The sequence below is a fragment of the Microcebus murinus genome, chromosome 7 (genome assembly GCF_040939455.1).
Source record: "Microcebus murinus isolate Inina chromosome 7, M.murinus_Inina_mat1.0, whole genome shotgun sequence".
Lineage (NCBI taxonomy): Eukaryota > Metazoa > Chordata > Mammalia > Primates > Cheirogaleidae > Microcebus > Microcebus murinus.
The window spans coordinates 11358577-11430665 of record NC_134110.1 but is presented as its reverse complement, the minus strand read 5'-3'; positions in this window follow the sequence as shown (position 1 = coordinate 11430665).

Genomic DNA, 72089 nt, shown 5'->3' with positions numbered 1-72089 from the left:
TAGGAACTGTCATATGTATTTTGTTACACAAGAATTAATATAGCTCTAGACACACAATAGTTACTAGAATAAAATTTCTTAGGTTAAAAAACATTGAGACAGTATGATGGGTAAGTTTAAATATGTTCTATAGATTTGGGGTAGTTAACATTATTGCACAAATATTTGTGGTATTTTTATACTATAGTTGTGTAATTATAAAATATAATAAACAGCAATGAAAGAAAGAGAATCTATGTAAATATTATTTTTAACCTTACACAAATTTTACTTAAGAGTTTAAATATCATTAAATGTCAAACTAGAGCTTTGCCTCCTCGCTAATCAAAGTGAAAAGGTGAATTGAGACCATTTTCCTCAATTATACCAAATTTTCAACTTGCTTTTCTACTAATTGTATATTGCTTAAAAAAGATGACATGTTATAAATAAAATAAGCATACAACTAATTTTATTAGCAATTACTCTATTTAGTTTTGAGACTCTCAAAGAAATGAAATGTGAATAAAGTTACACAGTGATTTTGACAATCTATAAATGATGTAGTTTCTATTAAAATCTGTACGTATATTAAGATATAACAATGGTAGAGATTTTAATAGAAACTACGTCATTTATAGATTGTCAAAATCATTGTGTAACTTTATTCACATTTCATTTCTTTAAATTTTGAGACTCTGTCTCAAAAAAAAAAAACAATAAAAAATATTTCTTTAAATTTTAACAGGTCTGTGGCTTCAAAATGACCTTCATCAATTGGCTTATCATCCCAAATTTCTCCTAGTAAAGCCAGGACTTGAACTCCAGAGCTTTAGTTCTTTAGGAAAATTTGATCTAAAAAATCCCACATTCACAGGCTTGTTGTGGACTTTGGTATTTCTGATTTTCAAAAAATCTTTACCTCTTTGTTTTTAATTGATATGAAAATCACCTCATTTCTGATATCACATCTCATTCTTTTCCTTTGCTTCCCAGCAGTAAGAGAAAAATGCCTATTTTTGGTTTGTTTCAGTATCATTTCCTAGTCCACATTCCCCTCTGTGTTTGTTTCTATACATATAACCCATATATAACCAATTTCTAGAGGTCTTTCCTATTTTAACAAACTTGATTTCTTTGCCTACTTCTTAACTTTCTAAATATAACAAAACCTTTAAACAAAACTACAAAATGATTGTGGGTTCATGAATTCTATGAATACTATTCCAATGTACTTGAAACATTTGGGAAAATCCTTGATCCTGTCATGCCTCCAGTTCCCTCACTTAATCTGATGAGCAAAACATTTTAAACACCTGCTATGTGCTAATTACTGGTAAGAAACCATTTGTTTCAAATGCACATGGCTTCACATGGAACAGCTTGGCATGTGCTATTCTAGATGCTTCCAATGGCTGTATCATTGTGGAAATACCATTTGTTTCCAGCCCCAAAAGCTATTGTGAAAAAATTGTCTTAGGCAAAATGTAGAAATCAAAATGTTCTGTTTCCCCAAAATGTTCTGTTTCTCTGGTGTGTGAAAATCTGAGCACCTTATCTTCCATGTGCTGTGGCTATTCCTGGGTAATTTTAGGTGACATGGCTGTCCTGGCCTGTCCATCTGCTTGCTAGCTTCTAAAAATGCAGCGTTATTACATGCTCAGACTGTCCAGTGAGTTAACAGCTAGGGGTCACTTTGAGTGCCAGCATTCCAGTTCTACAGCAATAGTACAACTGACCCCAAGAAAGAAACTGTTGGTCATTAGGGTCAAGAATTAGAAATCTGTCTGTAACTGCTCATCAAAGACCGCCCCTTGAAATCATTTGTGGGTGCATTCTGCAGGTCAAATATGGAACTTAGAAGTGAGCAAAGTCAAGTGGCATGAAGAGAGACTGTTTAAGCAGCACTCTTTGATGCTATGGCAATCCGGAAGCCATCTGTGCTGACAGATATACTATTTCTTTAGTTAAAATGAAGCCTTCTCCTTTTGTTAAAATGACAAACTAGTTTTGGATTATTAATTTATTAATAATCACCCACCCCACCATTATCACAGCAGAAAAAGTGATCCCAATCTCATGCAGTCCAGTGAGGAGGGAGCTGGGCAAAGACTGAGGTAGAGACCTAATGCCTTAGCAGCAGACCAGAGATAGTACTGAAATATTGGGTGAAGATTTTTCAGATTATGAGAAGTAAATATAAAATGAATTAACAAATCCTAGGCATATGCAAAAAAATCCATAGAATATCACAAGGAAAAAAATACTCCTTTAGTCTATATTTTAAATTCTACTGAGGTTATGAATGAAGTTACACTTAAGACGCAGGAGTCATAACCTGACTTTCCAATAATGAATATTATCGATTTAAAAAGTGAAAGTAATATTGACATAGGGTGAAGAAGCAGCAAGGGCCTACTGAGACAGTATGTTTCAATGAAGAGATCCCCGAACATTGCTCATCACCTTATCTGTGGACCTTCCTTTAAAATATCTCTAATACATCTTTTTATCATGTATGTTTCAAGTGGACCATCTTGAGAACTGTTGAGATGTTAAGCATTGCTTTAAATCTGCACAAGCACTTTAGAAGTGTTTAGTGTACAGTCTTGCTGAAAGGAAGACAGATTCTAAGGCAGCCCGATTGTCTTTGTGGAAAAGTACATCCACTTCAGACAGATGGCCTTTGCTATACTTATATATTTGTCTCCCTGGGATTAATTTTTTAATGGACTTCATGACCTTGCGACAATGTAAATTCCCATTTCTTGTTAATCATCGAGCAGATTTATGTACACTTTGTCTTCAGTAACTACTTTTCATCTGTGTTAAAAACAATAGGAGGGGAACAGGGAGAGGAAAGGACAAAGAACGTACAAATATTTAGAAGAAAATCTGTAGATTATTATAAAGGAAAAAAAAAATGCTCCAAATGTTATTTTTAGTTATCCTGTATTTGTGTTAGAAAAAAGTATAAAAAAAGTTGGCAGATAGTTTTGTGTGGCAGTATTTGTGACAGTCTCATACATCCATGAACTAATGGATAAAAGCAACATTGCTAAGGAGTTATATGCTATCATTAAATTCTACTCTCCTTGCTATCACCCATTCTGTACAAAAACCTATTACATAATCAAAATGGGACAATGTCTGGTTTGTTTGGTTAATTTTAAACTTGTATTAAAGTGAGGAATCATAAAAATGGTTTACATGTCCTACAGAATGTATTCTAAATTATTAATAATACAGATTAATATAAACTCATTGCAAACCATGTAATGTAGGGTTAGAGCCTATTTGTGTATATATGTTTGTGTATATGTATATTCACCGTACATGGAGTTGGCTAAGTGGCCAACTCTGTCATCATTTTTGTACAAGTTGTATTGATGCTTCATTATACAAGCACTCCAATTTTGGTTTTTATGAAGGATGCCTGGAAATTAGGGGCAGATACAAAACTATCTGAGTGCAAAATTGTTTCAGATTTTTAATGTTTTCCTCAATCATTCTATTTAATAACATTTTAAATGAATTGTCTTGATCAAGGTTTTTTCCCACATATTTAATTCAGTCTCATGAAAAAAAATTTCTCTCCACACCCATATTTGATCACTTTGAATACTTATTTAAATCATATAATTAAAATATCAAATATACCTGACCTGAACAATCTTGGAAGAAAAAAATAAAACAAAAGCTATCTTTTGGTGTGTATGTGGGCATGTTAGGGTGTAGCTTATTAGAACTAAGCTTTCAATGTACTGTGGGTAGCACAATCGTGATGAAACAGTGTCATTCTGGAAGTTGGTCAATTGAAGGTTACTTACAAGAGCTTTCTACCATATTTAACGCAACATATGAAAAGCAAGGTTTTTGATGTAGTCAGTGACGACAACTTTGTAAAACACAATGATTTATCCCCCTTAACCCAAGGCAAAAAAAAATTATTCCCTTTAAAGACTTTATCACTGCCTTAAAAACAGGATCATCTCCTATTAATTAGCTGCTAATAACTCTAAGTGGATAAAGTCCAACATTGTTAAAAGAAGCTAGGACAAGGTGACTTAGTATGCTAATTTAGGAAATGATTCATTAAAGGTAATCTTGAATGGGTAGCAGGCAACTTTTTTTTTTTTTTGAGACATGGTAGCGGGCAACTTATTACTAAATGTCAATTATATTGTCTTTATAGTATAAAATATTGATTTATCTAATAGCAGTACTCACTATTCATCAAACTATAAATTCTTATTAATGGGAAAGTCTGATTCAAATAAAAAGACTGGCTTTTAATATCATTTTAAAATGACATTTAAAGAAAAACACTTAACATGCTAACACCAGTTTGGGAAAAACTGAAGGAAAATGTGCAGTCATAGAGTGTTGAGGAAGCATAAATTGGTAACTCTTCTTCAAGGGAAATCTGGGAATGTTTATTAAAGACATTTAAAATAGATACACCTATTTATTCAGCACTTCTAATGCTAAATTTTTTTTTTCTGAATAAACTATCAGGACTATGCAAAAAGATACGCGTATTACAAAATTGTTAGTAAGATTGCATAGGAAGAAAGGAAGGAAGGGAAGTAGTTTAGATGCTCAATTATAAGGGAATGGTAAAAAAAAAAACACTGGACCATTCTTAAGGTAAAATCATATGCTAATCTTATTGTAGAAGAATAGCTAATGATGTGTAACATTTAAAGTTTTTTTTTGTTTTTTTGTAAAAGAAACCAAATTCTGACTACAATAATAAACACAATGAAGTTGATCAGAAGGACATTGACAGCTCAAAAATTACAGAGAAACCTAGGGGTGGTAGGAAGGCTGGATGCAGAAGCTACAGAGGTGGGCATATAGCTGAAACAGTCAGGTTACTGTGCTGCCAGAGAAAATGAATGGACTTGAACCATTTTTACTGTCATTGTTATATTCATCAAGATTCAACATTTGAAGGAGGTAGAATCCAACTGTTCTTGCTCAGGAAGTATGCCTTCCCTTTATCCAAAGAAAGCCATGGTTACTGATGACAACATAATCAGAACTACTGAATGATGAATGGATAATTTTCCAGTGGTAAATTACAATGCTCATAAGGAGAAATGAATACTTGAAGGATAAAAAACAATAAATATCAACTAATAATACAGTATCCCCTTTACCCATATATTCAGTTCCAGAAATATCGCTAATATAATCCAACTAGTCTTTTATAACTATGAATAAACTCAACTCTTCTAAAAGTCACAAGCGGCTTCCAGGATGGTGGCAACAACCTGTTTCTTGATTTGGATGCAGGCTATTCACTTCTGTTCAGCTTGTAAAACTTCATCTGTATACACACACAATTTTTCTGTATAATCTTTGAAAATAAATTCTGCTTGTAAAAGTAGAGACAATCTAATATCTTATAAATTATTAAATCTGGCAAAAATTCTGAGCTGTCTTGATTGATATTCCTTCTTCTTTTTGCTCTATTGGTATTCCATTTAAATATTATTAAACTAGAATAATGCAAACTTTAACCGCCATAATTACTGCCATTATAAAATAGTAGTAGAAATATAAGAGAATGGGGAGATAAATTAAAATATTGATCACAATATACAAAAATCAAGAAAGGAAATTTGTGTAGAGACTACATTATTTATCATTACAACTGGTCCCACCTAATGCTCATTCTGTGTTTAGCTGATATCCAGCCAGCACTCAACTGGTCAGAGTCCTTTGCCAAGTAGAGCAAGACAAACCTTAATAAATAAGGTAGCTTAGTCCTTAGTGATTATCCCCACACAGGATGGAGACTTCAGTAACTTTACCACTGTCCATAGTAGTTTAAGGACACTCTCCAAATGGTTGTATCAAATAGCATTACATTCATCATTAATAGCTTGGATCATGCTCAAGAATTTAGAACCCAGAAGAGCAGAAGTAAAACAAGAGATGTCTCCCACAGAATAGTCACTTACCCAGTGATGAGAGGGCTTTGCTCCCAAATCCTAGTTTCTTCTGTGATTCACCTAACAGGGCTTATGATAGATGTCCTAGAACACTCTGAACCATCGCTGAAATTTCAGCTATCACTGTATTTATTCAGTGCAAAGGACCTGTTAGTTGTAATCACTAGCACTAGAGCCCAAGATCAGTGGCACAGACTTCTCTGTCTTAGGTTCCACCCCAAACGTGCAGATTTTCAAGCTACTTGGCAAATTACTTTAGGCAACACAACAAACTCTCTGGTCTTGTAAAAAAAAACACAAAGAGAACAACTAAGGTGTGTGCCTTTTAGCAGCAGAGAATGCAAAGTGAACCGACAGATTTTTTTTTTTATATATTTCGGCATATTATGGGGGTATAGATTTTAAGGTTTCAATAAATACCCTTTCCCCCCCTCCCCCCACAAGTCTGAGTTTCCAGCATGACCATCCCTCAGATGGTGCACATCTCACTCATTATGTATGTATATACCGCCCCCCCCAATACCCTATTACTGTAGTACCTATGTGTCCACTTAGGTGCTACTCAGTTAATACCAGTTTGCTGGAGAATATATCTGGTGCTTGTTTTTCCATTCTTGAGATACTTCACTTAGTAGTATGGGTTCCAGCTCTAATATTCCTTGTCAAGTGAAAGATCTGTTGGTTCTTAGAACTCTAATATGCTGCAAATCTCAGGAATCTCAGACATTTCAGAGGTGGTAGATGTTAGTGTTTTCACGATTTTTTAAAAAAAGTTTTGCTTCCAATGGAAAACATGTGTCTCAGTAGGGTGCCTAATGTCTCTGCTATTTTCAATTTCATATTATCAATTACATATTATCAGCATGATTTCACCCATTTAGTGTAAAAGAAAGATGTCTTGTGAGATGGTGAATATATTGTAGTATAGGTCTCTAGAGGCAACTCATCTATGAAATAAGAAAGAGAAGAATACTACTGTCCCTAATAGAGGAAAGCAAATTTCTGGTGTTTTTTGATTATAGGAATTTCAGGGGGTGCGGGGGGGAGGACAGGTGGTGGGTGAAGCATTTGCCAGATCAAAAGGTGCATACCAGGTGCAAGAGGCTGTGGATTGTATTTTTTTTTACCCAAATATTTGATGTTTGAGGCGCCTGCTTATAGAAGGATTATTCCTTATTCACAACCTGTTGAACTCAGGCATAGCCGTGTGACTTGCTTGGATCAATGAAGTATGAACAGAAGTAAAGTTTGTTATTTCTAAGCAGAAATGAAAATCATCCTGTGGTTTTCTATGTTCTGTTTTTCACTAACTCCTTGTTTATGGAAGAGTTTGTAAGGATGCTTTATCAGCTTGGGTTCCCTGAAAGGGCACTTTGCCGCAAATGAGGGAAGGAAGGAAGGAGTAAGAGAGGAAGTATTTCCATGGCAAAGTCAGAGGAATTGCTTTCATGACCAAGGAAGACTCAGAGTGCATATGTATGGGATGTTCCAGAGGTATTTAAATATGTAAGATGCTGGGCTGGGCGTGGTGGCTCATGCCTGTAATCCTAGCACTCTGGGAGGCCGAGGCAGGCAGATTGCTCGAGGTCAGGAGTTCGAAACTAGCCTGAGCAAGAGCGAGACCTCGTCTCTACTATAAATAGAAAGAAATTAATTGCCAACTAATATATATAGAAAAAAGTAGCCGGGCATGGTGGCGCATGCCTGTGGTCCCAGCTACTCGGGAGGCTGAAGCAGCAGGATCGCTTGAGCCCAGGAGTTTGAGGTTGCTGTGAGCTAGACTGATGCCAGGGCACTCACTCTAGCCTGGGCAACAAAGCAAGACTCTGTCTCCAAAAAAAAAAAAAAAAAACAACAACAACATAAAAGTATGATGCCATTAATGCTATGAGTGCTCCTAGATTTCCCCAATTTAACTGTTGAGATCCCACTCCACTCTTTCTCAGTCAATCACTTAACTTTCACATATGAGACTAGACATGGTGTTTAATTCAATTGACGTAACTCAGTAACCCACAGGATCAATCTTAGAATGCCGCAAACCCAGGGCTACGTAAGTTAAAAGAGTTTTGTAGAATGTCTCAAAAGTTAGTGAAATTCAGTCTATGCTTTAACAAAGAATTTAAACTATAAGCTTCTTGGCTTTCAGTTACCTAATGCCATCAGGAGCAGCCACCATACTCTGGCACCCTAGAACTCCTTCTAAAGGTTGTCCTTTCCATATAGCAGCAGTTAACCAGTTTCCCAGTGGCTGGTCAACGTAGGAAAACTTTCTGATGACCATAGGAATAGCCTAATTTGGTGTTTTGCCATAAAGTTTCTCAACCTGCTAAATATGTATGTTCCAGCATATGAAGAAAGGTTTCATTCCATATCTGTTGTTAGGAATTCATTTTCTGCTATCAGTTTCTCTACCAGTGAAGTTCTATGGTAGCAGTAAAAGAAACTGTGGCTAATTTACAGAAAAGAAAATTCATTAGAAAGATACTAGTATCTTAAACAGGGAGGCTGAAGACCCAAGGTGGCCGCAGAGGGCCAGTCATTAGGCCATTAGAAATGGCATCATAACAGGAACATGCTGATCTAAGCATTGCCATCGGCAAACTCAGCTGCTTGTCATTTTGTCAGCTTCAATGGAAGAACCCTGTGGCCTAGTTTGGATTGTGGGTTTGCTCCTGACAAGAAAAGGGCAAGGTTGTTGAGGCATAGTTTCATCAGACTATGCACCGACAGAAAAAGGTACGTCCTCAGGAGAAATTATTGGTGCTCTTAGGAACGGAAGCTAGAAAGATCAAAATTAAGAAAAATAAAAGCAAACATTAACAAAGTGCCAAAATTTTCATGAGACAGTGTTAATTATATGTATATATAATATATAACATATAATAATATGTATATTATATTAACAACAGTTATCAGTAGATGGTAGGATTATTATCAGTGCTTTGATTTTTTTTCCTTTGTGGTTTTGGAATTTCACTAATTTTCTATGAAAACAAAAAAATTTTCTACATGGTACAAAAAAAGAAAAACATCATAAATTTAAACCTAACAGAAACTGCAGGGAACTCGGGAAACAGCACTAAATTACTAAGAGCTGATTGTATCTTAGTTGTGCATATTTCAGACTATTGGTTTCCCCTCTTCTCCTTTTCCTAAAGACTACTATTTTTTGTTTCTAGGTTTTTGTACAAAACCTGAGAAGTGTCATGGGAAAGGAATAATTGACAACAAAAATAACATTAGCTAATTTTACTAAGAATTCATGTGTGCCTAGTATTTTGCTAAACGCTCTCTATAGTGCAGGCATTATAACTATCCCCATTTTATACACAACATAATTGAGGCCCAGAGGTAAGCACTTTATTTAGCCTGAACAAATAACTGAAATGAAATTAAAATGTTGATTTCTTTCAGCTCCTTAGGATTTTTGAGGAAGATTGAGAAATATCTGTGCATACGGCTTAATCTGTGATCCTTCACGAACACGTTTGGAATGATTTTTAAGAAGTAGAAGGAATGAGTCCGAGCAACTAGGGTTGTTTAGGTTCACATTTAAGATATTTAGTGAGGATTAACTTCCTTCATGCCCAGCTCTCTAAGGTTTGTGCTCTTGAAGGCACATGTGCTGTCTCTCTAGGTCAATCCATAGAAAAAAATTTTATCCATGGTCACCATATGAATTATTTAAATAGGTAATGTTTTTATTTTAGAAGCAGGAAAACAAACATCAAAAAACTGTGCTTTTATAAATTCCAGTTGAGGTTTTGATGCAATTCATTTTTTTAGAAATTTTTTTCTCATCTGACAACTCAAGAATTTCTATGAACTTGTAGTAAACAAAGCAAATAAATCATCGAGTATAGGGAATAAATTTAGAATGCAGGGAAAAGTCCCTCGAGAGGGCCACATTCGATATTTCAAAAGTCAGAGTCAGTCTATAGTCATGATGGTACAGCCACAGCCGTAATTTTACTGGAGTTATTCCACATCCATAGCAATTTATAAGGATGAGCTTTAAATCCAATTTTTCTTGGTCAGATTGCCATTTCCCAAACACTTCAGCACTTCTCTGTATTTATAGGATTCATCCAATTTCCATTAGAATAAAAATTTCAGTGAATTTGTAAGTTGACATTTCCATCCGTATCTTGGGATTTCAGTTACCTCTGACATTTAGATGTTCCTTGGGTAAGAATATATAAACAAGGCAAAGGCTTACATACTTAATCCAGGAAGGAAGGAGAAATACTTAACTGGAGTAAATGTCATTACTTTTAGGCTAAAATATGTTATACTGAAACTAATTTTGCAGAACCCCATGGTTTTCAAAATGCCTCCCTATACTTTGGGTAAACCAACAGATTCTGAGAACCTGCTAAGTGCCAGGGACGATGGGAGGTGCCGACTATGCTCATCACAAGTCATTCTTGCTGCAACTCCAGCCCCTTCGGACTGTCACCACCCAGAACTCAACTAGAAAATCCCCTCAGGCTGTTATGAGGTTAGATTAAAATGGTAGAAATGCAGAAGCAGGGGAACCAGTTAAGAACCTGTTGCAGTATGCCTGGGACACATTATGATGGCCTGTATCCACGTAATGGTCATAAAAATAAATTTAAGAGGATAGATTCAAGAAATATTTAGGAGGTAGAACTGACAGCACTTGGCAATTAGTTGGACTTATTGTGGAAGTTTGGGTAAAAAATGGAAAATAAGTGAAAGATAAATCTCAGGATTTTTTGTTTGTTTGTTTGGTTGGTTGGTTGGTGTCAGTGTCTGTAAATGGGTAGAAAGTTTTGCCACTCCTTGTTCATCTTAGACATCTGTAAGCATAAGATTGAGTTGCCTGAAAGACAGTCAAGAGGAGATGCTTAGATAGAAGTTGGATTGTTAATTCAGAAGAGAAATTGTGTTGAAAATACACTTTTGTAAGTCATCGACATGTAATGGGAGTAAATGCAGCAATCAAGGGGGGCTTGTATCATGACAGTGAGGGGAGCCCAGAAAAGACCACAGTGCCTATAAAAGTGCCTGGCTGTGACACACATGGTTGTCAATTGACAAGTGCATGAAATAAATAACCCATGAGAGGATAGATATGGAGAGAGAGATCTTTTTCTAATGAATAAATAGATAAACCATGTAATGTCATTTCATGTGCTATAAATAAAGTACTATGGAAATAAGATTAAATGTCTCCTACAATAATTTATTAATTTTTACAATAAATACAGTAAGTTAGGCATAAAAATATTTTTCTTATACATGATATGATTGAAGCTAATAAGGGTCCTTTTGTGCAAAGCTACAAGGATGCAATTTATAGTGGTAGGAGCAAGACTAAAAGAAATTTTTTCATTTTTTAATATATATTGAATGAGAAGTTATTGAAATACAGGTTTTGTTTATTAATATTTCTTTGGAATATAGGAATCAGAAAAGAAGAATGGGTGTAGAAGAGGAAGAATTTGCTCCTTGGACTAGGATGCAAAATAACAAGAGTCAGAGGCAGCCTTGCAAATTGAAGCCATCTGAAGGAAGTGGAAGATTACAGAGCAGGAGTCCTTTCTGCCTGTCTTAAAGCCAACAGCACTGCTTTCCCAACCACCCCAAAAAGGTCCCAGAGTGGACTCCTTTCTTGCTGGATTGGCAGAGCCCTGGATCTGTCTCTCATCAGTGCTAGCACAGCAAGATTTATCTTAATAATCCTGTTCTGCAAATGCATGACCTAAAATTCCTTTCAAATATTCAGGTTGTTGATGGAAATTTTGTTTGGAATTTAAAATGCATAACAAATTGAGGCTCCCTTGCCCTTTTAAATCAGAAAGCTTCTCTGGAGCAGTCTGAATTCTCTGAGTTGCATTAATGAGTATTTTAACATGTCAGAAAGGCAAATATTCTTAATGCAAGTAATTACTCTTTTTTTCATCCATCAACTAGCAACTCATTTCCACACATTGCTTGTGCATGTGTGTGCCTCTCTCCACCCACTTGAAGAATGTGGGATTAGGTGGAGGAAGGAGCAATACATTACTTATTACAATCAATCAATCTTTCCAGAAACCTCTATAGGGTTAGGTTACCTGGGACTTCGGGGCATAGTCCTCTTCTGATCCAAGTGGGCATTCCATGTTTATAGCGAATGAGAGGGACTGATGTTACTGTCGCAATGGCTGTCATGTGAAGTCACTGAGTTTTGGGAGCGAGCATAGGATTGTCATTCAGGAATCCTAAGGCAGGGAATCCCAAGGTAAAATCAAATAAAGTAATGACATATTCATAATAAAGTATTGCCAAGGGAATAGAGTCTTTAAATGGAGTACTGTCCTTAGCACTGTTACAATGGCCCAGACCAAAGGAAAAGGGCCTCAGATTTGTGGAGACCATTCTCAATTATTCAGAAGTAAACACCATGAGACTGTTATTTAGGAACCTTAGCTATGGAGATATTTCTTAAGAATGTTCATTCCCCTTTTGTCTAGTTTTTGGTGCAACAAGCAGGTCTCTGATTTTTTATTTCATTCCCCGAGTTGACCCATTTTCTAGAAGAAGGGTTTCCTAGAGCAAATAATTCAGGCAAGTTATGTTCATAGATACATCCTCCAGTGTAAGTTAATGTAGACTCTTCCAACTTGTTCATGACTGTTGTGATTTGATTCATACTGGCAAGTTCTGACCCTAATAGACACATGGTAAACTGGTAAAATTGAGGTTCTTAGCCAACAAATCATCAAGTCAAAAACTGGACCATGTGCCTTCATTTAGGAGTAGCAGAATCTCTTGTGGCAAAAATAAGGAACTTTAGATATAGGCAGTTATAGCCTAAGTTCTCTATTCTCTACTTGGTAGAAAGTTATTTAATCTCACTGATTCTGAATGTCCTCATTTAACAAATGAGCATAACAATATTAGCACTTAAAATTTTATGTAACGATCAGAAATAATGAGTGTGAACTATCACACATAGTGTGTGATAGTCTTATTAATACCCTAATTGTAATGTTATTATTTAATCTATCAAGGATTTGCAGTTAGTATTACTACAATTAGAATTGTGACTGTTACTACAACTACTATTACTATTACTACAAACTAGTATTATGACTATTACTGTAACTTCTATCGCTGCTATTACTACAATTACTATTATGACTTATGCTCCCACTGCTACGGCCAATATACTTTATAGTGCTGTCATGAGAGTGACTGTAAAGCTCCTGTGTAAATACTTAGTATATTGTATGCCCTCAATTACTGTCCCTCCTCCTCCAAGTGATTAGACACACTCAAATTGATGGAGTTGAAAAGGAATAATGATCCTTATTTAAAAAAATTTGTGAGATACTAAGTAGACTTTCTTTTAAAAATAGAAGATTTTCATAGAGTTTTCCTTTGAAATTAGCTAGATAATGCGGGGAAGGGCACTCATGCTTGTATTGAAGGGTATGAACCATATGGGCATTGTTTTTTTCAATAATCACAAGAAAACATGAAACGTATGTTTTGGTCCCCCTACATAGATGAGTACGGAAGTTGAGTCCCTTATCTTTCCCACTGCTTTAGCAATAATGTCTTCTTCAGCAATGCCTGTCATTGCTATGATTCCCCTGCATCACTTCTCTGCAGATAACTCTTCAAATCCAAATCTGCAGGTGGGGCATGCCTTCTGAACTCCAAACCTCAGCAGTGCCCCTTTCCACTGACAGTCTGACTGTTCTTGCAAAGGCAACATATTTAAAACTAAATTTGTGGTTTTTCTCACTCTCCAACTTTTTGATTACCTGGGCGGATATCTGTCATCTATTGCACTCAGATTTGAGGGCTCAAAGTTGTCTTCGTCACTTTCCTTTCTGATGAGAGACAGTTGATTCTGCTGCTAGTATTCATGCCAGCCCTTCTATTCCAGTGGTCACTGTTTTATTTCAGGCTTTTATCCCCTTGTGCCTGAACGGGTACAATAGCACTGTAACAAAATGTCCCACTTCACTGTGTTCCATGTCCAGGCTGTGCTTGGCACTACTGCAGAATTTAGTGCTCCTAAACTAGCAGTATGTACCTATCCACTTCCTATTAATAGTTAGAAATTTGATGGATTTCTTCAAACTCCCTGGCATTCAAGATCATGAAACAATTTGCTGCCAGTGTATCTCTACAACCTTATATCTAAATGCCACCTTAAAAATAAGATTCTAGCCATCCACCTCCAAGCATGCTGCCTGCCCCCTTGCCTTCTCACAATTCTTCTCCTTTCAAATAATTGTCTCCTCAGCACTCTCTCCTTTTCTTGCTGCTTTAGGCATTTCATCTGTGAGCTTTCCATATCCCTAAAGCCCTAAATTGACCTCTCTTTCATCCCAACCCTAGTGTTTTCTCTCATTATTATTGTCTTATAAACGGAAAAAGGAAGCCATTGCCTGATTCAAACATCTCTGCTTTGTATCTAAGAATGACATACAAAACACAGAACAAGGTGACTGCATAGGGACCAACCAATGAGACTGGTACTGCCAGTGAAGAGAAGCACCATGCACTGGTACGCTTTGCCTCCACTCTGCCTTCCCCAACACTCCACCCCACGTGGAGCACTTGGGAGGCTTCACTTCCCACCATTGACTTCCCTGAGATGACCTACTTGTGGTCTATTATTTTTCCTATGGGCATATCTCTAATGAAAATCTTAAATTATTTTTGTGAGGGGATATAGGAGGGCTGTTAACTGTAGATTTTATGGTATTCTTCATATTTTTCATCTTTTCTAATTTGAAAATTAAGGCATACTCAGAGCAGAAAACCTATAACACACAAAGTTCTAGAAAAGAATCCTTTATCTAATCATGCATAATCCATTAGTAGAGGAAATCATTGTGCATATATTCTGATATTTGTCCTTCTAATTTTATACAGGTAATAAAATCACATTTCCAGGGAGTGGCAGATCTGTGAGTTAAAAACAGGTCATTTCACTCCAAAACTCACCATCATTCCAACTCACCTAGGGTGTTTAAAATGTGTTAGGAACACTAAGTGACACTCTTATCCCTAGGAAGCAAGCAAATACCTAGAAAGCTGACCTCAGGTGCCTGGGGCCCACATCTGAAGTCCACAATGTAATTACAGCACTTGGCATTTGACACAGACATAAGCATCATTATATTAACTAAGCAACTGTCTTAATTATTAGGTTCTTCAGGGAGGCTGCTCTGCCAAGTCCAGTGTTTCATGAGTAGATCTGAAAACAGGTGAAGAGAAAGTGATGAAGCCTTAAGGCAAAGGAGGCAGTTGGATGATGCCACCAAGGGACAGTTCTGGAGGCCCATCAGCAAAGAGCAGCCAAGTAACCACACCTGCTTACGTGGCCCTGGGAAGGATGATCTGAGCCCTTCCACGGAACTCAGCTACAGTGAAGTCCATTGCGTTGAGCCTTCTCTGGCACTCCTCCCAAAATAGGGCAGCTATGGTTCTGCTGTGTTGTCTTTTGCCATATGGGTCTCCCTCATCTTATCTATGAACTTATTTAAAAAGAAGAATTTACCACCTTTTGCAAAGGCAGTAGAATTGGCTCTGATTCAAATGCATTTTCTACATCCCAAGGGAGGAACATCCTTCTATGTTAACACAAAAGCCCAAATTATCCTATGAGAAATAAAACAATTGAATCTGCTGTTTGAATTGACTTACAGCAGGTTTTAAATTTTAAGCAGCCCATGCCTAAAGCGACCCCAGACTGTGTCTTCTACACACTGCTCACCACCACCATTGCCACTGCCCCCTACAACCACCCTAAGCATAGTACACATGTGACTATACCGTGATACTGAGCGCTATTCTCACTCTTCTTTCTCTTAATCTGACTTTACTCGAGTTATGAAAGTTGATGTTGAAAACATTTTAAACAGGAAATAGCTTGCCAATTAGCCACAAAAATGAGAGCTATCTGCCACCATTTGGTTAGATGTTAATGCTTACTATACAGCTAAAAAAATGCATAAACACGATGAGCACTAAATATCAGCCAAGCATTATTCAGTCCCCCTTTTTGTCTCATTTAATCCTTGCTGAGGATCAGGGAGCAACAAACTAAGCTCTCACAATTTGTCAGGGATAAAGCCATGCTGGTCTGACTCCCAACCACACTGTCTAACCACTTTCTTAGACTGCCTGCTCCAACCGTTTGAAGGAGGATGGTTTCTACTGAATAGACTGGGTTCATAGTTAAAGATGAGATTCCTTTGATTTTTAACTTTTGTTATTAAGCAAAATGCAAAAATATATATCCTCCCCCATTGACACTTTTATTTAGCATATTTATAATGAATATTTGGTACTTGTTCTTTATTTTCCTAAATGAATACTACTTTGGAACCTGTGTGATTATTTAAGTTGTGCTGGTGATTCTGTCTCATACTGAGAAGGAGTTTCCATCCTCCCACATGCTGGGCTAGCCTTCTGAGTTTATTTTAATATGGTATTAGCATCCATCGTCACCACTAATTGCTATTTACCAAGGAATCACACAGTGCCATGTACATCAGAGACACACTTAACAGAGCTTACTCTTCACTAGGAAGCAGGAGGCAGAAACATGAATTAGCTTCTTTTCATGCATGGGAAGATGCTTGTCTGTCTTTCCTACTTCCCAGGAATACTGCCAACGAGAAATGCTCTGGAATTCTAATCTATTCGCACTAAATAACACGATAAAGCTGACATGAATACAAATGACAGGGTGCAATTGACACCTCCTGGTATTAATGTCAAGAGCCTGAGCAGCTGCATGAAAGCAAAGGATTAACCACTTCTCCCTTGGGACTCTTGTTCTATCACTCTCCATGCTAACATTCACCTGTAGAAAAATGAGGAGATTTGGAATTAGGCTTTATGAGTCACCGGAGGGTGATCAGTGGAGAACAAAATGCCTTCTCTTAAGAAAGCTTTGGAAGCTCATTGCTCACTCTTGCACTCTGTTGTTGGTTGGTTGTTCTTTTTCCTCCCTAATAATTCCGAGCCTTTGACTTTTTCAAATTGCACATGTTTATCCTGAATAAAAAAAAATACATGCTTATCTGAACTTATAAAATTTGCAGTCCCACCAACAGTTATAAGCATTCCTTTCTCTCTGTATCCACGCCAGCACCTATTGTTTTTGGACTTTTTAATAAAAGCCATTCTGACTGGGGTAAAGTGATATCTCATTATGGTTTTGATTTGCATTTCCCTGATGATTAATGACACTGAACATTTTTTTCATGTGTTTATTGGCCATTTGTCTATCTTCTTTTGAGAAGCTTCTGCTCATGTCTTTTGCCCACTTTTTAATGGGGTTGTTTGATTTTTTCTTGCTGAGTTGCTTGAGTGCATGGGGAGTTATTCATCTATTTAGCAGAATTATTAATTTTTCTAGACACCCCAACTGAATTCTTTTGAGGGATGAAGAAAAGGATCAGATTCAATATAGGGAAATAAAGATCTTTGGCTCAAAGTAAAAGACATCTTTCTGATCCTTAGGGAATCTGAGGTCATTTTTCATAAACTGATGATAGCATGCATTACTCACAGATGAGTACACATCTACAACAGGCACCTACCATCCTACCATATCCTTCCATGCCACTTATGATGCAGCTGAAACTTACTGAGGACTTGCTGTGGCTATGCATGTGTTAAGGGGTTTGCACACATTATCACCAATGGGACCACAGATGGCCTCTGAGATGCCTCCGAAACATAACCAGCCTCCCCTATGCAGTGATGTGATAACTCATTTCTGATTTTGGTTGTGCTGTATGTAACATGAGCATTAGGAATTTAGAAAAATATCTTTCATTTGTTTAGGTCATAGAGAAGTGAAAAACTTAGCAAGATTATGGCCTCCAGAGCCAGATGACTTGGGATCAAATTCCAACTCCAGGAATTACTAGCCGGTGACTTTGGGCAAGTAACTTAACCTCTTTGTGCCTTCCATCACCAATTTATGAAATGAGGAAATGAATGGTCTTGAGAATAAAATGAGTTTGTAGATGTAAAGTGCTTAGAACAACATTTGAGTCACTGTCATTATTGAATCAAAGTTAGCCAATGACCACATGTGAAAGACCAGATGAGACCTCTTAATTTTACCTGTTGTATTCTTGTTGCGTTCCTGGAATAATCTTTTTTGTTTCTAAATACTATATGAAAATCTGTTAATATTTATGTTAATAATGAAACATTAATATCACATAATTTATGATATTCTATAAAATGATATTTTATGATATGATACATTATTCATAAGAAACAGGGGGTGTGTAGTTTTCCTTGTGTATGTCTGTAACATTCATCAGGCTTTGGTAAAAATGAAATGTTTATTTCCCAAACTCCTAGCCTCAAATGATCCTCCTGCCTTGGCCTCCTAAAGTGCTAGGATTACAGGTATAAGCTACCATGCTCAGCCACCTGAAATGCTTATTCCATATGAAGTATTTGGAAAAATTTTTTTCTTTATGCTATAGAATAGTTCAAGTGATGTTATAATGATCTATTCTTTAAAAGCTAGTGTAATTCTCCTGGTGATTTTCCCCCCAGGGTAGTTCTTTTACAACTTTTATCTATTTCTTCTATAGAAACTGACCTTATGTTTTATAGCCCTTCAGAAGTAAGCTTTAGTAATTTCGCTAAATATTTTCCATTTCATCAAGATTTTCATATCTATTTGCATAAAGTTGAGTAGTACCATTCTTTGGATTCATTTCCTTTGCTACTGTTGTTACTTCTCCCATATTATTTTTATTTTATGTACTTATATTTTCTTTTCTTTCATTTTGATTATTTAGTGAATAATCTATTAAAATCAGATTTCAGATGACTAGGTTTATTTCTTTTTAAGACTGATTTCTAACATTTTAATTTCTTACTTTATCTGTATTGTCCTTTCTGCTCTTAAGTTCCATTTTGTTGTCTTTTTCTAATTTCTTGCATCAGATGTTAAGTCTTAGTGTTTTATGATAAGAATAGCAAAGCAGATGAGTTTTCTCTGGGCTCTATTTATAGTTATATCCCACATGCTGTTTTCATTTTTCTAATTTTATGGATAAACTGACATTATGCACTGTATGTTCTCTTGGTACTAAGAATATATTAAAAAATAATTTACGAATGTTCAAGTTGGCAGAGTATTTTTCCCAATTATATTTAATAGTTTTATTGACTTGTAATAACATAATATTGTCTGTATATTTATTATTTAGAATTTGTTACAGTTTAACTTGGTGACTTAATTAATATATAGCCAACTTTTATGTATGATCTGTCATGAAGGTATATTTTCTCTTAGTATACAAAGTCTGATAAATATCAATCAGGTCTACTTTATAAATTTGGTTATTTAGATATTCTGTGCTTTTGCTTAATTTCTGTCCAGTATATTATGGAAGGTAGATGAATTCAATTATTTTACTAATATTCTCATTTCTTTTGATAGTAATTCTTAGTTTCTTGCTATGAGCTATAATAAATGTTTTCTATACCATCACCAGATTTTATTCAATAATATTAATATTATCTTTGTGTTTACCTTGGACACCTAAGTATACTTAGTTTTCCATTATGTGCTCTATCAGCATGTAATAAGTAAATGATATATTTGTTACATAATTTTGTTACATACATTTTTTTAAAGAAATCATTCAAGTAATGATTTCTAGCTCAGCTAGAAGCTTTCAGTGAACTTTACCTCTCACTTTCCTTCCCTTTCCAATCTGTGTTGCTAGATCATTTCTATATTGTCGGGCATAGGGCATGTGCATTCTGTTCTTTCACTCTCATGTATACCTTTCTTTAGGCTTTTCCTCCTCAAAACAGATTGAATATATTGAATATATTGGCCACCTTCAATTCTTTTGCTCTTACCTCCCCAGTCAAGTCTTGGTTCAATGATGTTTGTTTTCTATTAGTTTCATCAAGAAGGGCTCATAGGTAAATATTTTCTGAGACTTCCCATGTTCAAAATTGTCTGTTACCTGAATACATAAAGAAAACTTATCTGAAGATGAAATATTTGTCTTACACTTTCTTTCCTTAAGGATCTTGTGGATGTTGTTCTATCATTTTCTGTCAATGAATGTCATTTAAGATAAATCTGAGCTCAGCTTGATTTTTGTTTCTTCTTATGAGTGACTTGATCTTTCACCATGTTTGTCAAAGGACTACTTCATTTTATTGAGCAGACCACTAATGTCACTGGAGTATCTTACAGAATTTATTCTATTAGTATTAACTATTAACTATTCCTTGATATAATTCTGAGTCACCCTGCTTCCTTGGCTTCTTTGAATCAAATAGGGTCCATGAAGGTTTTTTATCAGCCTGTTTCACCCAATTCCTGAAAATAATATTGCTAATAAGAGATTCAGGTTTTGCATCTCAAGGTTTTGCCCTTCCTTTAGGAAGTATGTTTGTGTTGTTACTTTTTGAGATCAACCAATACTGAGGTCTCTTACCACTGCAATTTCTTCCTGTTTTACTCTGCAACTCTGATATGGCTTCTGTTGTGCTCAACATCAGCTACTTTTCACAACCCTTGGCAGTATTTTGAGGTCCAGGAATTATATACTTACCTCCTAGTCTCACTGAAACAGTGTATAAAGTTTCCCTCCCCCTCCCCTCTTTCTTTCTTTCTTTCTTTCTTTCTTTCTTTCTTTCTTTCTTTCTTTCTTTCTTTCTTTCTTTCTTTCTTTCTCTTTCTTTCTTTCTTTCTTTCTTTCTTTCTTTCTTTCTTTCTTTCTTTCTTTCTTTCTTCCTTTCTTTCCCTTTCTTTCTCTTTCTTTCTTTCTTTCTTTCTTTCTTTCTTTCTTTCTTTCTTTCTTTCTTTCTTTCTTTCTTTCTTTCTTCTTTCTTTCTTTCTCTCTCTTTCCTTCTTTTCTTTCTTCCTTCCTTCCTTTCTTTCTCTCTCTCCTCCCTTCCTTCCTCCCTCCCTCCCTCCCTCCTTCCCTCCCTCACTCTCTCTCTCTCTTTCTCTTTCAGATGATTTCCAGCAGAAGAAGGGGAAGTTTGATCAAATAGCCATATTTGTACTAGAAGTCCATACTTTGAATCTCTTGCCCTCCAAGACTCTATTGACCAGTTAATAGTTGACATTCTAAAAATGTATGGTGAATAGCTGAATATGTTTGAACAGGTTAGTGTGAGCTAAAGAACTACTAAATCTGTGCCTACAATATTTGTTATATCTATAATTTATACAATTTTTCCTAATTATTTTAAATGAAAATATTTCATACAAATATATTTGAATGAAAACATTATGGAATCAGTGATCCTGCATTTAAAAAATCTCCTTCTGAATTTCTTGGAAGCACATATAAATAAGATTTTCTCTATGTAGTATTATACATTTATTTATTTTTCTTTCATGTTCTAATTTTGTTGAGACAAAATGAAGGCTCTTACTTTCAAACAAAATAATCAAAAATGTTATCAATCAAAAATGTTATCAACTAGGGATTGAAATACAAAGTTAGCAAAATAGGCTACTTTGCAAGTTCTGATGGTATATGGTAGTTCAATGTTTATTTGTTTGGCATCATGTTCCTTCCATAAGAGAATATGTTGGAAGATTAAGTACAAATAGTTTATTGCTTGACATGCTATACTTCGTCATGCTGCTAATTAGCACAAATTCTTACTCCAAGAAGTGAGCTCATTACTTTCTCTTGGTAGTAACTGAGAGGTTCTTTGTGTTGGAGAAAAAGCCCAGGTGTTTAGCTTCAAATAGGAATTACCACCCAAGTATCTATCCTAATAACAACAAAATACTTTGGCTAAAAAAGCCAAGAATAGGAAAGGAACTGCTTCTTTCTTGCTACTTTCAATGACATTCTTAGGTATTTATTAGTAAATAAATTGGTTATCTATTGCTGCATAAAAAATTATCAAAAAACTTAGCCACTTAAAACAACAAATATTTATTATCTCAAGTAGTTTCTGAGGCTCAAGGATCTAGGAGCAGCTTAGCTGGGTGGCTCTGGCTCTGGACATCTTGTGAGGTTTCATTTAAGCTATTGCCCAGGGTGCAGTCACCTGAAGGGTTGGCTCTGGCTGGAGGGTCTGGTTGCAAGCTCATTCATGTGGCTGTTGGCAGGAGACCTCAGTTCCTCACCGTGTGGGCCTCTCCAGAGAACTGCTTCCAACATGGCAGCTGGTTTCTACCAGAGTGAATTATGAGAGAGACAGAAAGAGGTGGAAAATACAGTGTCTTTTATAGCCTATTCTCAGAAGTATAATATCATCACTTCTGCCATATTCTACTGGTCACATAGAGCAACTCTGGTTGGGGGCCATCTTGGAAGCTGGTAACCACAGATACTCAACTTGTTCCAGGAAGTACACAAGGCACAGATAATATATACATGAATAGAACCATTGATTTATCCATTTGATCAGTCTCATGCATAACAGAACATGTATTTAACATCTTCTATGTACTGGGCTCTGTGTTCTACAAAAGGGATCCTAAATAAATATGACATGATCCCATCCTTATATTCTGGCAGGAGAGATAAATGTCAGTAAATAGACAACGAAGTTCCATTCAAAGAGAAAAGAGCTTGAACCAAGTGCTATGGGGGTATTATGGAGAGTAGTTTTGCTTAGAGAATGCAAAACTGAGCGACTACTCCTAAATTTCACCTAAAAAGCCAAGCTGTTGAATAGGGTAGACAGAGTGACTGGCATTTCAGAAGGAGGTAATAGCATGCATGTCTCCCACATGCTCTTCTCCCATGTGACCTTGACACTTTCTCACCAAAGACGTGGAGTCTATTTCTCCACACTCTTACATCTGAGGGGCTCTGAGACCGGTTCATTAATTGACTATGGTAAAAGTGTTGCTGTGCCTGTTTCTGTCATAGCTCTTAACTACCCAAGCAGTTTCTGCTGCCTGCCTCCAGGAGTGCAGCCCCCATGTAAAAAAGTGAAACTCCCCTTAACTATTCATACTTCAACAAGCTAAGCCAAGTGGAGAAACCCTGGAGAATGAGAAACCACATGAGAAGAGAGAGAGGTCAAGGAGCTGCCAGACATGCGAATGAAGAAATCATTTGAAGGAAGATCCTTCCGCCCAGCTGATGCAATGCCGATCAGAAAGGACCACCCAGTGGAGCCATTCCTACATTCTTGATCCACCAACTTAGGAACAAAATAGAAATGGTTGCTGTTGGCCACTGAAGTTTGGGGTAGTCAGTTGTGCTACGACAGATAACTGAAAGAATGCACATACTGCATTTCATATTTAGAAAACCACGTGCCGGAGCTAGCTACTAAACTGCAAAGTGGAGCAAGAGAGCAAGAAGCTGGCACAAAACTAAAGAAAAAAGCTTGGTGTGCCCTGCTACATGCTGTTGAGAAAATGATGGACATTCTCAGCTCTTCTGAATGGCAGAATGACATGATGAGATCTGTGATTAGAGATGGTCATACTGTGGGAAATGTAGAAGATGAGCAACAGAAAGGAGAGACTTAAGGAAGAATCATTCATATACTCTCTTGAAACTGACCATTAAAGGATTATGAAGGTGGAACTATGGAAGTGTTACAACATAGGAAGAATCTACACACTGAGAAACATTTGATAATCAGGGTCATAGTTCTTTGATTAGAAGGAAGGTGCATTAGACAAGCATTGTTGCAGAGGGCTCTAGAATGCCTTGCAATTATCTAAGGTGGCAAACACAAGAGGAGCAGGTATAGGGAGGTGAGGGTGATTAATGAGTTTGGTTCCAGATGTGTTGAATTTGAGGTACCTATGGGATTTTTAATGGTCACAGTCAAATCCTGGAATAGCAATTGTACTGTGCTTTTACTCACCATAATTTTCACCTTTCTCTCACACTTCCTAATTATTTTTAATAGAGGGCAGCAATCCAAGAGATGTTGGTTGCTACTGAATCCCTGCTAATAGCTTCATACAGATTCTCATATTGCAATGGTTCTAATATCCCACCAAACCACTTTTCCCATTTGGCATTTTTTTTTTATTTCTAATTACAGGCATAAGATCCAGGTAATGACGGGGTTACATTTTCCGCTAGACAAATTAGGTACATAATTATAGGCACATGTTCACTATAATATTGAAGCATCTGATGCTTCTATAGAGAAGATAATTGTCAACCTTTGCACTGTAATTAAGTCTAAATGAGAATCCTCATCATTTTCCAAATGAGCAAACAGTAAGCCAGTCTTGATTGGCTGTGTCGTGGCAGCAAATGAATTGGATTTGCTGTGCAGGTTAATTAGTCATCTATGAATGTCACAACCCTCAGAAAACTCCACATAGATCTAAGTATCAGAGTTAATTAGCAGTGCATTGTTGAAACCCTGCATGATTTTTACCTGGCTAATCTTTGGAATTCTAGCTTCTCACAGTTCTTTTTAATTTCTCCCTGAATCTTTCTTCTCATAGTGATTCATATCATTTGATTTTTCTCCCCATTAATTCCAACACAGACATGAGAGAAGGAGCAAGGATTTACAGTGAGGCAGACCTGGGTTCAAATCCCACTCAATTTCATTCTTACAATGAAAATTTGGACTATTTATTGTTAACCTATCTCAATTTCAGTAATTTATCTATAAACCATACATGATCCATCTTATTTTTGATGCATTTTTGAAGACAACTTCAGACGTTAATAAATCTTTCCCCTGAGTTTTTTGGCATGCACCTATGATGATATGTGTCTAAGTGCCTGGATATAAAAGAGAAAAAGAAAGAAAGATATTTCCCTGCTGAAGAACAATGAAGTACAATATTGTGAGCCAGTCAACAAAGCACTTTAGAGAGACTTCACTTGCTGAAGTGATATGCAATTTGTGGGAAGCCACTAATTGCAACTTATATAACATGGTTTTAAATCTTTCCAGAAAAGTGCCCTGCTTATTCAAGATGAGGCATTTAAAAGTTGCAAAGCTGCCAAAAGCTCTTGCCGGAGGTGACTGGCATCCTCCTGTCCTCTGAGGAGAGAGTCGGCCGTGGGTCTAACTGCCTATAATGACAATCAGACTTAAGTGTCTCATGGGGGGCAGAGTGGAGATGTTAGCCAATACTAAAATGTAACATACTAAAAAAAGAAAGCTACTGTTTGCCTGAGGACAATGATTTCAAGCCACAAATCTACATTTATGGATTTTACCTTTAGTGGAAGGCTCTGTTGGATGTCTTAGAAAAATATTTTTAAATCAGTTCCAAACTACTCACTAAGCAGAACGCTGCCTACTTTCTAGAAGTCAATTAATACATAGCTTTTGAATGATAAATGTAGTTACTATTTGTTGAGAACATGCCACATATCCAACTTCCCAGCCAAGTATAACCCCTGCTTTTTCTTTATAGCCCTCCTGGGCTTTCTTAAGTTTTTCAGGTCTTCACCATGCTGTATGCTCTTCTCTCTCCCTCTCTCCCAACGGCTTCTCTGTCTCGCTATCTAATCCTCATCTTTAAGGCACTCAGTCAAACTGTCTAGTAACAGGTGAAGTGCTATAAATTAGGGATTGCCTACTTTGGCAGTTGGACATTTCCTCTAAACTTGTATGTTGTGATAACTTCCTTCCGTGACCCAGACTATGTGGATCCCGTGCTTTGCATTCCTACAAGGTGCTTCCCTTTTTCTCTAATGACACTGAGAACAATTGCAATTGCCTATGGAAGCCTCTTGCTAGGAAGAGCCCCAGGAGGAGTGGGGGAACATGCCTGTGTTGCTCACTTGTGTGATCTGTTCCCTTGCTCTAATTCCTGTAGGTGCTGAGAAATATTTGTAGAATGAATGAATCTTTAGTGCATTCTCTCACACCAATCCTTTAAAGTAGGAATCGTTATTCTCAATTTACACATAAGAACACTAAGGAAGATTAGAGAAGGAACTTCTTTAAGATCCTAAATGTAATAAATGATAAAGCTAGTTTTCAAATCCTTTTCAACCTTATTCCAAAATCCATACCATTAAGTCTTATGCTATATTTTGCCTTACACTTTAAAAGGGACTCTTACTATATGAACTTAAGATATAAAAGGGGAAACAGTATAAACAAAAGCAAATAAACTTAAGTGAAATTTACATATGTATTATAACGTATGGTTAGTAGGTGGTGGCAGGTTTGGGGTGCCTAACTTGCCTCTTCTGCTTTCGTGCCTCATGGGTATCAGCTCAGAAACCAGCACTTCCTAAAGACATCTAATGGTTGCTTAAAAGGAAGTTGGGAGATTGGGGATGAAGAGAGGCTGACCTATGTTTTCCTACCTAGACACAGAGGGTGAGATCTGTAGGTGTGACCTCACCAACCTAGTCAGGACTGAAACAGACTGGCGGAGGATGGGAAGGGTGTCACTCTGACTCCATTGGAGAAAGACAACCCTATAACCAATCACTTTTTGGTTTGGGCTGTGACTATTTCAATCAGAGGTAATAAAATGATAATCATGTGGAACTACTTCAAAAGATGACATACTGTGAAGGACATAAAATTGTTGATCTTACTGAAAGGCAGTATCAGGCTAACTTCTGTGAATATGTAGAACACCCAGTGAAAGCTGAAGCTCCATTGAATGATTTGGAGATGGCAGACATTGCAAATTTCCATACTAGGTTGCTCGTGAGCAGGACATGCAGAGTTGGGTGCCCAGAGCTGCATCAAGAGCTATTTAGACTTTGTGGATGAGGTTCACAGTTTTATCAGGGTGGTGGTTCTTCTGGGAATTAAAAGTGACAGAAGTCAGTGAATTATCATTGCTGGACATCCACCATATTGTCCACCTCATTAAAAAAATAAACAAATCTGTATTTGAAGCTCAGTAATGAACAAGTCTGTAAGTGAGGTAATGTGTAGCTGCTCAAGAAGTCCATTTTTCAGATTTCTACATCAGGGCTTGAGCCACAGAAAAACCTGTGTTCAATATCAGAATAATTCCTAATGAAACACAAGAATGTCTGTGTGCCCTTAATCAGGTGACCAGCTATCCAGGCAGTAAATTCATATAATTGGAGAGAAAACAGGGAGAAACTCACTACTTTAGTTTGCATGCATTTTGCATATTGAGGTCAAAACTCCAATGTGTAAACTGAAAAGAAGGAAATTAATTAGCACAATTTCCTGCAGGATTATGTGGATTAGAAAAATTCCGCCTGATTTTAAGTGTTCATGGGTGTTCTCTCTCAACACAATTCTAGCTAAACACAGTAAACTGTATCCTATTCAAATATGGGGGAAATCAATCACTCTTCCATCATATATTGAAGAACCCCTTTGTTTCATGTGTATAGACCCAGGGCACTGTGGGGAATAAGCATGTTTTATGCAGCCAAACTCTGAGAAAGTGGGGAAAGAGCTGAGAGGACTATATAGAAGCAAGGTTTCTACTTTAGAAGAATGAGAATACACAGATTCCCACCAAAATTATACATCTGTAGCTCAGTACTTGGTACATGAGAAGTACTCCATAAATATTTTTGAATATGGAATTCAGTAGAGAGAAAAAAATAGCCATGATTTGCTGGGTTTTACTCATGAAACTACATTTCATTTTGGCCTCAAAACCTTCCCCAATAAAAAGGCTATGGTCTTAGCCATCCATATATACTTCTTTTAATTTTCCATGATAAGTCCTCAGCTAGTGTAAATTTATAGAAAGGTTAACACTATGATGTCCTATAGATGAAATAACTTAAATAACATAGCATTTTCCAAGATATACAGTGACTCTAGACATCATCGGGCCTCCGCATAAAACCTGCTTTTTCAGATGGTGAATGGATGTGAAAAGTTTTACAAGCACTTATTTTCCAAATGTTGAAGAATTTTAATTTTTTTCTTGTTATAAAATTTTGATGTTCCAGCCACTGAAAATACTGCAATATGAAAACTTGCTGAACTGCTTTTTGTCAGGAAAAAGAAAACAACTTGTTTGGCACAAGTCATTCATTTTCCAGCAATATGAGCAATAAAGGGACTAAATTCTTAGAAAAATACAAAATCCAACCCCACCTGCCTGATGTTTTCAGAAGATACTGCATACTCAGCTTAGAGTCTGGAAACACTTATAATTTGAAGTTCTTAATGAACTTATGGAAAGGTTAAGATGTTAATAATTTCTTTAATTTACAAGCTAAAAGTATAGTCATCAACTCCTAAGTAATTATGAACAAAATATTTAAACTCTTTGTTTCAATCTAGCCAACAATAATGTAGGCAAACCAAACTACCTATTTCTCTAAGTATTTATTAACAAATAATGGTAAAATAATAATAACCCTTTTTTGAATATTAGTCTTTTCCACACGTCAGGCATTATGAGAAAGACCTTACTTGAATAAGCTCATTTTGTTCTCACTACAATCCTAAAACATGTTCTATAATACCATTTTACAGGTAAAGAAAACTGAGGCTTTTAGAGGATAAGAAACTTTCCCAAGCGAACAAAAACGGTTCTAAAATAAACTCAAGTCAATCTAACTATAAAATCAGTGTCCATAAACATTTATGAAAATTTTAAATAGGTCCCATATTAAACATCATTATTCTCCCTACTGAATGATATATCATATGGTCATAATGCTAAGCCATGAAGTACATAGATAGATAGTTGTCAGACACATACTCTCTCTGTTTTCTGTACAATCCAAACACCCACTCTCTTCTTTCTATGACTCTGGTTAGATTCTTGCTGTGCCTCTGAATAGATGAGTCAATTTTATAACACAGGGGAAAACAAAAGACTTCTGTCACTTTTAGACATAAAATGACTTATTTTTTATAATGAATATGTCTGCTAAAATAATCAAAATCCAAACTTATTTCACAATGAAAACATCTTTTTCCTCCATATCTAGGAGTGAATTCATATTTCAGGGGCCTAAAGTTTATACAGCTTGTGGTAAAGCCTATTTATAAAAGACAATGCACAAATTTACATATAAAATTAGATACAAATGTGAATATTTATTGTGTTATCACCAAGATATTGGATTAGGAAGCTTTAGTTTGTAGAAGGCAGTGGAACTCACTGTAGTGAGTGAAAATTATAGAAGGACTGCAGACCCTGGGATTCCTAGGGTCAAGAGATTATAGGCAGAGAAATGTAAAAAAAAAAAAAAAAAAAAATTATGGTCCCTAGAAGAAGCTGAGTGAGGGGCTTTGGGAAATGAAGAAACTTAAAAGAAGCAAAAAACATACACACACACACACACATACACACACATTCAGACCCAGAAAAGACCTAAGAAGGAATTAAGAATTCACTCAGGCTAATCTCAAGGCTAGGTGGACCCCCTAAGTAATGGTAGTCTTCTACAACAGAAAACACTGAGAAATGTGACTTTAAGGGAAAAAAGCTCAATTTTCAACAAATTATTGCAAGGCATACAAAGAATCAGGGAAACATGGACCATGCACAGGACCAAAAAAAAATCTCAGAAGAAACATATACATAGGACTTACTAGACAAAGAAATTAAAATAACTGTTTTATACAATTTTAAAGAGCTAAAAATAAATGGGTAAAGATTTAAAGGGAATCAAGAAAACAATATATGAACAATATGATATCAAAAAAACATTAATCATAAAAATAATCATATAAAATTTAAGTATTAATTATTAATTGATTAATTGTTTGATCAGTTATTGAAAAATACCATAACTGCTTATAAAAATTTACTACAGGAGTTCAACAGCATGGTTGAAGAGGCAGAAAAAAGAATCAGTGAATTGAAGACAGGCCATTTCAAATTATCAAGTGTGAGGAGTAAAACAAACAAAAAAAGAAAGACAAAATCTGAATAGAGCCTAAGGACTAGAGTCACCCTTAAGTGAATCAATATACACATTAGAAGTCTAAGAATGAGAAGAACAGACATTATTTTAACTCATAATGACTTAAAACCTCTCAATTTTTGAGGAAATACATGGATATACAAATACAAGAAATTCAGTGAACTCTAAGTTAGGTGAAGCCAAAGAGAACTACCAGGACGCATTATCATCAAACTATCAAAAGACAAAGGCAAAGAGAAAATCTTTAAAGCAGCAGAAGAAATGTGACATGTAACACACAAGGGATCTTCAATGGGACTTTCAATGGATTTCTCAGCAGAAATCTTGCAGGTCAGAAGGCAGTAGGATAATACAATTAAAGTGCTGGGGGTTAGGAAAACTGTCAACCAAGAAATCTATATTAAACAAAACTATCCTTCAAAAATGACGGAGAAATTAAAACATTCCCAGGTAAACAAAAATCACTTTCCTACAGAAATGCCTACTAACTCTAATTCTTACAACAAATAAACAAGCTGGGTATTGTGTTGCTTATTTCACAGATGAGGAAATTAAACATAGCAGTATAAAGTGTCCACTATATGTCAAGCAGCTATAGGTGAACACCAGATTCCAACACTGATCATTTCCATTCAGAGGATATTTATTTAGAAGTTATTATGTGCCAGACACAATGGTAGGTTCTAGAGATGCAATGAACAAGATATATCCTGTCACTGAAATTTGCTTGCTGAATTCCACAGGGACCTTATTCAACATGAGGTGGGAAATAATTGCCCAATCATGAGGTGCCTGAATTTCTGACCACAAAATCATGAGCTCTAATGAAATGGTTGTTGTTTTAATAAACAAACAACAACAAAAGCTCATGGAGTAGACTACAAATGATGGAGAAAAATAGAAATGTACAAGAGAGATCCTGATAGTGCATGGATGCAAAGGATGTGTGATAATTCAGGGGCTAGAAGGAAAAGGAGACTAGGCAGGAGGAAGAATGGCTCTGCCAGTACAATACGGGAGACGGAAGATAGAATGTGTGTGTATGTAGGTGGCTGTGTATGTAGGTTTAGGGTCAAGACTTCCCATCTAACAGCTTCTACTTTTAATCTAAAATGAGAGGCAAGGTCAACTGCTGAGAATTGGAAAAAGAGGGTGGGGTGAGATTGTGCAGGGTGTGCAAATAGTTGGAAATATGCCTTGTGTTTAGCAGAAGAGTCAGTGATAAGAGACATGTAACAAGATCACCCATCTCTTTGTCTTCCATCTCATCTCTCTCTCTCTCTCTCTCTCTCTCTCTCCCCTCCTTGCACCCTCCCCTTCCTCCCTCCCCTTCTTCTTCTCTCCTTTTTTCCTCCCTTCCTCTCTCTGTTTCACTTCTCAGTTATCTAACCTGGAGCACAAATATCTAATACCAAGTGATTCTCGAGTTTTTTCTTAAACATCAATTATTAATAGATTTTTCATCTCACAAAACATAGTTACACAGAAGACCTTTCAATAGAACATTTGTTCTCTGGTTTTTCTACCTTAGGACCACATCTTTACGCTCCAAGTTTCTAACTTGTTACACAGTCCTCAGAAAAATGTTCAGGTAAATTTCAGCTAAACACTATTTTTGGCTATTGCTACTCCATACATTACCTGAAATAAATGAGGATCTACTTTACAAGTGTCTGCTCATCTCTACACCTTGGCAGCCAGTGATATCCTGTCCACAGATACAACTGAGCAGGAGGCTTAGTGGAGTCAGATTTACTCGATTCTGATTCCTTTAATTCCAATTTGCATGAAAGAAATTTGAGGCACTTATTTACATTCTCTGAGTCTCTGTTGACTCATGATTATAATGGACATTATAATAACTGTCTTTTACATAGGCATTGTGAGAATTAACTACCTATATATTTAAATTAAAGTGATCATAATTCCTAACTCAGGCTAATTGTCCTAGAGTTATTATTAATAATGTCCCTTTCTATTCTTAAAATTGTCCAGATTTAAATAGAAAGTTATTTGGTCACCCATTAGGGTCAGCGGTATGTTTGTAATTGTTTAGGAACCAGTTCTCCACAGACATAAAAAAAACCTGATTTGTAGCATTTGTCAATTTCTGCAGTGTAAATATTCCCACTGTAAGTTAACAATATGTTTAACTTACATAATTCTTGAAAATTTAATAATTGGGAGATAGCTCTAGCCATCATTGACATCTCAACATTAGATGCATACTGGAATAACTTATGTAGCTATAAATAAATTAAATCCCACCTTCAGAGATTCTGATGGATTGGTCTGAGGTGAGTCCTGGCATCAGTTTTGCAAAAGCTCCCCTAATGAGCCTGGCATGCAGTCAATATTGAGAACCCTTGCCCTATATACAGCCACCTATGATCAATAAGTGGTGGCTATTCCATTGTATGGGATTGTCCTATGATAATTTTCTCTTGAATGATTTCCTCTTCTTTTGCTCAGACTTTGGTGTAAATGTTAGTATGTACATTTGGAAAACTACTTGAAAACAAAATTCTGAAAGACTTCATGATTTCTTCTTCAGGTTTTTCTTCATGGATTATTCCCTATTTGAAAATAAACTGTGTTCTTTCAACCTTTGTGTTATTCTCCTATCCCCATTTTTTTTTTTTTTTTTTTTTTGAGACAGAGTTTCACTTTGTTGCCCAGGCTAGAGTGAGTGCCATGGCATCCTAGCTCACAGCAACCTCAATCTCCTGGGCTCAAGCGATCCTACTATTTCAGCCTCCCAAGTAGCTGGGACTACAGGCATGTGCCACCATGCCCAGCTAATTTTTTGTATATATATATTTTTAGTTGGTCAATTAATTTCTTTCTATTTTTAGCAGAGACAGGGTCTTGCTCTTGCTCAGGCTGGTTTCGAACTCCTGCCCTCCAGCGATCCACCCGTCTTGGCCTCCCAGAGTGCTAGGATTACAGGTGTGAGCCACCATTACCAGCCTCCTACCCCAATTTTTACCGCCCTTCCTATGTTTACTTCTAAACTTCACCTATTCTACAACTTTCCCCTTGGGTGTCTTTTGTGGAATTTGTAATATGACAGCAGGAAAGACAAGGCATGGAGATCATTCAAATGGACAGCAGGGTCATGACTTGGACACACCACCTGAGAATTTCAATGTCATGGGCTACTGAGTATGGGAAGAAAGCAGTAATTCAATCACAGTCGGAGACAGCAAAACAACTCAATGGACTCACGCTAGCTAAGGAAAACAGGGACTACTTGAAATTGATAAGGTATAGTTTTGATATTCCAAGGGATCTAATCTAGTTGTTGGAACAGGCAGGGATGCTATTCAAAGAGAGAAGGGAGATGGAAATCAATGCTTTGTTGACTAGTCTATTGTGGGGAGAGGAGTATCACACAAAAAATTCTAAAATAGAAGATTTTCATTTTCAAATACTTAAAACTCTCTCCTTTCATTTTAGAGATAGACAATTTATTTTGGTGACTTATTCACTGAAACTTTGTTTCTTAAGCTTTATAAATTATTTTCCTAGTCAAGAAGCAGTGCCCATATTGTTTTCTGAATATTTTCAGAAAATATTGATTTTAGGAAGAAAATGAAAAAAGATAAATCTATTGAAGGGTGAATAGATGAGGTCAAGATCAATGTTTCACATTCCAAGTTTGTAGGGAACCAGCAGCATCAGCATGACCTGGGAATTTAGGCATAGAGCCAAAAATCTGCATTTTTTACCTAAGCCTTCAGGTGATTCTGATGCACACTAAAGTTTGAGAGCGTTACACAGTCCCAAGGAATAAGGAATCATCTCCAAATAAATGTTCAATTTGGGAACTATTGGCTTATTTTATGCAACAACATACCTGGTTCTCTGGACCATGCAAGTTATTCCCATTAAGATAAAGGTATCTCACAGGTAGCAAGCTATGATGTGTCATCTTCTTACACAAGGAGGAATGCTGAGTGTCTATGTCCCTTCTCAAAAGTCATAATGCTAACTTCTGTCACATTTAGATTTATATTTTATTATGAGATTTCTCATAGCACCCAAGATATTACTAAAAACTTTTTAAAAGGTGCAGCTCTAGATTACCAACATAGTTTTGCAAACATGTTGATAAACCAAACATAAAAATTCTTCTTGAAAATATTTTCTGCAGGACTGACAAGGGAGCCTGATTCATATCAATAATAGTCATTATAGGAAAGAATAAGACGAGAAAATAGTGTTTAGTTATCAGAATTTGGTGTTTTAATTTATTAATCATATGATTCAATCTCACTACAACCTTTAGAGTACACATTATTGTTCCCATTGTACAGATAAGGAAGTTGAGGTCAGGCATAGAGTTAACTGGCAGAGCCAAGATAGAAACCTAAGCCTGTTCTCTGTCACATGACTTCATATTGTCCCAATTAAATTAACAAATCATGACTTCATATTGTCCCAATTAAATTAACAAATAAGGCTTTTGATCTCCATTCCAGCTACGGAAACATCTCCAGAGTTTAAAAAGTGAGTGTGTATTCATCGTTTTGTCACTTTTCCTTCACCATGCTGAACTCTGCAGGGGACAAAGAGATTTCTAGTATGATCTCCATTCTCAAAGAACAAATGTTGGTTTAAAATGAACCAGAGGACAATATGAGATAATCTAAACAAGCTCTGAAATGTGTGGCACAGATGCAAGGGACTTTGGGACTCTGGAAAGGAGAAAGAGGTCAGCGTGGCCTGAAGGCCTTGGGACAGGATTTGTTGGAGGAAGTACGAGTAAGACAGGTTTTGGAACTAAGCAATATTTAGACAGCTGGAGGAAAGCAGGCCAGGAGAGCTGCTCCTCAGCTAAGCAGATTTGTAATATAGCAGATCTTGTTCAATCTGGAGATGATGAGATTATGTTATTATTTCCTTCCTTCCAGGGGAAATTTATTGAAAGATGGCCCCCTGCAATCGCTCAGAAGATACTGCACAGGTCCTGCTCGGACCCCTGACAACTCAAAAGCTAATGCTCAGGGGAAAGAGGTGAGTAAAGGCTGTTTGAGGACCAGCCCATGAAAGGAGTCAGAAGTACATGTCTCTTGATTCATGTCTAGTTCACAGCAACATAAATGTAATGTTAGCCCAACTAACACATGCTATTTTGCAGTATAAAATGCTTTTTTGTGAAGCTGGATATCTTGTTGTTTTATTTTATTTTTCTTCAAACCTGTGTTACTTTGAGTATAGCAAAGTGTGGTCAACGAATAGGGGCTTTGACATTAGGCAGAATTATGAATAGTTTTTGTCATTGAATTTGAGCTCACAGTCTGCTGGGCAACTGTGCTAAAGGGAAAGCATGGCTCTGAATGGCTAAGTCACTTGTTCAACGTTAGTCAGTGGCAGACCTAGGTTTCAAACATCCTGACTCCAAATATGTTTCCCTTAACCACTGTTCTTTCAACTTGATTCCAGACAACACTGGGTGAGGTTAGGTGATTAGCTCATTTGGGCTTTGGGTTTTTATAATGAGATCTTCTTCCCTAGGCACTCTGAGGATCACATGAAAAATACCCACAAACACCTGCTCACAACTACTTAGCGAGCAAGCACCTAATTTCTATCCCATCATCATCCTGAACTGACCAGACACCTTGCTTGCCTGGCCAATACTATCAAAGAACGGAACCTTCTTTTGCTCTAAACACCACAGCCAGAAAAAAGAGAAAGTTGCTCTGACATGTTATTCCTTTGATTTTATTTTACCGCAGGGAACAGAAATAATGACTATCAATTATAGCAACATCAAGGAGACGGTTTGGTAAAAATTTCTGATGAGCCTATATATTTCCCTCAGATTCTCTTAAGATTTATTTTTAAAATGTGAACTTCAAATTTTCATCAACCTTTCAGACCCTTACTCATTCAGGGACTCCAAAGAATACGCGTCACTAGAAATTTATCATTTATTTTGAAACTACATTGCTAATTTGTCTACTATGAGATGGATATGGGAAAGAAAAAGCCCAATTCTTTTTCTTTTTGGAACAGCTGTGTCCCTGAGCCACCAGCAGCTGCTTTACAAATTGCCCAGCCATTAAGTAATTATTTCCTCATCATAAGAGCAGCTGGGAGAGATAGCCTCTTTCCCTTCCCAACACAACCCTCACTTCCTCCTGCCTCCTCCCCTACCATGCCCTGAAATGTGCCAGGCCTGCAAAAGTGTGGGATTGGTTTTCTTCTTATAATTGACGACTGTACTTAAGCATTCTTATCACTGATTATTTTTCGGTATCCCTTAAAGCTGCAGTCCCCAAGGCTGCAGAAAGGTACCGGTCCATGGCATGTTGGGAACTGGGCCGCACAGTAGGAGGTGAGTGGCAGGTGAGCGAGTGAAGCTTCGTCTGTATTTACAGCCACTCCGTCAGCATTAGATTTTCACTGGAGTGCAAACCCTTCTGTAAACTGCACATGCGAGGGATCTAGGTTGTGTGCTCCTTATGAGAATCTAATGCCTGATGATCTGAGGTGGAGCTGAGGCGGTGATGCTAGCGCTGGGGAGCCGTTGCAAATACAGATTATCATTAGCAGAGAGGTTTGATTGCACAATAAATGTAATGTGCTTGAATCATCTCAAAATCATCCCCCACCCCGGTCTGCAGAAAAATTATCTTCCATGAAACAGGTCCCAGGTGCCAAAAAGGTTGGGGAACACGGCCTTAAAGGCAATAAAAGAATGACTTGGGAATATGCAATCTTGGATCTCTAAGTGACATGGAGTATTATCTAGGATACTGCCCTTATTTTGTTGGTAAGGAACTTAAGTGCAGAGAAAGGGTTTATTCAATGTCCTATGTAGCAAGCAACAGGGCTGAGTGTTGGACTCAGATCTTACCACTTATGGCCCAGTGGAGTGTTCTCTCCTACTCAGTGAAAATGGGCAATGAATTTGCCTCATCTTCCTCAGAGTTGTCTACTCTCTGGTGTCAGAAGAAACAGATGTGAATGGGTAACATTTTCTTTGTTTTGTAGTAAGAAGGACGGTGTTGAAATTTTAGCAATTTGCATATATTTTTCAAAAGTGTATAGAAAATACCAGAATGCTTAATATAACCACAAATCATATACTCAAAAATATCAGTCAACCCCATCACCCTTCCCCATACCCAGACAAGGTCAAGGAAAGTTCACATTTTATAAGTAAACAGAAAAATTTAGGGGAACATTAAATCTTCCAAGAACCATTGCCTGGCCTATATTTTGGGGTTAAATCAATTTTAAGTTCTTCCTTTGCCTCCACCCCCTTTCTATTTTTTCATATTTTCACTTCCAAATTCCATCAAAATAGTGATTTCTCTTCTGGAAGCATTTTACCATATCCTAATCCAGTGTCTTATATCATGTGGCCCATGGAAACTTTGCATGTGTTCTAAGGATCTAGGACAGGAGTAGGAGGGGAGAAGGGGTGGGGAGGTACTTGTTAAAATGCAGGTTCCCAGGCCCCAGACATACTGAATCCTAATTTCTGGAGGGTGGTGTGAGGAGAGAGGTCAGAAATAGAAATAAGCATAATTTTCCCTTCTATATCTGTCTCAATAACTTCAGATAACCAACCTGTCTTAGTCCATTTTGTGTTGCTATAAAGGAATACCCAAGGCTGGGAAAGAGGGAGGGAGGAAAGAAGGAAGGAAGGAAGGAGAGAGAGAGAGAGAGAGAGACAGAGAGACAGAGAGAGAGAGAGGTGGTGCCAGGCTCTTTGGCCCTTTTGTTAACTACCAGCTTTCACAGGACCTAATAGAGTGAGAACTCACTCCCCCATCCCCCAAGGAGGGCATTAATTTATTCATTAAGGATCTGCCCCCAGGACCCAAACACCTCCCATTAGACCCCACCTCTAACACTAGGGATCAAATTTCAACATGAGATTTAGAGGGGACAAACATCCAAACTATAGCACCGCCTATAAATATAAATGAGGTAACTTCAGTGCTTAAAACCCAGTCTGCTAGACCACAGCTTCCAGTGTTGCTCCTCCTGGTGCTCTCAGAGGTGTGAGAGCCTCCAGGTGTCCCAACAGCACTGCACTCCCTTTGCCACTGACACACTGTAGGATTCATACTGGGTTCTGTTTGAAGTAGGAAGAAGGATCCAGTCTCCAGCTTGGATCGCATGTTGTCATCTCAGCTCAGGTGTTTTGCTCCTTGTCTCTGGGTCTCACAGAACCCCTTGCAAAAATGGCCTCCTCAGCTTTCACACCCAGCTCTTCCTTTTTACTGGGGTCTGACTTGAGTCTGGGAACATGCTATGCTATTGGCCCATAACTCAGCCTCTGATCCTGCCACAATACCCCAAAGATCCTCCTCTTGGACCCATTCTCCCCTGTATAGAACTCCTTCGTACAGATAGGTGGGTTTCCATAGACTCAGAATTCAGCAGAAAGACTATGAATCCTAGTAAAGGTGCCAATGGAATATTCCCCTGTGTTTATTTTCACTCACTGGGCTTCATTATTTCAAAAATTTCCTTGTGCTTTATTTCTCCAGTCCATGTATATATTCTTTCTTACATAAATCAGAGGGAAATGCATGGCAAAATATTAACAGGAAAAAAAAGAGATAAAATAGGGAAATACAAAAGGACAGAAACAAAATTAGGGACATGAGAAAATTCTAAACAGCAACAATAGAAGAATGGGGAAACAGAACCAGGAACACACTGATTAGACCTGTGGGTAGGTCTAAAGCAATAAGCAATAAGAAAGCACAAAAAGAGATAGGAGACAAGCAACAGAATAATGATGATAATATTATCTATTATTTATTGAGCACCTATGCTGTGAGGCACTGTGCCATGTGCTCAGTGGAAAAATCTCAGTTAAGCACCATAATAACCCTATCAAGTCAACAATATTTTGATTTCCATTTTATACTATGCAAGTAAGACTTAGTCAGGTTTGGTATGCATAGTCAAAGGCTGTTGAGATATTGAAATACTCTTACTCCAACGGTAAATCTGCTACCCTGACCACCCAGGCATTATTCTGTACTTTGGCTGCTCCAAGTCCTATTCTGGGTCACCTCCCTTTGACACTCCACCCTTAGCCTATTGCCCTCCCTACCTTGCCATGCATAATCCAGTGACTCAAACGTTCGTGTCTGGGACAGTAGGAGCCTCCAGTATCTGCTTCTGGGTTTTCTGCCACCTGCTCAAACTGGCTGGGCCTCACCAATTTTATATATTTTAACTATCACCCCTGATCTATCACCCCTGATTAGAAGTCAAGTAAATTTCCCAGCTATAGCTGTTCTCCCTTCTCTACAGGGGTACAGTCCAAGACCTCCAGCGGATGCCTGAAACCACAGATAATACCAAGTCCCACATGTACTATGTTTTTTTCCCTGTATACAGACGGCTATGATGAAGTTCAATTTATAAATTAAGCACTGTAAGAGATTAACAGCAATAACTAATCATAAAATAGAGCAATTAAGTTAAATAAGGGTTGCTTGAACACAAGTCCTGCCATACTGCAACAGTCAATCTGATACCTGAGACAGCTTCAGCAAGGATACCTTGGACAAAGTGATGAATCATGTCCTGGGCGGAACAGGGCAAGACGGCGTGAGATTTCATCACGCTACTCAGAACAGAACACAATTCAAAGCATATGAATTATTTATTTCTGGAATTTTACATTTAAAATTTTCAGACTACCGCTGACCTCTGGTAACTGAAACCACAGAAAGTGAACGGTGGATAAGTGAGAACTGCTGTACTAAGTGATAAGTTAGGATTTGAACTAGGGCAAAGAGTTTACTGGCAAAAATAAAGAACTGGTAGAATATGTCGTACAAAACAGGAGAAATGATAAACTTAATTTTTTAAAAAAGCTTTAAAATTGTCATTTGATGAATGATTTAAACATGAGAGGGGCAGGGAGGGGCAGGTAGGAACTGGAAAATGAACAGTGACATCCCCCTCCTCCCTTTCAGTCAATGAGAAAGCTGGTTCCATGTTCTTCCCAGTCACCCAGTGGGCGTGCCTGAGCTGGGGACAGTCAGGTTTCACATTTCTGCTCTCTCCAGACTTGGGAGGATTCTGAAATGATTTTCCATATTGTTCTGATAGTCCATGGCAGCAGGAAAAAAAGCAATTGAAAAAATGCAAATCCAGCAGATGTGCTTAAATTAAGGAAACAGCAATAAGAATGAGAGGTAGAAAACGTTAAGCCTTAGTTACAGCACCAAACAATTTACTTACTTCCTACCCACCCTCAAATCTGGGTCGTTAAGTGCAAGAAATACATTATGCAGACCTGATAATGAAAATCTACATTCCATAATTTGCAACCTGCTGGCAATGTTATGCCAAGTGCATGTTAAAGAAGGCATTCTTCAACCTAATTGCATGCAATTTTTCCCGTTCTAATTGTGTTATGAAAATACCTCTATCTCACTCATGCACACCCAGATCACTTTGCCTTTCTCTAAAGCACATCAGTAAAACAAAATAAAGCTGATGGCTTTTTACTTTGTTATGCACCCAGGAATCCCAAATAGAAGTAAAATGGTGACTGGCAAGCACTCTTTTTCTGTAAGCCTCCAGGTCAGATGCTGGGATTTTTTTACTTGTTTCCAGGATTAGGACTACAAATAATAGCAACCTGGCACACACAGCATTATGTTACAATTGCCTACAGCATTCAGTACAGTAACATGTGGTACAGGTTTGTAGCACAGGAGGAATAGGATATCCCATATAGCCTAGATGTGTGTAATGCTATGCCATATGATTTGTGTAGGTTCACACGAGGATGACATTGCCTAATGACACATTTCTCAGAATGTATCCCTATCATTAAGCTGTGCATGACTGTAAATGTATATATCCCATTACCTTTTGTCTCTATGTTCATTCAAGACAAACTGTTACCCAACTTTGGGGACTTAAAGTTATGCTGATTCCTTTATTTAATAAAAGAAAAATTAAGCTTTCATGGTTTGTGACTTTTCTTATTACTGCTATCTGCTGGGGCCTGAACCTGTTTCAGCCAGGCACTAGGAAGCAGAAAGGTGCTGCAGCTGGAGTTGCATGATCTCCCCGTTCTGTTCTGGATCAGCACTTTTTAAACTTTAATCGGTACAAATCACATGAAGATGTTATTAAAATGAAGATTATGATATAGCAGATCTAGAGTGAGGTTCAAGATTCTGCTTTTATTTACAATTTCCCAGCATATGTGGATGTTGTTCTGCAGACCACACTTTGAGAAGCAAGGCTCTAAATCTTAATTTAAAACTACTTTTTGTTTTTTAACTTGGGGGCAGAGGTGGTAGTGAGACAATTTGACAGCAAGAGGGACTACTAATCGACCACCTCTCTCATCTACTCCCTTTTCAGTCACCTTGACACCCCTGTCAGAATGCATAGAAAGAAAGGAAATAATGCTCAGAAAAACACCTATGAGGTGTTAAATCATACATCTTTTTAAAAAACTAAAATATGACTCAACAAATATAGAATAAACATATGTAAAGATTTTCTTTATCATTGAGTAATGAGGGAACCAGCAAGAATGCTATAATCAGTTCAAAGGAGAAAGAATTCAAACAAAACACACAAATCCACACAATCAGAATTGCTGAAATAAATTTATAAATACATACAAAGTGTGTTAATAGTCACAGGACAATAACCAGTTGCATTCTACTGGACAGAATTCATTTGCATTCCCAGGATAAAGTCATTTGCTTTATTATAAGATTTCTATACATTACAGATTTATAAAGAGGTTCAAGTTGCTACAGAATCAGATAACACAGAAAGGCAGCTAAACAGGATACATAGGAATCACCATTTATCCATTTCAAAGTTTCCTCACAATCATTCTTGACAGCAGTAACATTTTAGGAAAAATATCCTACGTAAATTGAGAAGCCATGTGTGAAATAACAGGTACTGCTCCCAAACTAGCTTTCCCATCTTATCTCCTCCTAGTCACACACTACCAGGCATCAGTAACCAGGCAATCACCTGATCACCATCTCTCTGCCCTGACCATGCAGCACACGATGCACCTGTTCATCATTTTTTCACACCTCACCAGCTCCATAAGCACACAAATATTCCTCTTCTGATTCTCCTAAACTTCTTCAAATATTCTCCACCTGGGAAGGCTTGTCTCTAATACCATCTCCTCATTGAATAATAATAATCAAAATGATAAATGCCACTAACTAGATCACTCTCTTGAAGCTCTAGACTAGTCCATGTGCTCACTTAGCTTATTATCATATGCCACATACACTTATTTATTTCCTGGTTCTCCCATTTTGTCTTTTTTCTCTTTCTTTCAATTACCACATCTTCCTTATCTCAAAGTTATCTGTGTGTCTGCTCCTCAAGAGAAGGCAGATACCACATCCTATACAGGCAGCTGGTAAAAGCTTTTTGTAAAAGCCTACCCTGCATATGGACATGTCCTATACGTGTGTCTATACGCAGGGTAGGCAATTACAAAGTGGACCTGAAAGATGAGTTTTATAACAATGTAAACACAAATATATTTATGTAATTATATTCTCTTTTGTACATTACTCCTGGCAAAGTAATCTGTAGGTATTCAGTAATATTTTCTTCAAATTTTATCTCTAGGAGAAATTGCAAAAGCAAACCAGAAATTCCAAAACACAATTCTGCTGGGAAATGATTTTTTAAAAATCTTTATTTTTTTTAATTGTTGCTTTTATACAGAGATTTTTTTTTTTAGACAGGTTTAACTACAGACAAACTAATCCAAATGGTGAATGGGGATAAGTGTGATTTGATCTCCTACTCAAAACTGCTATCTGATTTCCCTGGGCTCACAGAGGCTCAGAGCATCCCAGGCTGGGAGGGAATCTGATAAACTCAGTGAGTGTGTATGCACTGTGAGCTGACCCTTCCTCCATAGGGGTGGCGTTTAAAAAACTATTTCTAATATTAGTCACTTACCCTCAAAGACTGTTCATAGCAGAATTCAAGGGACTGAGGTAGAGGAAAGATTTGAGAGTAGGAGTTTTAGGTGTTAAGTTCCCAAACTCACTCTTTGTGTCTGTATTGATTCGACCTTGTGAAAGAGGCCACTGGGTGTGGGAGGACTCAAGTTCATGTTGGGCCTGAGTATGGTTCCTGCATTTTCTAGGAGCAAGTGTGACCTTCCTTGAGTTACACAAATCCTTGAGCCCCAGTCTTCATGGTTAAATGGAAATGATGCCTACCTGTTACTTAAGGACTTAAATAAAGATATATCTACCTGTGTATGACATGTATATGCATGTCACAACACTCACACTTAGAAACCACCCCATCCATGCAGTAATGGCCGATTCCATCTCTCCCCTGGTTAGTTCATATGATTTCTAAGTTTGCCAGACTTTCTTCCAAGAAAACAAAAAAAGGGAGAGAAACAACCCAAGGTCTGGAGGCCTCAGAAGGCTTTGACTAATGAATTTTCAGTTTATTTGTCAAAGTGAGTGAATTTGGCCTGCTTGAGACAAAGTATTCACAGCTTTTCTGTGTTTTAAAAGGGTCGCTATAAAAATGTGATTCTTTTTAAATATTTAAATGTAGGCTTTATTTTGTGACTTCAATCAACCTCAGGCCATGATTAAAAAGATGCTTAGTAATGTTTTGTTTTAGAAAACATTAATAAAAAATGTTACTACCATGGATTTATTTGACACACATATAAACAATTCAGAGGGTAGAAGTTATTTAAGAGGTCCATTTGTGATTAATAAGCCTAGGGCCTTATGAATATACATAATTTGGTGACTCACAATAATCTCCCACTGAAGGTCTCATCTTCTTCTGAAAGTAAACACATTGATAATGTAAACAGTGGTATTTTTTTTTTTTTTTGGCCTAACTATTAAATTTGCTTTTCCTTGTATTCCCTGCTTTGAAGAATGGTATCGTCAGCCATGCAATAGCTGCCATCCTCACACCCCTCTATATCCCAGCAGGTGTCTCTTGTAGTCCCTTATGTCTTGGCATTTATCCCTTATTCACCATCAGCTTGGCCATTTATTCTTTCACTAATTAATATTTATTGAATGTATACTATGTTCAGCCACTTTCTAAGTGGCTTTGAAGGCATCAGAAAACTAAACAAAAAAGCTTGCTGTCCTGGTGTCTACATTTTAGCAACATATTTAATAATTAAGTAAATTCTAAACTATTGTAGAAGGTGGTAAATGCTGTAGTAGAGAAAATAAAAAAGCACATCTGGATAAGGAGGAATAGGAGTGCTGGAATAGTTTGCAATTTAAATATGATGGTAAATTTGACATTTGAAGGGGGGTGTCGGCCCTTGTGCAGAGGGCTCACATGGGAGGTGTTGGCCCGAGTGTAGAGAGCTCACATGGGGGTGTGGGGGCACCTGTGCAGAGGGCTCACTTGGGGAATCTTGGCCCGTATGTAGAGAGCTTACATGGGGGGTCTCGGCCCGTGTGTAGAGGGCTCACGTGGGGGACTGTTGGCCCGTGTGTGGAGGGCTCACATGGGGGGTGTCGGCCTGTGTGCAGAGGGTTCACGTGGGATGTGTCCGCCTGTGCTCAGAGGGCTCACGTGGGGGCATGTGGACCATGTTCAGAGGACTCACATAGGGCCATGTGGGCCCGCGTGCAGAGGGCTCATGTGGGGGGTGTCAGCCCGTGCTCAGAGGGCTCATGTGGGGAGTGTTGGCCTGTGTGCAGAGGGCTCACGTGGGAGTTGTTGGCCAGTGTGTAGAGGGTTCACGTGGGGGCATGTAGGCCATTGTGCAGAAGGCTCACGTGGGTAGTGTCAGCCCATGTACAGAGGGCTTACATTGGGGTATAGGGCCGTGTGCAGAGGGCTCACATGGGGGGTGTCAGGCCGTGGGTAGAGGGTTCACGTGGGTGCATGTAGGCCCATGTGCAGAAGGCTCACATGGGTAGCGTCAGCCCATGTGCAGAGCGCTCACATGGGGGTATAGGGCCGTGTGCAGAGGGCTCATATGGGGGGTGTCAGGCTGTGTTCAGAGGGCTCACATGGGGGGTGTTGGGCTGTGTGCAGAGGGCTCACATGGGGGTGTTGGCCCGTGTGCAGAGTGCTCATATGGGGGTATTGACCAGTGTGCAGAGGGCTCACGCCAACGGTGTCCGCCTGTGCTCAGAGGGCTGACATAGGGGATGTGGGCCTGTGTGCATAGAGCTCATGTGGGGTTGTCAGTCCGTGTGCAAAGGGCTCACCTGGGGTGTGTTGGCCTGTGTGCAGAGGGCTCTCGTGGGGGGTGTCAGCCCGTGTGCAGAGGGCTCACGTGGGGGGTGTTGGGCCATGTGCAGAGGGCTCACATGGGTGGTGTTGGCCTGTGTGTAGAGGGCTCACATAGAGGGTGTCGGCCCATGTACAGAGGACTCACATGAGGGGTGTCAGTCTGTGTGCAGAGGGCTCACATGGGGGGGTGTCGGCCCGTGTGCAGAGGGCTCACGTGGTGGCATGTCCACGCATGTGTAGAGGGCTCATGTGGGGGCGTGTGCCTATGTGCAGAGGGCTCATGTGGGGTGAGTGGACCCATTTGCAGGGGGCTCAAGTGGAGACGTGTGTGCTCGTGTGCAGAGGGCTCACGTGGGGAATTTTCGGCCTGTGTGCAGAGTACTCTCCAGGGGGGTGTCGGGCCATGTGCAGAGGACTCACCCAGTGGGTGTTGGCTTAAAATAGTTACCACACTTGAAAAAGTAACAGTTCAATAGGCAGATAAGTGGGAAAGAGCAGTCCAGACCAAACCAACAGCTAGTTTAAAGGCCAAAGGGAAGAATATTCTTGAATGTTGGAGGAACAGCCAGTGTGCCACCATGTCTAGAGCCAGATGACAGTTGGAGAAAGTCGTAAGGGATAAAACAGAGAGGTCACGGGGCTAGATCATGTAGGGATTTGCTGGTCATTGTATGGACCAGGGGTCCTCAAACTTTTTAAACAGGGGGCCAGTTCACTGTCCCTCAGACCATTAGAGGGCCGTTGGAGAGTGTGGCGCACATTCCACACATGCCACTGTAGGCCCAGGACGAGTCGGCTGCTAAGCAGGACAGGCAGCGGTACACCTGGCGGGCGGGATAAATATCCTCGGTGGGCTGCATGTGGCCCGTGGGCTGTAGTTTGAGGACCCCTGGTATGGACCATGCCTTTTGCTATAAGTAAAATGGGGCCACTGTAAGGTTTTCAGAAGAGCCACACATGGGCTGACTCTGATGTAGATTTCAAGAGGATCACTGGGGCTGCTGCCTTATAAGAGTAGCCTGTAGGAGCCCAAGGACCAAAGCGAGAATGCAGATTAGGGGGCTGGTGCAAATTAATGCAGGCGAGAGTCAAGGTGTCTTGGCTCAGACATGGAGTTGGTAAGAAGTATTTGGATTCTATTTCAGTGTGAAGCCTCCATCCTTGCACTACTGCAGAATGTCCCCAACCAATTCCCCTCACCAGTTTTCTCCCACACATCCTTCCTGATGCTATCTGTGTGATCTACCGAAATCACAGTTCTGATCCCACTCCACCTTCGCCTGTACATTCCTAGAGGTCTCTAAGATGAAGACTAAATTCTTTATCCTGGCACAGAGAGTCCTACAATGTGGTGCCAACTGCACCTCTCCGTATGTGGCTAGCCTGCTCCTCCCAGCCTCTGCCAGCCACCATAACCATGGCTCATTCCTCAAGCAGTTGGCACCTTACGGGGCTCCCATGTCTCTCTTCATGCTGTCCTTTCCGTACCATGTGCACATTTCTTCCCTCTCCATCCAGATACAGTTTAAATTTGTCAGCTTCTTATCCTACTCATCCAAGCATAATAAGAGACTCCCTGTCTTTTGTGCACAGACTACTTTACATATATGTAGTAATTTCCAAGTTACATAAAAATACTCTTATTTTAGATTAACTATATGCTTACTTGTCTTTGTTTTCCCCAATATAAATTGCACTCACTTTAATGGCACAGACTACATGCTCACCCTCCTAGTACAGGGTCTGATCTATGACTATGCACTCAAAAGAGAATGAACCATTGCAGTGCAGCATTCCCTAGCATCGAGCTCTGTGCTCTAGAGCTCACACTGCAAGCAGAGAGGGAGCTGACTGCCCTGAAGTGACTCTCAGTCTAATAAAGACGAGGCCAGACGTTTTGGTCTAGAAACATCAAAGCCAGTGATTTGGAAATTATTTCAGTAGAGTTGTAAGTAAGAGATTAATAAACTCTTTGGGATATTGAGTCTCCCATGTGACATAAGCAGGTTGCAGGCAAATCAAAAAACAAATAAAAAAAAATCAATCCACTCCAAAAAAACTGTTGCGTCCAAGGGTTAATAATGATTTTAGCATATTGGTTTGTGTGTGTCTGTGTGTGTGTGTGCACACGCGCACCTTGCTCTTGTCATTGCTATAGGAAACTATTCATTTTTAGGTCATTTTCCCCTTTTATCATCTTCGCTGGGACAATAAAACACTAGAAGTGTGATGCTTGTGTGTTCTGAATATTGCTGATTTTTTCAACAGTCTACAGTTTTGTCTTTCCAGTTCATGAGCCTGTAGATGAAGAGAGACCTCTGAATAGTTCATTCCAAGAATTCTAATGAAGGAGAAGCAGTAAAGGTCTTATTTCAAATTGGTGAGAAGGCATTCAGTGTATTCTGAAACAAATACCTAGCAATCTAGAGCCAAATAAAGTTAAATCCTTACCTCATGCTTGATATCAAAATTAATTACTGATGAATTAAATATAAATATAAAATATAAAAGCATTAAATGATTAAAATAAATATTAGTGATATTATTTATAAATTTGAGGCATGAGAGGCCTGTCTATATAGGACACCCAATGGAGATATGAAAATATTTATAAATATAAATATGTCAATTAAAATATTTCTATGCAAACACCACCATGATATAAAATGCAAAGGGCACAACTGGAAGCAGAAGTATATGGGTGGGGAAATGGGGAAGTAACTGGCCATGAATGGGTGGAAGACTCAAAGGGAAGAGGGGAAATGGAAAGAGAAAAGTGTGAGTATGCAGAAAATATTCTCAAAAAAATTGTGCAAGGACAGAAAGAGAAATACAGTGGTCTTTGGAAATACATGTGAGATGCAAAAGTTCTATTGTAAAAGAAGAGTCTTGGCAGGGCATAGTGGCCCATATCTATTATTCCAGCACTTTTGGTGGCCAAGGTGGGAGGATAACTTCAGCCCAGGAGTTTGAGACCAGCCTGGGCAACACAGTGAGACCCACATCTCTATAAAAAAGAAATTTTTAAAAATTATCTGGGCATGGTGGCATGCACTTGTAGTCCCAGCTACTTGGGAGGCTGAAGCAAGAAGATTGCTGGAGCCTAGGAATTTGAGGCTACAATGAACTATGATCGTGCCACTGCAACCCAGCACAGGCAACAGGGCAAGACCTTGTCTCTAAAATAAAGCAAGCGATCAATTAATTAATTAATTTAATAAAAACTAAAAGAAGAGTCTTAATGTTTAAAAGTTAAGTGGGAAGCTCCAGTTGAGAGGTTAAGGACCCTATCACAGACCTAATGGAACCCCTTTGGTCCTCATCTTACCTGACCAAAGGCATCTGACACTATTCACTCTCTTTCTGAAAACAGCTTCCTTGGCTTGCAGGGTGCTATATTCTTTTTATCTCCTTTCTCCCACTGGCTTCTCTTACTGGGTAGCCTTGGCAGGCTCACCTTTCTACCTCTGGCCCACCTGATGGAGCTCCTCAATGCTGTGTCTGAGATCCCATCTTTCCTCATTACCACTCTCCCAAGCAATCATGTCCTCATCCGTAGCATCAGGTACCACCTAAATGCTGATGGCTCTGAAATGTCCATCTTTCATTCAAAGGCTCTTCTCTGAACTTCAGACCCATGTACCCAACTGGCTATTCAAAAGCTCTATTTGGAGTCCTCCATGCATCATTGATCTTACCACAACCAAGCCAGGACCAAACGTTGAATTTCTCTACACCCAACCCAGCCTTCTTCTGGTGTTTATTATTTTTATGAATGGTACTTGAATCTACTCTACCGCACAGGCTAGAAGACCAGGAATTATCCTTGTTATTCAATTCCAATACCCAACTCATCATCAAGTGCTGTTAATTTTGTCTCCTAAGCAATGTTGAAATCTCTGCAGACATCTCCATCTGCCCTGCCAATAACCTAGTTAAAGCTACCAGCTACTCCGATACTGCTGAACTAAACTGCTGATTATATTAACTGATGTTGCCTCCGAGCAATTTCCCATTGCTTTGAGAATAACAATAAAATGCTTAAGGTGTTTCTATAGATTCTGCAACTTACCTAGTTCTCTATTCTCCTCCTGTAGCACTCTCAAAGTTGGTCTCTGACTTCAGCCCCACTGGCCTTGATTCAGTTTTTTTTAAAAAGCCATAATCCGTCTAGCCTCAGTGTCTTTCCATGTGCTGGGCCTTCAGTCTGGACTGCTCTTCCCTTACTCAACTCTCTCGGTCTGGCTGACGCATCATCACATCTCAGGTTCACCATCACCTCCTCAAAGCTCCCATGAGTCTGGGTCATGTTCCTAGGTGATGTGCACTCCAAGGTCATCATTCCTTTCCATCATGCCTTCTATCTCAGTTTGTTGTTACTCAGTTATTGGTGTGATTATTTATATATTTGGTTTTACTACTCTTCTCCACTAGTACATGATTGCATGAAAGGAAGAGCCATCCTTGCTTTTAAACAAATGTATCCCAGGCATATAGTACAGTGACTAGGACAAAATAAGATAAAGGATAAATATAAACATTAATAAGTCAACAAATGAATGAATCAATGAAAAAACTAGCCAACCTTAAACTGTTTAACATCTCTATGTCTTATTCATCTATATACAGAATTGTTGTGAAGATAAAATGAGAAAATACATGTAAAAGCACTTTATATAGGCATCATTTGGCTGAAATTGACCTACTGCTGATGGCAAGTCTCCCATCCCACCCTCCCCATCATGTACGTTCCACAGAGTTCCAAGTAGGTGCTATCAGCTCACATGCACGCTAGCCTCTGCTGACTGGCCTCCACCCCTCTGACTTTGGCAACATTCACTTTTTAGGTTTTAAGGTTTAACATGATGCTGAGAATGATGCATCTCTGGTTGATTTGATTGTTCCTAATCATTTTCAGTGCTTAGGGTAAGCAGAGTTTACAGGCTTAAAATCCTCTTCAACTAGGAGTCTAGGGAATAGAACCTTATTCCAAAAGACAGTTCATTTTAATGTCAGGGTGTGGAGCAGACACAGCTGAATGTTTAAGGTCAAGGCCATGCATGTGTTTTAGCATCCAGCACATGTGTTTGAATACTCACACTCCAACAGACAACTACACACACACCCAAAACAAGGAGAAAATAATAAACTCTGGGTGGCCCCAGTCTTTGGGAAATGTAAAATACGAGCCCTTCTGAATGCTAAGCTTGGGAGCCACCAGGTGACCTTGTCTTTCTGAAGCTTCTGACAATTATCTGAGGAAAAGGATTAGTATTTAAAGGATTGACAAAGAATAAAAAATGCTGATGCATCCTTGATTGTCATTTTGCCCCTAGTCTTTAGTTTTGAGCCACACCCACAACAGTGATTATATGGCGAAACACGTGACCAGGCCTAAGGACCATAACACATAACTCACAGGAATAGGTAGAGGCCAAGACGAATGAAGACAACTATGGTAAGGTTGGAGGGTTTTCACAAATGTCTGCTTTATGGCAAGGACTAAGATTGGCTTGTACCCCACCCCTCCCCACCCACGCCTGCCCGGTGGCCGGCGCTGTCCATCAGACTGACTATATGAATGATGCAGTGGCTCACCAGTTTTCAGCTAGTGTGGCTCTGAATTAAAAAACTCCCCCACCTCCCTTTTCCACAGCAACCATGCACATTTAATTAGTAAGAAAGGAATACACACTCTGCTGCATTTGGTCCATTCATTCAAATTGAAAGGAAGAAAGGAAGGAAGATAAAACGAAAGTTTCATGACTAAGCAGGTTTGAGAGTGTACATGGCTTCTCTTAAAGTTTAAAAAGATTTTTAACAGATGAAAAAGTACATATAAAAGAAAAAATTTTTAAAGTCCAAAATTTAGCACCTACTATCAATTTTAAAAAGGAAAGTAACAATTTACATGACTATGGAACTTGAAGGCAAACACAATTATGAGTTTCTCATGTTTCCTTTAATTAAAAACATTATTTTCATGTATCAGCAACTCTCTATCAATCCATCAGTCTGTTTATATACTTGTTTCCGTTCTCTATTGCCTTTCTTACAAAAGGTCTATAATCAACTTCTAAAAATGTTTTATTATGGGAATTTTTAACCTGGCACAAAAGTAGAGAGAAGAGGGCAATAAATCTTGCGTATCCATCACACAACTTCAGCAGTTTTCAATATTGTGCCTATCTTGTTTCATTTATACTGCATCATTGGTTTTTTTTTTTTAGAGCATTTTTAAAAATGCCAGACATCATATCATATCATTGCATTATTTCACAATTCAATAAGTAGATAAGACCATGTAAAAAAAAATAACTATGTGCCATAAACACAACTATAAAAAATAAAAATAATTCTTTAACCATTAAGTAGCCAGAGAGGATAGACCTCTTTGCAGGGCTTGCACATAGGGAGGCTGGAGCCAAGAAGCCCTGTCATTCTCTGGCCTGGCTCTGCTGGAGTGAGTGGGGACCAAATACCTTTGATGCAGGGGGTCTTCAGGCCCAGAGTTTAGGGCTGAGGATGCCCTAGCCCTCCTGAAGTCATTTCTTATAGGTTTTCTTGGTCCAGCACTGCCCACCCCACTCCACCCCCATAAGACTCACTCATTGCAGATCCCACCCTGCCCTGCCCCTTTCGTCCCACTCTGCAGGCTCTCTCTGGCTAGTATCCAGGATTGTACATGGATGATTAGACAATTAGTCAATTAGACAATTGGATGATCCAATTGTCTAATTGACAGTCCATATTCAGATATTAACAAGTATAAAAGGTTTACAACTGGCTTGTTCAGATCAAAATCAAAATAATTTGAACATATTTAATTTGATTGTTATGCTTTTTATCATTTTGTTGAGTCATGCTTTTTTAAATCCATTCTGCTTAAATCTGTCTTTTGAATGGTGTAGTTAGATCATTTATATTTAAGGTACTTAATTAACATGTTAGTATTTCAATCTGCCATTTTATAACTCATTTTCTGTTTGTTTCCTCGTGTTGCTTGTTATTGTCTTTCTGTTGGTTACTGGAACATATTTTAGAATTCCATCTTGATTTATTTGTAGTGTTTTGTGTGTATCTTTTCGTATAGTTCCTGTAACGTTTTCTCTGGCTATTATAATACACACATGTAACAATCTACTGGTGTCAACATTTTACTACTTCAGTATAGTATGGAGACTTTCCTCTATTGAGGTCCCCACATTACCCATTTTTAAATGTCATTATCTAGAGGATGGTATCGTAAGTTTTGTTTCAATTATCAAATATGATTTAAAATCCTTGTCAGATAATGTCAATATCTGATTCGTCTCAGCATGGTGTCAGTTGATTATCTTTCTCATTCAAGTTATAATTTCCTTGCTTCTTGGTACAAAGGGTAAATTTCTACTGTATTCCAGACATTTAGTCCATTGTGTTAAGAGACTCTGGGATGCTCATTAAATCTTTTATTTCAACTGTCAGTCACCCAGTTTAGGTTTATCACATAGGTAGGTCTTAGCCAAGTTTTGTGGGCTATGGTTCCAATGACAGTTTAATCTTCATAGACTTTGTGGTGTTTCCTCAATCTGTGTGGCTCATCTGGTGTTTCTAGGAGTGTCGCTGGTCTTTGCTGGTGGTGCTTGAGGAGGTAAAAGAGATTTCAAGGCAGGCCATCGTGGTGACTGGGCTCCTCTCCCCGTTCCCGTGGCTTGCCCCTTTCTCTGGTGGGAGGGAGAATGGCTTGGACCTGGGTGGACAAATAGGCTTCCAGACAAGGCTGCTTGCTGTAGATGGCTCCTCTTATCAATTTCACCTGCCTTCCTCACTGTCTCCTACAGGGGAAGGGGAGTTTCAGGCCCAGAGAGGAAGGAGAGTAATTCTCCTGGCTGCTTATTGACAGGTGCAAATTGATCCCCTTTGCCTGTGGTGCTGGATTCACCTGACGGCTGGAGGGGCAGCTGATGGATCCACAGCAGGAATGAGCCCACCTGGGCTGCCAGCTGGTGTTCTGTTGCAAGTAGGAAAATAGTGGATGGCTTTCTTCTTTCAACTGGGGGCACGAAAGTCACCCTGCCACCACTATGCTGTTCCTCCAGTCTTGGGATCCCAAACCAGTTCTACTTTGGTTGCCTCTTGAGTAATTTTCAGGGGTTATAGTTATACTTAGCAGGGAGGAGCAGGAAGAAATGGGTCTATACCATCTTGTCACAACTGAATTCTCCTGTGTCCTACAGATAGCATTGTGGGATTAATCATTGACAGATTCCTTACTTTCTGAGCCATGAAATATTCCAGACCCTTCTCAGACCCTTCCTTAGCCAGATGTGAAATTGCACATTTCTCCAAGGACTCTGGTCCTTTTCTGGTAGGAAACAACGTTTAGGACCACAATTTGGCTACATGTTGCTGCTATGTATCTTTGCTTCTAGGTCTTATCAGTGAACAGAAGAAATATTAATCTTCTAAGAAGAAGAAGTCATCAGTTTATTTGATAATTTCATTTCAAAATTAAAATGACTAAACTACTTTGATTTTAAACTTGTATTTTTTCTTACACAAACTCCTTGGTTTCTAATATATATTAATATACAAAATTACTTAGTTGCATCACTAGAGTATAATTTTAATAGTCTTAAAATAAGAATATAAAGATTACGAATAATAATAATATAAAAAAGTTTTAAAATATCTTTCAGTAATTTTCCTTTAGAATATATCCTACTGGGAATGCACAGTTGAAATATTATATTTAAAGCCACTTGAAGTATTTATGTTCTCTGTGTGGTTATGTCATCATTTGATAGAGGTTTTTGTTTTTTTGTTTTTTTCATTCACTTAAGCTTGATTTCAAATTTAGGAATTGTTTTCCCCTTTTTTGTCAACTTAAAATTTTAAAAGTATTTAAATATTTATCTAATATCGAAATTTATAATAAGGTATATTTATAAGAGTTTCACTACCACACTGCCCCGTCTACTTTGTTCTCTCCCTTCCCCAGAAAGAGGCCATTTCATATAGGTTTACATTTATCTATTATTTAATTCTTTCTGAGAATATAAGTAACTGTATTATTTCTAAAGATGTACTCATACTTCTCAAAAGTTAACCTGCCGTACACACTTTTATGCACCTTGCTTTTACTTTACTTTAATCCATAATTAATTTTACTTTCCTTTACTCCATATTAAGAGTTCTTCACACTAAAATACTGAGATTTAATAATAAAACTATAGAGTATTTCTCTTCCCCAACATCTTACTACCATTTCAACAGTACCATCTTACTACCATTTCCAGTATAATAACAATGGATTAAACCTGAAATTGCTATAAGATTCCAACTGACTCTCTGAATAGTAGTCCCTAAGAAATCCCAAAGTCAACAAGGGAGACAAAAACAAGGACACTAGAGGAATTTGAAGTTTCTGACATCTACCACTATACCAAACTTGAAACATACCCCAACTCCTAGCCAAAGTAACTAACATACAACCATATATTAAAAGCCTCTATACCTCAGTATGTGATCTTCATCTTTTAACAAAAACTTACAAAGCATGTTAAAAGGTAAGAAAAAACATAACCTGAAGAGAAAAAGCAATTATTAGAAGCACACTCAATATGACAAAAATGCTAGAATTATCAGAGAGGAATTTTTTTAAAACTACTATAAGGTGATTAGAAAAAGTAGACCACACACAAAAAAACAGGTTGGTAATGTAAGTAGAGAGATAGAAACTCTAAGAAAAAAATCAATAAGAAATACTAGGAAAAAAAATATATATATATATAACAGAAATAAACAATATCGTTGATGGGCTCATTTCAATAGACTAGGCACAGCTGAGGAAAGAGTCAGTGAGCTTGAACATAGTCCATATAAGCTTCTCAAACAGAAATGTAGGGAGAAAAATGAATAATAAATTTTAAAGATAGAACCAAACATCCAAAAATTGTTGGTTTAATGCATGTATATTTGTTGTAGCAGAAGATAGGAAAGAGAACAGTGCAGAAATAATAAGTGATTATTCTTCAAATAATGTCTGAGAACTTTCCAAAATTAATGATAAATCCTAAGCCACAGATGCAGGAAGCTCAAACACAAAGCAGGATAAATGCCAAACAAACAAAATAAGGCAAAACACAAAAAACTCACAGCTAGCTATATCATATTCAAACTGCAGAAAAACAAAAACAAAGAGAATATACTGAAAGAAGCCAAAACAAACACCCCAAACCTTATCTATAGAGGAAAAAGGAAAAGAATTACAGCAGAATTCTCATCAAAAACCATGTAAACAAGAAGAAAGTATACTGAAATATTTAATGTTCAGTGACAAAATTCACTAGAATTTTATATCTAGCCAAATTATCCCTCATAAATGAAGGAAAAATTAATATTACCTGAAGAAAACAAAAACTGAGATTATTTAGTGCCAGTAAACCTGAAATAAGTGTTTAAAAATGTTTTTCAGGAAGAAGGAAAATAGCATAGAGATGAAACTCATATCTATATAAAAAAGGAAAAGTACTGGAAGAGGAATAAATGAAGGTGAAATCAGATATTTTATTTTTCTTATTCTTAGTAAATCTAAAATATAACATTTTATGTAAAGTAATAGTAGTAGCAATATATTCAGTGATTATAGCATATGGATAAGTGAAACGAATGATTGTAATGTTATACGGGATGAAATTGGGAATATTCTGTTATAAGGTGATTGTATTTCACACGAAGCAGTACAGTGTTATTTGAAAGTGGACTTAGGTTAGTTAAATATGGATATTTCAAAATCTAGGACAACTAAATTTTTAAAAGAAGTTGAATTTATATGTTAAGGAGGAGATAAGATAGAATCACATAAAATGCTTAATTAAAAACTAGAGAAGTCAGAAAAAGAGGAGGAAAAAATGCAATAAAAGAAGTCATAAATAAAAGAAGATATTAAGCCGAGAATAAAAATGTCTATTCCTTGTCCATGAGAAAAACACTTTAAATGTATAGACACAGTTAGGTTAAAAGTAAAGAGATGGAATAAGTATATACCATGCTAACAGTAACCAAAAGAAAGTTGAGGTAGCTATATTAATTTCAGACAAAGAAGAGTTCAGAACTAGGAAAATTATCATGAATATAGAGGAAAATTAAATAATGACATCATCAATAACAGGTCAATCCTCCAAGATGACATAACAATCTTAAATATGTATGCTTCTAATAACAGAACATCAAAATATGTAAGGAAAAATTGAACCACAAGCTGAAACAGACAAATCTTCTATAGTTGAAGAACAGTTACTCTCTCAGTAATTAAATGATCAAGCAGGTAAGACATCAGTAAAGATATAAGTTGACCTAAACAACACTGTCAATCAACTTAATCTGAATCCAAACACAGCAGAATACACATTCTTTTCAAGCTCACAGGGAACATTCAAAGAGATATACCACATTGTAGGCCATAAAACTATACCTTACCAAATTCAAAATAACAGAAATTGTGCAAAGCATATTTTCAGAACACATGGAATTCAACTAGAAATCAGCAATAGAAACACAGCTGGAAAATATCCAAATATTTGAAGATTAAACAACACATGCCTAAATAACACATTAGTCAAAAAAGTCTCAAGAGAAATTTAAAATGTTTTGACTAAAGGAAAATGGAAATACAAGCTCTTAAAATTTGCAGGATGCAACAAAAGCATTGCTAAGAGGAAAATGTAAAGCATTGAATGCATATATTAGAAAAGAAGTATCTAAAATCAATAATAATCTAAACTTATATTTGAAGAAACTAGAGAAAGCAATTTGAATCTAAAGGAAGCAGAGACAAGAAATAATAAAATTTAGAGCAAAAATCCATAAAATTGAAAACATAAAACAATAGATGAAAATCAATGAAACTGAAAGCTAGTTTTAGAAAAGGTCCATCTTGCTTACAGTTAAATGTTGGGAGCTTTGCCCCAAATCTTCTATCCTTATTTAATAAAAGTCATGTTAATCTTCTATTAGCAACAGTCTGAAGACAGGGGAAAAGAGCCTTGATATGTAGATTTCTACTTTTCTCTGAGGTTTTATTAAACCAGTGTTGACTCTCTCTTACTTGATATTTTACCTAACCCTCTGTAGTTTGATAGCCAACTTTGAAGGTCCCCCCTACCTCCAGTGGGTCTTGGAGGTGGGGTAAAACTGACAGGCTTTTACTATCATGGATATTTTTGTTCTTGTGTCCTACATATCTCCAAACTGAAGCAGCAATGAGATTTTGTTTCCAGAATTTTGGTGATGTTTCTGATTAATTTTAGTGCTTTCATGGGTTTGTAGAGTTGGCCACTACCTGGTGTGGGACCTCATAGAATTGCATATTCTGGGGAACTTGGCTTCTCTTTCAATGGCCACAGAGCCAGTATCCACCTGCCATTCCTTTTTATGAGTGCTATCAGTGTATTTTTGCTATATTTTTAAAACTTGCCTAATGCACCAATTTTTAGATCTTCGAGGATGGAAGAATTTGAGATTTGTCTTCCTTGTGTAGCCTCTTAACTCAAAGTTTGTGAACTATATTAACATTAGAAACTTTCACCCTCTCTTATCTTATTATGTAGATCATATTTTAAGATCTACAGTCACTGAATCACAGAGAAATAGGTGGTGGAGGAAAGTACTGTTTACTAACCACATTTCAGATTCTAAAATTGTGGGTACTATACATCATCATTTTATTTAAACTTTGCACAAATTTATGTTGTAAGTATTTTTTAGAAACAAGAAAATAACGTCTAAAAGAAACCCAGGAGGACATCCAGCACAGCCAGTGAATAAAGGAATCGAACCCAGAGCTGCGTAACTTTACGGGAATTATAATTTCTATCCACTAGGATCTGTTGCTGACTGAAAGAGGTGGGGAAATCAGGATATATCTATCCAGGCATTGCCAATCCTGTGACATTTAAAGATTATTCAATATCAAAAAAATTAGCTTTCTGGGAAAATAATCCAAAGTGAGAAGAAATGAGGAAAGCAATTCTAATCATACTACAGATGCCAATTGGAAGAATGCTCAGTGAAAGGGGTGATCTTTCAGGGCGTCACTAGCAGTCGGAGCTGACTGCCTTTAGTTTCAGTCCACACACTCGGAACAACAGTTGAGAAGAGAGACGTTGGTGAGGCCAAGCGTAACGCCGTGGTTTCCTCCCTTAGAGAACGATGGCTAAGATGACAGGGAGAACAGTTGGCAAAGAATAAAGTCTCTGTGGCCAGCCAAACGTTCAGCTCACAATGGGTAATTTTTTAGCCTGGCACCGCAGGAATGTCACTTTCACGGCTCACACATCCCGGATCTTCCGCTTCAAAGGAGGGTTCGGTTTTGGCCGAATGGGGTGCTTTTAGCCCAAAGAATGAAGCTCACTGACGTAAGAGTTTCCATCCGGCTCTTGTCAAGGAAAGTACTCTTTTCCAGTCACACCTCTCTTTGTCTCCGAGTTTCAGGAGAAAAAATTCTGCATTAGTCACCAAGGCGAGTCAGTGCCTGTGAGCTCTGGTTATACTCCCAATTTAAGACCTCAGGGTTGAAATAATGCCAGACACTGTGAAGCAAACCCTAATCCCTCAGAGTCTGGACGGTTGTTCATGTAGAATTTAGTGCTGACCCAACAGATAGATACTGAGAAGTTTCTTAAAGCAGGGATGGGGGGATGCGGTGAGGAGGAAAAATCAAAAGGAGCATTTACAAAAAGCTTCAATGCCTTTCCCTATTTCTACAAGAATATGTAGAAAACCAATGCGAGTCAAATGCAATTCTCCAGATAAGTACTATAAAGGATTTCCAAAGTTTTAATTCCATTGTAAGAATGAATACTGAAACACAAAGAACCTCTCTCCGGGTGGTGAGATTATAGGCAATTCCATGTTTCCTTTGCATATGTATTTCCCAAACGTTCTGCAATGATATTACTTACAGGAGAGTGATAGAAAAGAAGGAATGGGAAAATAATTAAATAACTTCAAAGCTCACTATCCAGTACTCCTCAATTCTGTCTTGATAGCTAAAGTTGGACACCCATTAGTGTATTTTCCAAAGACCTTTGGGTTGACAAAACCCAAAATAATGGGAATCTGCTCTTTAATTTTGACGAGAAAAGAAGTAAGGCCTTAAGCAAATGGAATAGCATTAGACACCAGGAAAGAACGGGAAAAACAACCCTAGGAAGGGCATGGTGGAAATAATGTCACTCACCAGCCTATATGTCTAAATAGGAAGTACACACCCCCCACACACACACGCATGCACAAATAGGAACATCATTTGATTAGTGCACTTACATAGTTTCCTTGACTATTTTAAAATTTTGAACTATTTAATGAAATACAGAAATATAATGTCCATTGCAACCTATATGTCTAAACCGATCATGGCACTTCCACCCCCTTGCCAGTGACTGCTTCAAAAATGAGTCTCTAATGCTGACCTTGGAGACTGGAGTCGGCCAGCCTGAGGGTGGGCATAGCTCCCAGGCTGGCAGAGCTTGATGGTATCAGGCAAGCCCTGATCAACCACTGTGATGTCTGCTGTCCTGTTCTGTGAAATAACGCTTGTCCTCATTATCTGAGCCAACTTAAGGTGTGCATCTGTGACTTCCTACCTAAGGTGCCTCGTCTGTATGAATGCCAAAGGAGACTTTCCCTTCCTCACAATGTTACCTAAGGTATGGACTTGCTTTGCAATCCTGTCACATTAATACTTCTTATCTTTTGAAATAAGTGGGACTTTGATTATTCTAACTTGATAATGTATCCCTCAGTTGTTTATTTATATCAGTTATTCTTCAATCTGGCATTTGCCCATTATAAAATTTCACTTGCTGATCTTCTTGAGACTGTGCATTGTACATTGTAAAATGTAACAGTGTGATTTACTGCCTATAACTGAAGAATTAGGTACACAAACTACTCATTAGCATGTTAACTTATTTTGACCAATTGAGTCAATTGAAATGGAAATTTTCATTTATTTGAATAATCATGTGTCAATCTTGCTCTGGAAAAAAATACTGTCATGCAATCTAGCAATAAGTAAATAGACACACCTACACAAATAGGAACATAACTTGATTATTGCATTTACATGGTTTCCTTGACAATTTTAAAATTTTGAACTATTTAATGAAATATAGAAAAGTATAAAGTAAAAGGTAAAGTTTACCTGTGTAACCAAATTAACAAATATTAACCTTTGCCAATTTTTATTTAAAGTGTATTCTCTTAAAAAAAACAGGGGTTAGCCAAGTGTAGTGTCACTTGCCTACAATCCCAGCTACCCTGAAGGCTGAGTGGGGAGGACTGCTTGAGCCTATGAGTGCAGAGTTCAAGACCAGCCTAGGCAACATAGCGATCATGTGTCAAGAAAAAATAAAAAGAGAAAGAAGGAGAGAGAGAGGGAGAAGGAGAGAAAGAGGAAGAGAGAGAGAGAGAGGAAAAAAGAGAGAGAGAGAGAGGAAGGAGAGAGAGAAAGAAAGGATTATCTATAAAGTTAAAGTGTGATCCTCCCTTCAGCCATTTCTCTATTTTGCTTCTGAAAAGTAACCTTCATGAAGCATTTTTAAAAATGTTTTAACACACACATATGTCCCAATGAACAAATTACGCTATCACTTTATTTAGCCTTTTGTTATTTATGCATAAATGTTCTTTGTATAGTGTGGATACTAATCTTAAATCTGCTTTATGTGCTGTAAATATATTCTCCCAGCTTGTATGTCTTTTAAATTTGATTTAACTTTCTTCCTTTCTCTTCTCTTTCTTCCTTTTTTTTGATAGAGATGCCATTCATTTGATTTCTTTAACTTATTTATCTTTTCCTTTGTAGTTTGTGTTCTTTGTGTCTTGTCAAAGAAATCTTTTTCCATCTCAAAATCATTTAGACCTTCTTTCATATTTTCTTGCTAAATTCTAGAGTATTTCCTTTAATATTTGTATGTACATGGATGTGTGTTTATTCCAGATGTCTTGTTTTAAGTCTTCTAACTATGAGTTTGTTTACTCCTAATTTAACAGATTTGTGGGCAGAATACATAATGTGTATGATATTGATATTTTCAGTTTCTCAAAATTTCCTTTATGGCCTAATATGTGACTAATATTTATTTTAAAAGCTACATGTAGACTTGAGTAAAATTTGGTTTCTATTTGTCAGTTAAGAAGTACATTTATGTATGTAAATTATGTATATGTAATGGTTATTTATAAATACATATATTTAGATAATGTATTTCTATATTATATATGTTAAATTTATCTATATAATAAAAATATGTGAGTATGTATTATAAATTTACATTTATATCTTCATACACACAATCATTAAAAGTACTGTTCAAATTTTTTACTGTCCTACTAGTTTTGTGTGTATTTCATACATCAGCTTCTGAGAGGTGTGAATTGAAATGTTCTTTTGTGACTGTAGATCTGTCAATCTCACCTTCTAATTATGTAGGGCTTTTTTCCCACTACCTATTTCCAAGGTATATTTTTAAATGCATAAAATTTCATATTTTCTGTGTCTCTGGGTTAATAATTACTTTTATGTTATGAAATTCCCCTATTTATACCTCTTAATGCTCTTTATCTCAAATCAATTTGCTCTAATATTATTGCTAAATCAGCTTTCATTTCATTATTGTTTAATATATACTTTCTTACCACTATATTTTCCACTGTCTGTTACTTTGTACCACATATGTCTCTTGTCAGCAACATTAGATTTCACTCAGATCTTACCCATTTTTCTTGTTATTGTTCACTAGTATTTTAGCCCTATCTTATTTACCTGTCTCAAAAGCCATTGTTAGTTTTTATACTCAAGCAATGCTAGCTTATATTTAACTTATTTGTTCATTTTATGTATGCCACTCTTCTATGTTCAATTTCCTTCTTACAGAGGCTGTATTTTATTATCTAAAAATGTCATTATTTTCCTCATCCTGTTACAGATTTTGTAATTCTAAGTTGACAGTTATTAATCTTCAAATCTTGCTTGTCATATTAGCGTATTAAACCTGAGTTGTGTCAGAATTCCTAGCAGGCAGTTTTGAATTTGCCTTAGCCAGAGGACCTATGGGCTTCATTCAATCAGGAGCTTTTGTTTTAATTTTTTTTGGCTCGAGGTCACTGTGCTGCATTAGTAGCCTGAATTCAGAACTCACACCTACTTATGGTACTGGACAGGCCAACTAACTCTTTTTCCACCCTGGGCTTTGGAAGACAAGGAGGTTCCTGTGCCAAGCACAGAAGCCCTTTCCTTGGACAGCAATGGAAGCCCACCCCCCAGCCAGTGGGGCCTGTACCGTACGTTCCCTGGTTTCCCCATGACCCGAATGGCTTCGATTCCCATGCAACATTGCCTTTGAGTTGCCTCTTTATATGTTGCTCCTAGGCAATGCCTTTTTTAAGGGCTTTAAACATAGCTATGCATTTAACAATTTACTAAAAGATTTAGCTTTTACATATGTTTGAAATGAGAAGGGAGATTTCTCTTTGCAGCTTAGTCTGCCAAATTGACCACCAGTCCATTGGCATTTCCTCATCAGCCTATGTAGCTCTCCTAAAACATGCCTCTTAATGGAGTGAATCTAAACAGCTAAAGAAGAGGAGAGACCCTTATAACCGTGCCATCTGGATAGGTGTATAGACTTTCCCATCCACTGAGAAATGGGGGCATGAAAAGGTCAGCTCTGCCCTTGCCCAGTGTCCCTGCAGGAGACTGGACCCTTGGGCTGCATGTCCACTATGAGAAAGATTTTAGGCTACTACTATGGGGCAGAGGAGATCAAGGTAACATTAGCCATAGCCCCCAGGCACTTCCAACCTGAGTGTGTTGGAGCCTCTGGAATACCATGGCCTTATCTACTTTTTACTTCAGTCCAACTCTGTCGCGCCCGCCTCGCCAGCAAGGAAGACACGGCAACTGGAGTTCTTCTGACAGCGCTTTAATGGGGATTGCTTAACTGGTTACATGCGGAAGACGCCGAGAAGTTCTCGGCAGCTGCTTATATAGACAGTAAGTACACGGGGCATAACCTGATTGGTCGACAAGTTCAGGAGAGGAGGCAAGGCTTTGCAAATGCGCTGAACATCTGTTTGTCAGACGCACAGTAGGGTGTGACCAGGAAGCGGGCGCCAATCTAGGAATGGCGTTGCCACCGCGCCCCACACAACTCTACATGTGCAAGGAAGTTCAGACTCCTCTGTATGGCATTCAAGATCCCTGATTATCACCAGCAAATTGGTTTTAACGGATCAACACCTAAGTGGACATATAGGAGTAACATTTATCAGGGGATGGGAGGGTGGGAAGGGGGAGGACAGGAAGGGTATATACAACCACAACAAGTAAGATATGCAATGTTTGGGGGATGGACATGCTTGAAGCTTTTACTCGAGGAGGTAGGGGGGCATGGGCAATATAAGTAACCTTAACACTTGTACCCCCATAATACACTAAAATAAAAAAATCAAAAATTAAAAAAAAAAAATCCCTGATTAGCTCCTTTGGGCATAGAGAACTTCTTGTACTGCTATAGCCTGAATGTTTGTGTTCCCTTCACATTTATTTGTTGAAACCCTAATCCCCAATGTAATGGTATTTGGAGGTGAGACCTTTGGGAGGTGGTTAGGTCATGACCGCAGAGCCTTCATGAATGAGATTCGTGTCCTTATAAAAAAAGACACTCTCTCTTTGCCATGAAAGGACACAGCAAGAAGATGGTCATCTGCAAGCCATGAAGACGGCCCTCACCAGAAGCTGGCTGTGCTGGCCTGGCACCCTGATCTCAGACTTCCAGTCTCCAGAACTATGAAAAATAAACGTTTGTTGTTGAAGCTACCAATGTATGGTCCTCTATGATAGCCTCCCAAACTAAGACATCTAGTTTCCTGAAAGTAACATCCTCTCTGTCACCACTGTGCTTTTCCATATGCTACTCCCTCTGCCCCACTAACATCTCTGTCTTCTTTTTTTCATTATTATTTTAGTGTATTATGGGGGTACAAGTGTTAAGGTTACTTATATTGCCCATGCCCACCTCCCCCCTTCGAGTAAGAGCTTCAAGCATGTCCATCCCCCAAACATTGCACATCTTACTCGTTGTGGTTGTATACACCCCTCCCGTCTTCCCCCCTCACACCCTCCCGACACCCGATAAATGTTACTCATATATGTCCATTTAGGTGTTGATCCGTTAATACCAATTTGCTGGTGAGTACATGTGGTGCTGGTTTTTCCATTATTGAGATACTTCACTTAGTAGAATGGGTTCCAGCTGTATCTAGGAATATACAAGAGGTGCTATATCACCATTGTTTCTTAAAGCTGAGTAGTATTCCATGGTATACATATACCATATTTTATTAATACACTCATGAATTGATGGGCACTTGGGTTATTTCCACAGCTTTGCAATTGTGAATTGTGCTGCTATAAACATTCGAGTGCAGGTTAGAAAGCTTGCCCTTGTTATCTGAAACTGGCTCAGGGATCACCACATCTGTTAGGCTTTCCTGGTCTTCCACATTCCAACCTCAGCAGTGATTAGCATTCCCGCCTATCTATGGCACCTCTGGCCTTTACAACAGAGCTCCCTGCAAAGTGATCTGATATTTTCCTTGTCCCACTAATGGCAATGTAAGCAACTGAAGGAAGAGAATGTGTTTGACTTGCATTTATGTCCCAGGCACCTGTCATGGTGTCTGGTGCAAGGCTGATGCTCAATAAAGGTGTGTGAATACTGGCATCTGTGTGAGCAAAGACTCCTATTTGCTTTCTGGTCTCTACCTGACCAATCTTTCAAGCCCAAGTCCCTGGATCTCTGTTCCCACTCAAGGGCTGAAACCAAGCCCTGAAACTCATCTCAGTCAGTCCTAACTAACTCATCTCAGTTGGCCCTAAACCTGGACTCTTCATGGGAATGTGGTCCATGAAATGATTCATTGTTCCTCAGTATCTCAGCTCAGTATCTTAAGCCTGGGTTGCAAATACTTCTAGGGTTCAGGCTTATCTTCATAGATCAGGTAGCCCAAAGAATAGAAGTAGTCCAAGGTAAATGCATATAAGAGGTAAACAAACTCTTCTAAATGGAAGAAGGAGCCAGGCACAAAGAGCTTCATCTTTTCCCAAAGCACATGTACCCATGGCTGGGCTTAACTCATTTAGTCAATGTTGTTTTCAGTGCCTACTGCATTCTGGAACTGCCCAGGAATGGTATATAATGGTAAGCAAGGCAGATATGAACCCTGACTTCTTGGATCCTAGAGTCTGGCTAAGAATACATTAAACAAATATAGCTTCAGTCCCCAGATCTCACCAACTGTGACTGCAAATATGTCATGTAGTGTTAAAACCAAAGCAATCTGGAGCCTCAACTTGAATAGATTTCCTGGAATTGGTCTTGCCCTCTGGGCTTGTTCTCAATACACCCTTCCTGATCTGTTCCCTGCCCTTCTCTGCTCAGTTCTGTGCTACAGGAAGGCTCTCTAATCTTCACATGCCAGCTCACAGCAGGAGGTGCCTACAGGCTATGGAAGGACAGGAGGAGAGAGGGGTAAAGGTTCTTAATCCCCTTAAGCCCTTCCTGGTCTACTCTTTCTCTGTTCCTCTAACTACACAGTCATGTTTAGCCACTGAGCTGACAGTTCCTTCCCCTTGGGCCCTTCAGCCCTAGTTTGGTAAAAACTTTCTTCTGTTGCTAGCCCTGGGGTGCCTCACTATCCCTTGTTAATTAACTCTGAAAGCTGGCTATCCCAGCATCTCAAGTTAGGCCCCATCGAAACAGTTTGTTCTGCTTTTGCCAACCTTGATTTTGATCCCCAAACCAGATGAGCCTGGGAAGTCCAAAATTGTGTCCAACTCGTTGTCAGCCTATAGTCAAACCCTAAGCTTGTACCTTGCTGCTGCCTACACTTCTGCAAAAAGTCTCTTCATTGGACCCTCACCAGTCATTCTTTTGAATGTACCATCGGTTTCCTGCTGAGACCTTGACTGATATACACACTGTGCTCCCATTCCTTCCTACACACTCAACATGCTCACTGAAGAATCTCAAGGGAGTCACATCGTGCCCAGTGTCCTTGTCATTCACACTGGTTACTCTCACTTTATTGCAAAAGCTGGGCTATACAGGCATCTAAAATTTTTTATACACCTTTTTCTGCTCTTGAAAACTTGGCTTTGATTCCTGTAGTGGAATCAAAGTGGCCACCAAAAATATATCCCCAAGTCCTCATTCCTGGAACCCATGAATGTGACCGTACTTGGAAAAAAAGGGTCTTTGCAGACGTAATTAAATTAAGGGTCTTGAGATAAAAAGATTGTTCTGGATTATCCATGTGGCCCTAAATCCAATGACAAGTATCTTTATAATAGAAAAACAGAGAGATTGAAGACAGACAGAAGAGAAGACACAGAGTAGATGGGAAGGCAGTGTGACCACAGAGTCAGAGACAGCAGTGATGCACCTGGCTGACAGACACCAGAAGCTGCAAGGGGCAAAGAATGGAGTCTCCCCCAGAGTGTTCTAAAGAACCACAGCCCTGCTGACACCGTGAGTTCAGACTTTTGGTCTCCAGAACTGTGAGAGAATAAATATCTGTGGTTTTAAGTTACCAAGTTTATGGTGATTTGTTATATAATAGCAGCCCCAAGAATCTAATACAACAACCAAACCAGAAGAGACTGGGCAGTCCAAAAGGAGGTTTGCTAGAGAGATGAAGTCTCCACCTCTGTGAAGTTGAAAATGACACTCCTGCAGATTAGAAAATACGCCACAGAGCACCATGTAACTGAGAAAAAATAAGCAGGAGAACCTAACTTAGTTGAAGAAGTTGGAAAACCTGTTTCTAAGCAAATGTCAGATATTCCCTTGGGACCACCATGATCCCTTGGGTCATGACTTAGAGAAAATCCAGAAGACTTGCCTTAGGGGTGTGTATTTGGAGGGAGAAGTCTTACTATAGATGGTGAGGATTTAAGCAATCTGGACCACACAATCATTCCTTCAACCAAACATATATTGAGTTCCTATAAAGCAATAGGCATTTACAAGTGGCCAAAAGACAAATACATGTTCCATGTATGTAATTAGAAGTGGTCTCTGCTCTTACAAATGAGGTCAATAATTTGAACAATGAATTAGTAAATATTGCACACATTATAATGTAGGTTTCTATAGGATACAGTGGAGCAAGGTAAAGGAAAATGGAAGTCTAGGTGAAAATGACACTAGGTCATGCATTCTCCAAGGGGTTGATACAGTCCCTTAATGGGGCAAAAATTGGTTCTTGAGGGGGACAGCAAAAAAAAAAAAAAAAAAAATCTTTGATATTACAAACGCTGGTGGCTCTCCAAAGGGCTGCATTACATAAACAGATATAAAGTACATCTGTGTTATTTAAATTGTATAGCAATGGGTGGCAGTTAGAGAAAAATGTCTTAAAAGTCTCCTGTGGATGGGGCAATAATGAAGAAAAATGGTTGGAAAATCTTTAAAGAATAAGGTTCTTCCACTGATGGGGAGTGGGAGGAAGAAGGAACAGCATAGTAAGGCACAAGCCTCAAGGAGAGTAATGGAGATGAGTCTGGCCAGAGAGCCAGGTTCAAGGAGGTTGCAGCAAGTGATTAAACTCAATGAGGCAGGTGGACCTGATTCCACTCTAGCATCTCTCAGAACAGCTGGGACTGCTGCGTTGGAACCAAGCCAAGACGTGTGCAACAATAATAGGCATTGTCAATAAGTCTTGCTGCCAAGGTTTTCTCCTTGGTTTTGACCCCTTTATATTGAGATTGGCTAGTTCTGATCAGATTAGCTTTGGACCCCTCCTGGCAAAGAGCTATTCATTCTGTTCCTACTAGTTCACACTTTCTTTTACTTCTAGACCAAAGTTGACTCCCTCCTCACTCCTCTGCAGTCCTTGTGACTAGGGTGGCCAAGTATCCCGTCCCATTTTGCCTAAAACGTGGATCTTTGAATGTTAAAACCAAGACAGTCCTAGGCAAACCAGGATGGTTGGTCATCCTACTTAGGACCAATGCTATGTCTTTTTGATCTTCAACAGGTATAGTGAATTGATAGCTAAGCACGCTTTCCTCTATGTCCTACACCTATTTATGCCCTTGCCTTGTTGCTACTCAGAGCAGTAATTTCAGCCTTGACTGTTTATTATAATCAGCTGGAGAACTTTTAAGACTCCTGTTGCTGAGGCCACATCCTAGAACAATTATATCAGAATCTCTTGGAGTAGAACCAGGCATCCATATTTTTCAAAGCTTCCCAGATGATTTCCATATATAGCCAAGGTGAAAACCGCTGGCTTAGAGCAACAGCTGTAATTAACTATTAATGTAAGGTACTGAGTTGACTCTAATTTGGAGAGACTGTCATTTTTTAAGCTGGAACAGTTAACACATATGCCTCAATATTAGGGTCATGAATACCCCAGTCTGTCAATATTTTGGGAATTAGAGTCATTAAATAAAAAGTTAAAATTGAACTGAAATTAGAGGTAGAAGCACTTTCTAGTTATCTATATGCCCCCAGTTTTTTGTCATTTTGCATATATTCCTTTGTTGCAGGCAGAATCAATGGAACAGGGTAGTCTCGGTTTGTAGGAGCTTACATCACATGGAAAGGATCTTAGATTTAAAATCAACCAGTAATACTTAAAACTAATGGTTCACTGCTGTTAGCAGCTGGTAGACCTCTGTGAAGCTGGCGTGAGTAATCTCTAATGATTTCCATCAATACCCTTCCCTGCGGTATGTCTCAAGTTCTCCCTGGGGATGCTGTCACCATTTGGAAACATTACTCATCCATCTGAATGGTTAGCATGCATGAAGCCACTTGGTAACATATGCAAGAAATAAAAAATTAGTTTACAGCTGAAGTGTGGACTCACACAAAAATGTTAGCTTTGAAAGTACCTATGTAGGCATTGCACGTTAAGCCCACTGAATATTCCCAGGACCTTACATAAAGTCAGCCTTGTTAACATTTTTGTTTTTATTATCTAGCAATAGCCCAGAACAAATAAAGGCAAAGCAAAACCGCAGCCATCTATAACTGCAAGTGTATCTGGGACGAGCTTGAGTCTGATTCAGAAGGTATTTAAAAATGTTTTTCTTGAGGATATTCTTTCACTAATGACACTTAAATGGGGGGAAAAAAAGTTGTGTTGTCTTCTTCTATGAAGAGGAAGAGCATAGCAATGTGTGACAGGGATAATCCTTTGAAAATATTCAACCATTGCATTTAATCCTGAAACATCCCTAGTTTCTAGTTGCCTGTTGGTTTTGTGTGAACTAGTCTGGAGTACTCAAATCATACACCTGTGAAGGAGAAACCCTGAGGCCTCTTGCCCAAAGGAACGAGGGCAGAGCGCATTTCTGAATAGACTGGGAGAAACAGGGAGAAAATCTGGCACTGCTGGTGACTGGATGTGTAGAAAAGAATGGAGACAGATGTGAGGCAAAGGAAGGGGTCCTGTGTCCTCATGACCCCCTCTGAGACAATATCCTGGAGGGGACCGGGAAGGAACAAGTTAAGGTCTGGGTCTAGTCATAGCACTTCCATTAGCATCCCACAGTCTCTGTCCATCCCAGGGCCCGATTAGCCCTGTGAATGATGGATGATAGTGGGAGACTGCCAAGTGACTATTAAAAGTCTTGGGCTATATACTTTTTGGCTCATGTGAGTGGTTAGTTCTTGTATTAAAGAAGCCACATTGCTGATTATATTGGTTCATCAGAGTAGCATGCTGTGTGAGTCCCCATGGCCATCAGGGCATATTAAATCCAGAGCATGGGGGGCTGGGGGCCAGGGCCAATATAATGTATTACATGTAATATAATGTAAAGCAGTCCTGGCCCCTCCTCTGCATGGGATGTGCACAGCAGCAGCAAGACACCCTGACAGGGCAGATAAGGAATGACACACTGGAGAGCAGTGGGCCCAGGGGATGGCACTGGGGCCTGTGCACTAGAGCAAGGACATCCTTCCCATCACTCCCAAGAGGTCGAGTGTGCTGCTCTGTGCACCCAGAGGTCATCTTTAGTAGAGCAGTGGAAGGAGGAGGAAATTTGAAAGGCTGAGTGATTATCTGAAGAGAGACTGGGTGTGGGAACGACACTAACCAGAAGTGGTCGAAATACATTCATGATCAAGTCAGTGCTTCTCACCACCATTTCCCCTCCTTCTGCCCCAAGCCCAGCCCAATAAGCACTCAGAGGGATATGAGATCAGTCATAAGAAACAAAAACTACACCTTTAGCAGAGTCAGCAGAAAATGAATTCTCCACCTCTCACTACCTATGTGACTTCGGGCAAGTCATTCATGTATTAATGTTTATTCACAAACATCCTGGTCTGGGTACCACAGTGGGTGGCGGGAATAAAGTGAAAACAGAGTGACTTCAGATAGGGCATTTGCTGTCCCCACTTTTTCTCTTTCAAAATCTAGAATCTGCAGGCAATACATGTTACGTTTCTTACCCCTTCTCTAACTTAAAACATTTGTTGCTTTTTTAAACTTTAAAATAGATATAGCAAAACTTACTTCATTGTTATTGAGGAGTAAATGAAAGGAAGGACATAAATATTGCTCAGATTATAGGTGGTTCTGATGAGTTTGCTTTTTCATTCAGAGGGGAAAAAAATATTTGGAAAATAGACTCCCCTAACATATGAAACCCAAATGTTAACATTTCCATTCTCCAAGTGGCGCTTTCCCTATGACATGTCTGGGGAAGAGGGGTCATCCATGCCTTCGTCCTGCTCCACGTCCTGGGCTTCTCCATACCTCCACCCTCATCTAAGCCGTGAACCATCACAGGTTTACCCTCTAAGCACTTTGGTCCTTGTTCCTTGGATCTTTCCTTACAAGTGCCACTAACCCAAAACTTACACAGTTTACATAACTTATTGTAAGACTGAAATAAGTAGAAAGATTGAGGAAGGAAGACATTTAAACATTTGATTAGATGCCTGTTTATGTTCACCCCCTCAAATGTGAGCACTGCTTCTCTGTCTTGAAATCCACCTTTACTCTTTCTTGAGCAGAGAACCACGATATACAAAATTTTACCTGTAAGATTTCTTATCCTCTTCAGAAAGGGTTTAGCCTCTATTCAGAGAGGCTTTTTCCTAGGATCCATTTTACTCTCCCAATCAGGGAATCTGGGGCACTAAAATGCCCTAAAATACATTTCCCCAATTGTGAATTATTCAGCTTGTTTTAATAAAATATGAAAAGGATTGGGCATAATAAATGCATAAGGGCTTCAAGTCCAGCAGCACCTTCCAGGAAAAAATTTTATGTTCTAGGGTTAAGTTTTCTGCACTTTTGTAATGTGGACATACATATCCTTCACTCTTCCTTTAGAAGCTCCTTCAATTTCTCACTTTAATTTTTGGAAAACATACAAGAATGTACATACACACAGGCATAGTTTCCTCTCGCTAATTCCTAGAAACAACACACACACACACACACACACACACACTGTGCAGACACACAGAGACTGTCTGTGGGCAGTGATGCTTAGAGGGCAATTTAATTTACAGATGTATGTAAAGATGCAAAAGACATTTACTTCCATGGTAGCAACAAGAAACAACAGGACGAGGGGGGAAAAATCACAGTTTTCCACAGTGCGACTGAAGAGTGAAGACTGGTGGGAGTCTTAATGAATTCCAGAGGAGGAACCCTTCTTAGGCAAGAGAGACACATGGCGGTTTCAATATTGACAGCAATAGTCTGATGTGCCCTAACAAAAAACTAAAACCAACCCAAACGCCCATTAGCAGAATATGTAAACATATCATGGTAAAACCATACCATGGAATACTACTCGGTAAAAAAAACCAAGTACTGATACCCATGGCCATATGGATGAATCTCAAAACCACTATGCTACGCAGAAGAAGCTTGATATAAAAAAGTGAGTACTGTGTAGTTTCATTTTTTTCTGAAATTCAAGAACAGATAAATCTTCTTTGTATTGTTAGAAACCAGAAAAGTGTTTGCCATGTGACCTAGGGGTGGACTGGAAGGAGTCTGG